Raw genomic sequence first — 72,089 nt, 5'->3', positions numbered from 1 at the left:
ATAGCAGTATAAAATAATTTTATTTTTACTAGCTCTTCATTTGTCTTTGCCCAAAACTAGTGGCTAGTTTCACTCATGATGTTTATTATTCTTTCATTAAATAACTTGTCCAACTTCCTTTTCCACTTTTCGTTTTCCTTTACTATATCAATAGATTCTAAAGCACAAGGAAATAAAGTGAATTTTTCAGCAATATATTGGGAAAAACAAAGTGTTAATCTTTTCTGTAAAGAATCTCTTTCATCATCAAAATTCTCTAGCTTATTAATAAATCAAAGATTTTCTCAACTTGATGATAAGGCATTTGGACTGCAGACATACATATGATTGTAATATCATTATTTCTCTCCCTCCATTTCTGTGCAAGAGGAGTCATTTTATCCTTATCTCTATTCAACTCATCCATGAGGGTTGCAATTCTTATCAACTGATCATAAAAAGTTGACCATTGTATTTTATCCCTCAAATATATCACACCCTGCTTTAATTTTTCTTCATGTTGATTTCTTAATTCTATCTGCAACTCATGTAATTTTGTTTTTTCTTCTTCAAAGTCCTCTGTAGTATAGAATTGGGGCCTTTCAGGGGTGTCAGGTATTTCAATAATAGGGGTTGATCCAAAAAATGACTATGAAGGGTATGCAATTCTAAGTGTACTAGATTCTCCCACCTTTCTTTTCTCAAGTATCTTCTCCAATTGAGACATCTTGTTTTCCAGCTCAATTCTCTTTTTTACTTCTTTATTGTAGGAATCCACCACTATTTCATACTTACTCTGCAAATTAGTCATTTTCTTTTCTTCTTTTTCTACAATGGCCAAGGAAAATTTAGAATAGTCCACATTCATGTGGGATGCCTATACATGTGAAGTATCAACAACCCTCCTCACAATGATACTCCTTGTTAGTCCTGAATCATCAGGCTATAATGGAGTAGTCCTAGATCCTCTTCTTAATGACCACATAACAAGGGAAGCTTGGTCATTACTGAATGTTTTTCCCAAGAATTCCTCTTTGTCTGGATCCTGTAATCCTAAATTATTTGACACAAAATTAAAAATTAAGGCATCAACAATATCCCAATTGGGCAATAATAAAATATTTGCATCTTTCACCATCTATCTACCCTCTTCAGGGGTTATATTCTGAAACTCTTGTATCATTTGTTCCTTTATTTAATTCTGAATAGAGGCTTCATCTATTTCTAGATGCTCTATTTTCATATTCCTACATCTTTTCTCAAAAATTTGCATGTTTGCCCTCCATGCAAACTGATGGAAAGCCCTAGATTTTACAAAACTGTTATTAGACAAAAATTGTTGACTGGCTTGTTCCAATATAGGGTCTAATTCCCTTCCTCTAAAATTTGCTACAGTTAATTCAAAACTCGGCACAGGAGGCTCCTAGGGGTTCCCTTCATCAATTTCTGCTTGAGTAACAAAAACTCCTCCTTGTGACCCCATTTGTTCAATTTGCTCATTGGTGAGCTCCTCCTCCTCAATTCTAATTGGAGTTTGGGAAGGTGAGTAACCTTCATCATGGGATTCCTCTTCCCTTATTATTTTTCTTCTTTTAGGACAAGGTTCAGGGGGTCTTTCTTCAAAAATAGTACTAATAGATTCAATTACTTGCTTTCCTTTGTTTACAGTGGGCATCTGATCTCGAATAACAGTATATCCTATCCTCTTTCGCACAACCAGTGGACCCGCCCCTGTGTTAGGGGTGAAACCCAATTTTTTCATGACTTCCCTAGCTTTATCTGGGAAAGAATCAATAAAATATTATTTCTCATTCATTACCTCCATTATTTCAGGCAATGTATTCATGAGCTTATTTATTCTATCTACATTAGTTAGAGCATTACTAAGATGGATGCAGCTTGATCCTATGTCTAAGAGAAGAATTAAAGAAATCTTCTGTGTCACAAAAATGAGAGTGAGATACTGCCATCTTATACTGATCCAAAAATTTGTAGAGGAATATCCACCCCTCTTTAGTTATTACAAACTAGTGAGCCATAGTACAAGTAGGAAAAATTGATCCTGTTCACCTTTTGTGCAAAAAGGTCTCCTCCACTCCTCCCAATTGCCATAAAAATTTAGCTACCCGTACCTTTAAAGGCACCTGATAGGGTAGTACATGGGGTATCCCTTTGAATCCATAAACCCTAATGACAGTGGAGACTGGATATGGGATTATATCTCCCCAATTATGTGAAACTTTTAGACTATGGGGTCTATCCATAGGCCTAACAAGGTGCATTAGTGCCTTAGGAATTCTAGGATTGTCACTCAATATGAGGCATCTTAGTTTAGAAGCAAAGTGCCTATCAAATCTAACAAAACTAACATTTTTTGCTTCCCCAGTCATGTCTGCACTCCATAATTGAACTGGTAGTGCTTCCCCCTATTGTTCCCTATTTAAAACCATTTCTTTACTAAAATATGTAACCCCTTTAAATAGAAACATATGCATCAATAGGGAGTACTAACCCCAAACCTTTTCCACCTTGCCCTTTGCAATCCCCACCAATCCATTGTGAATCTCATTAGCTAGGTAAGATGCAAAATCAAGAATTATTTCTACACCGAAAGAGGAGATTTGGGTGATCATATACATGAAGTTCATAGGAATAAAATCTTCTTCACCCTCTCCAAAGACTCTGCACAGGGTCCTGTATATCTCTACTGCCCTGGCATTAAAGCATGATTTCTTGAAAGGTTATTTAGAAGATGATGTTATTGCTGGTAGGTTTCCAATTCTGCCTATGTGGGCCTTCAATGCACCTTGTCTAACTACATCCCTTTTGGACATATATTCTTTTTCTAACTCTATCAAATCAATGGGCACATAATACCTAGTGAGAGGTCCCAGACTGAAAACTTCCCTAGTTTCTTCTAGATTGATGGTAATTAAAACCTCACCATCCATTCTTCTCACTACCTTAGTGGCTTGATCATAACTTTTCGCTACGGCTTCAAGAAGGTCATAATCCATAAACACACTGGGAACAACTAGCTTTCCAAGATCAAAATTCCATATATTGGCATGAGGGGCATATAATTTCCTTTCTACAAACCACTTTTTGAACAAACTCAAACCAGTTTGAGAAGTTTGAGCATCCTAGACCCAATTACCCTTATCATACAATCCATTAGCTATCCTTAGCCTAGGGTTCAAAGAGGTTAACCTTTTAACTTGCACTGTCTCTACAGTAGACTCAGGGAGCAACTCAAGCAAGTCATCATGCACATTTCTATCCAAATAGTTTATTTGACCTAAAAATCCCTTCTTTGGAGGAATTTTGGACTATTTTGTAGAACTGGAAAAACCTACGAAGATTATGGTAGTACTACTTACTTGAATTCTGTCTTTGTTTTCCTCTGTATTTCTGCAATCTTTCCACAAATAGACAATTTTACAAATTCTTCCAGACTTCGGCACACTTTCCTTCAGTAATTGTTTTTGCACAAGAGTGTCTCAAAGTCTTTGCTCGCGTAAGATGAACTGATGAAATCTTCTATTTTATACTTCTTTTTTTCATGCGCGATGCTTTCATGTCTAATTAATACAAAGAGTGGCACCACATTCTGTGTTTAAAACTGCGTTGTCGATCTTCAAGAATCCTATGATCATGTGATATAGAGAGAACAACTAGGCGTTGCACTTGACATGTTAGTTAATTCACCCAATGAAAACTTACCACATACATAGCTCTTTCCTTGATGGTGCTTATATCTGGACCCACTGACAATTGAGGACACGTGTTAGCATGTCACTACTTCGTTATGCATAAAGAACAAGAACCTTGCCATAGCAAAGTAGTGACAACCATCGATCTGATATGGAATCGGTAGATGATATGTTACTGGGCTTGCTCAGAAAGAAGGTGGCGGGCCCTATTCACTATGTCGCTATACATATCTCCCTTGCAACTCTTCATAGTGAGAAGACGATGGCCATTGATCATAGGTTTAATCAAAGGTGAGAAAACTACACGTATTCTTTTGATTCATACTCACTATGTCGCATAGCTTAAAGAGCATGCAACTTTTCAAAGTGAGGTAGCGAGGACTGTTGATTCTGTTTCAATCTGATGCTCAGGATCTCTTTGTACATTTGATCTGAAGGGCATTGATGAAATACGGAATTTTGCATAGTTGGCACCTTTTAAGATTTTACTTCAGTCCTAATTATCATCCCATGTCACCAAAGGTCCCACCAGCTCTTCAATTTCATGGGGCCTCGCTACTTCACTAATGGTGAGATGTCAAATTTTTTCAATAGCAAGGTAGCGAGCTCCGACACTTTAATGAATTTCAGCACCATGAAATGCAAGGGGCCATCAGATAATTATTTTTTTTATTAAACTGCTTTTGACAATGGCATTTATTACTTGTCATGATACCTGGTTTAGTCATGGTACTGACAAATTGCATTGTCACCAACTCTTGATTTCACGGGGCCTCGCTACTTCACTAATGGCGAGATGTCATATTTTTTCGATAGCGAGGTAGCGAAGCATCAGAAAAATCATCATTCTGGCTCTGACTTCAAACTGCTTCTATTGGGTCCCCTTTCCTATTTTGACAGTAATTTCAATGTGTACTTGAATAATAAATCATTCAGAAAACAAAGCTCTGACCGTCGTATCTTCATTTTGCGGTCTCATTTTATAAACTATTCAACACTCGCTACCTTGCCATACATAAAAAATGTCCATGTTTTCATAGCAAGGTAATGACAATGGTAGATCTACTTAGATCGGATGGCTGGGGAAATATGAGAGGAAAGGTATCTCGGGGGCACAAAAGATAAAAGGCGACAAAATATTCGTCTTATTTGAAAATTCAAAAATCTCACGCCTAACAATTTTCGAATAGAAAAAACGTAGTGTTTTCACAAAGTTTTTTCAAAGGCTAACCAATGGATGGATTATCTAGAAACCCTATGTTTCACTTAGAAAGAAAAAAATTGACTTTTCTACAATTGGACAAAAGACTTCTATCACACAAAAAGTCAGACCAACACCAAGCATCAAAGACATTAGATGCTAAGTGAGATAGTTTTTTCATAGTCATTTTTAATGACACAAACAACTATGTAAACTATTTTTGAGTTGACTTAAAGATTAAATCACAATATTTTGGAGATAAGGACAAATCTTAATTTTGATTCCCAATGCATTGCATGTAGCCAATTATGAAAAGGGAAGGTTTAAGTAGAAAAATGGATGAATCATAGCCATTGATTCATACCTAACCCTAAGTCACCGAAGTCTTCTTAATAAGGACAAACCCTAAACTCTTGAAGGTGTATGAAGGAGTGAAGAGAGAATTTTGCATGCAAAAATAGATAATTCATGGTGGCTAAGGAGTTATAATCTAATATTGCATTGCAAAATCAATTAAAGGAGAACAAAGGAAGAGAAGAGCATACAATAGTGAGACATATAATTAAAAAGGATCAAGAATACATCAACTTAGAGGTGATCTATCATCAAGCAACTTAGTGCTAACCACATGATCAATGCTGAGTCATTCTAGCAAGTGAATTAGTTAAATCTCTTAATAGAGTAGTCATAACAAGACATTGAAATCCTCTAACAAGGTGTTTACTTGATTGTGAGTTGAAGTCATTTAACAAGGCACACTTCTAACAAGGTGTTGAAATCCTTTAATAGGGTAAGACCAAATAGTCTTTGTAAGCCTTTAATAGGGTAGATATTTTAGAGGGTAGATCATGTCTCAAGATCAAACATTACAACCTTCATTGGATACACTTTATTATTGTAGTAGTGAAGATTTGTGGGTGTCATCTCCACTGTAGTTTTACCTTCTCATTAGAGAGTTTCTGGGTAATCATATTTGGTGTCATACATGTGTGAATGTTTACTTGTTTGCATGATTTAGATGTATATGCTTTACATGGTATTTCATTTTACTTAGTGAATGTATGAGATGAATTTGTAGTGAATTTTTTTATGGGTCAAAGTTTAAACTACTAATTCACCCCCCATTCCCCCACTAGAAGTTTACCTTTCTTATTGTAATTCCAATGATTGGTATCAAAGACTTGTTTTTTGAAAGAGAAGCTTTGTAGCTTTGAGAAAATATCTTGAAATGGAAGTCTACAAGTTGGGAAAGATCATTGAGAATCATGGAATTGAAATACAACTCATTGACATCAACTGAATGAAGCAAGATAAGAATTAAAGAAATCTTTGAAGAGGAGGAAGGAAATTTACATTGAGGAGAATGACATAAAATATAGAGAGATGGACACTACTAAGCTATTTGTTAATGGAGACTCCAATTAATTTGATGCAAAAATTGAAGATCTAATGGAAAAGAATAGAGCCTAAGATGAGGAAATAAAAAATCTCAAGTTAGAGCTAGAATCAAAATCCATACTACTATGTGAACTGACTAAATAGAAGAAGAAATCTATAGAAGACAAAACCATGATTGAAGAAGAAAAAAGAATTTTGAGCAATATAATAGAAGATAAATCATTAGAGCTAACCAAGATTTCCAACATGTAATTGGATACTTTGAGTCAAATGATGAATGCCAACTGTGAACTGAATGTAAAGGACATTGAGATAACACCATTGAAGTTGTAGAATGAACAATTTCAAAGTGACCTAAAATGAGAAAAGGAATTTGCTAAAAGTTTCAATGAACCAAATGAAGCCATAAAATACTTTTAGTAATTATTGAGATCCCCTAGACCTAACAATGATACATCTAGACTAGGATACACAAGTACTAAAGAAGGAGAGTCATCCAAAAGTGTTGAAGAAAGGGGAAAAAAGGTAAGAATTATGAACCTACTTGTCATAATTGTGCTAAGAAAGAAAATAATACTAATGTATGTAGGAGAAAAACTAAAAATCAAAATGTCAAGCCTAAAAGCATGGTTTACTATCATAAGTGCAACAAACAAGGTCATTAGGCACATGAATGAAGAACTAGGACCATGCACACACAAAGATTTAAAGGATCTCTTTTATAACTATTAGAAGTATGGACATAAAGCTTTTGAGTGTAGATCCAAACCCATGTGACCATAAAATATGCAAACAAAGGTAAGGAACAATAAAAAATCTTATAACTAGGATTATAATACAAGATATAGCTATCATTATTGTCAAGAACATGGACATGTTCCTGAGAATTGTATTAGGACACACTTCAAAGGTGACTACAAAAGGTGGTTGAGTCAACCCACATGTTTTAGTTATTTGAAGATTGGTCACATCACTTGATATTATCCAAAAAAGTCAAAGGTACCAAGTTGTGAGTTTGATAAAGGCAAAGGCAATGCAGATGTTAAAAATGTCAGAAGTGAAATGAGAAAGACATGGAAGAAAAAGGATGATTGCAACACATAAAATGAAGACGGGATCACTTCACCCAATGGGTCAGGTGATCACACCACATCAAACTAAATAATCAAGAGGTATGTGGAATCCAAGAAAAATCTCTAAGTTTTTCATGTTATTGCCAAGCATGAAAAGTTTCCTATGAATGCTGAGTGAAATGCTAGAGGATGCCAATCTAATAGACTAGCTAGTTGGCACTTAGTTCATAGAGGTTGATGAATGAGTGAAATGCTAATGGATGTGAAGTAAGCATGGAATTGGTTGATATTGAGCTTATAGTTGTGTAAGCATTTAGCATTAATTGTTGGTTTTCAAAAGGGTATTTGATCATTTCAACTCATTTTACATCATTTCAAAATCAAGAAAGAGCAAGAAGAGCTAGAGGCAATCTAGAAACTCATTAGAAGCCATTGTAGAAGATTTGAGTAGGGATTCAACATCATTTTGTCAAATCTTGAAAGCTATTTATCAAGTGCTGAATTACACTATTTATAGTTTCATAAACCCTAGATTCACATAATGGCATCTAGTTCTTTCAAGGCTAAATAAGTAGAGGGTAAGGAGGTTTTGAATGTTCAACTAGTTAGTAATGAGGTAGAACAACTAATATTCAAGGCTATACCTGACATTGGTTACAAACATGACCCCTCTGGTACATTATCCATGATACCACCAAAAGTTTTAATTGGTTTAAGATGTTAGGAAGTGTTACAACTATAAAATTGGTAGTATTAGAGATATGGAGATTAGGCAAGCTTATGATAGACTTTGTGAAAATGGTGTATTTAGGGAAGAATTTAAAGTTGTAGAGAAGAAAGTGTTAACTCATGCACTAGATTTCCTGAAAATTTTCAAAATAGAATAAATTAGGATTGTATTAAGCAAGATTCATGATAGTTCACTTTGCTTAGATAATAGACCTATCAAAATCACTAAAAGGATAATCCATAGGGTAATAGGGTTACCAACTGTAAATCAGCCCAAGAATATACGGAGCAACTCAAAAGAGGTTATTGAGAAAAACATAGGAGCCATGAGGAATAAGAGAGGAATGACAATTGACACCATTATAGATCCATTAATTGATTGATAGCTTGGAAAGAGAATGCTAAATGGAGCATAGCTAGTCAAAGGGAGGCAACAAAAGTTAGAATCAACATTCTTCAACAACAGTCTATGTCATGGTAGAAGAATGTCTAGATTTTAAAAGGGGATATCACCATTGCATGTTATGAAGGGGCTCCCTCTTATCTTTCATGCCCATTTGACGTTAGGTGTTGCAAAGTCTATGGTTTGCATTTGAAGAGGAAGCAAAATGGGTAGAGAAGTGGATTTTCTTATAAAACTTATAATCCCACATGCACCACGTTAGTAGATTTTCTAATGTTTAACTACTCCAACACACATATAGTTTAATGTCTTTAATACAAAGGCTTTTGAACCCTCAAACCTACATGGTGGGTCTAACATGGTTGGCGATAGTTGGAGGCAACCAAATTAATTTTGAATGAGCACGCGAGTTAAGGAAATGACATGGAACCCCGAACAATAAGATGATGACACGTGGATGATTGGGTGATGGTTGCTATATTGCCAAGTGAAGATGCATTAACATTAACCATAGTGACATAATGATCAGCTAAGTTGGCAATGATTGGATGCTGATTGGATGTTGATGTGTTTATGACATGGATTGACAATGTGGCATTGACATGGTAGGCTAAGGTGGAGATAGGTGCCATGTGTCATATGGTTGCTATGTTGCAATGATGTGGGATGAAGCTAACTCAGCATGCAACATAGTGACCCAACTAGCAAGTGACACATGGTAGACATGTGGTGGCCACATCATGAATGTCAAAAATAGAGTAGGAATGACGCAATCATAAGATGCCACGTGGCAAGGGCGGTCACAAAGTTTGACCTAGAGGAAAAAATGGTGGGAAATTTCAAAAGGCATAAAAAATAATTATTTTAATATTTCCTTCTTAAAATACATGTAGGGCCGAATTTCAAATAAGATTTGGATTATTCTATGGTTTTAAACTTTAGAAAAGGTTAAATTTTTTGCATTTTAATGTGAAAATCATGGTTAGGAGCCATAAACTTCAAATGACTATGAAAGGCATGTTTATTGCCCAAAATGTGGACTACAATATATTGTTGGAACCGGGAAAAGATGAAAATTTCAAATATAAGGTCAGATTTTGCATAGATATTCACTGGTTTGCTCTATAAGTAGATTTATATTTTTCAGGGCATTCTCAACAGAACAGGAAAAATTCACCATTCAAGTTTAGAATTGGTTAGAGGACAGATTTAAATGCTTGTTGAAGCCTGAATGTGGAAAAAGCAATTTCAAAATTTTTATCTTTCCTATTAAGGTCATTTAACTAATTTTTTCTTTTGCCTGTAGTTTCAAATCTGGTATCAAAATCAGTTATGATTTTTCATCAAATATCTGAATTACTTTATGCTTTTGAGGAGGCAAACTGATTGAAGATTTGATTTATTAGTTGTAGAAAGAGATTAAAGAGATGCTTTGTCACTTTAGGGAAGTTTTCCAAGTGGAAATATGTCATCTTTAGATCAAATCTGGGAATTCATCCCTCTATATCTTTCTCTTCCTATTTCTTTGTAAGGGTTCCAGTTTTCTAAGAAAAACTTCTCACTACTGTGATACCATTTCCTTCAGCAATTTCTCTTATGAGTGGCACTAAGTTTTATATAGATAATTCTCATTTTTTAGGTGATTTGTGAGTCATTTTTGTACATCTTTCATGTATTTATTTTCAAGGAAAATGAATAGAACACAACAAAGGGTTTACATTCATTTTGGACCTTGTCTCCTATTCATGGTTTTGCAATTTCTTCTAATTTGTCAACCAAGAGCATAAATTAGGTTGCATTTTGTTTTAAAATGCATGTGGTTGAAGTATTTTTCTTGACGAAAAAAGGATCATATAATTACTTGATACTTATGACAAGGTTTGTAGACTTCATGGTGGGATAGTTCGAGTATGAGATTCATTTTGATGCAAATGTCTATTTGCAAGGTGAAAGATAGATCAAAGATCTTGATGTAGGAGTTATGTCAAATATTTCTAGAAGATGTATTGTTGTAATTCATGTATTTTCCCAATAAATAAAGCATTGATTAGCTATAGGATCATTCAGTTTTGCTGCTCATATCTAGGTCTTGTTGTTATCAACATATCAAATCATCTTTTCCTTTTATGTTGAAAGCTATTCAAAATCTAACCCTCACTTAGCTTATGAATTACATTGTCTTGCATTTAGCTATTACATATCTATGTTATTGCATGAGTCATTAGGATAAATAAGGGTTAAATCTATTATTAATAGATTCAAGAATATGTTTAGCATTGTTACTATATAAATTGAACCTGAGGTCCACCCACCTAGGTTTTGCAGAGCCTAAAGTAGAAGAAGGGTCTAGCATTATAGTTGGCCCAGTGTCTAAAATGATATGTTAAGGATGGGAAGTAGTTGCCCATAGATGTATCTTGTTCTCATTAGGGTAATTTGAAACCTATAGTTTTTCAAAACTCCAACAAAATGGTGACTCTACTAGGAAGTCTATGAAGAAATTCATTGTTTAAGGTACTGGAATCTTTGGTATAAATAGCATTTTTAGAATCTGTGTGATAGAAAAACCTTGAGAATTTGAAAAGGATGCAATAAAATAAGAAGAATTATTTAAATAGTAGGGTTATGAGGTGTTTTCCATTTGTTCGTTGAAGATTCATGTCTCCCAGTTGTGCCTTATTGCTGACAACAGTAGTTTTGAAAGTTGCTATCAGAATTTAGAGCTAATGTCAAGTTCTTTCACTTTGTCAAGAGTGTGAAATTCCCATGTTTTTTGTATAAAGTTTTCAAATACCTGTTGTAAATTTTGGACCAGCTTGTTATGATCTGCAAGTTTGGTAAATCTTTTCTCACTAAGTGAGTGATGACTCAAAGTCATATCTATGTACCAGTGTATTGTGAATGTAAAGGTATTGTGATGGAAACAATATTTGGAACATATATTTGAGGAATATATCTTGAGTTCTTGATAGTGGGTGAAAGAGTTATGCGAGATGCCATGCAAAATTTACTAATTCTATATGAGATTTGAATCTATTGTTATTTTCAGCATTGAATAGTTTGCAAGCATTAACCTTAAAAGGTAATTTCCCACTTTTGTGTGATTTCATTTCCATAAAAGTAAGCTTTATAAAAGATTCTCTATCAAATGGTATTTTCAACATTAAATAGGAGAATGGTTTAATAAATCTCAACATACTTTGTGAGAGATAGATTCATCAAGTGTTCTCATATTTTGAAGTATGTTCAGAGTTTAAATTGGTAGAAATAATTATAAATCTACTACAAGTAATGAATTTTGAAAATATTTATGGTGAATGAGTTTTAAATTTGTTAGAAATGTCAAATTTCCCTTCACCTAGTATGCAATCCATGGATAAGAATTATAGATCTATTTCTACCAAGAGATATATGTGTTAATTTCAATGGCATTCATGGCTTCCCAAATACTATGCCGTATGATCTCAGAAATTATCTGCCTAAATTTAGTGGGAACCATCAAAGTTCAGCCAGTCATCATGTTTAGTTGTTCAGTGATTTTGAAATTTCTCATGAAGATGTTCATATGAAGTTTTTTGTTCAAACTTTGGAAGGTGATGCTAGGGATTGGTTTTCCTTTCTACCAGTATATTTTATTTCATCTTGGGATGAATTACTTTTAGCCTTCATGAAGCAGTTTGGGGAAAGAGTAAGTATCTCTAATTATTTCAATAAGTTCTTGAAAATCCAAATTAGTAATGGTGAGTTAGTTCTAGAATTTAATATTAGATTTACAAAAGTTTTGAATGAGATTCCTGAAAGTTATAAGTTGGATGATCAAGTGTGTTTAGTAGTTTATCTTGACACATTTGATAAGAAGATGAGTTATCTACTAAGAGATAAGGAACCTAAGAATTTACATTAGGTATTCATGACAATAATAGAGATTGAAAACAACATTAAGTATAGATTGACTAGGAGTCATTTCTCTAGGAATGTTTGCTAGCAAGATGAGGCTCAAGGGAAGAGTCAATGTCATAAAGAATTATTTTATATCAGAAAATACTACTATTGTTGTAAGTAATCTTGTTGAAAATTCACAAGTAAAAATGTGTGAACATGAAGTCTCTTTATTGCAAAAAGGAGTTGAGTTTATTCTTGTTGAATATAGTGCACATGTTTGTGATATCACAACAACAAATGATAGAGTTGATTCATTTGACAAAGTATAGATGCAAGATATAAATTTAGTTCTTCATTCTTCTATTGATGATTTTCATTATGTTGAAAAGATAATGAATCATGAAGATGAAAGGTATTCATCTTAGTATAAGGATGAAGAAGCTAGGAGTGATCTTTCAAGTGATGAAAGTAAAGTGGTTGATCCGATGTATTATGAAGAAGCATCATGTGAAGACAATGATGAGAGTTTCTACTCAAGTCAAGAAGAGGACAATGGTAGTACATGTTCATCTTCATATGAATTTGATGCAAACTGGGAAGAAGAAAGCAATGATGGAAGTAAATACTCTTATAAAAGTAAAGGTATGAGTTATTTTTCTAAACTTGAAAATGAAGCTCCATTTCTAAGCTATATAAATTAGATTGTGGTTGAAAGTTGTGAAGAATATTTGTCTATACAATATGAAGACAAATAGATTATCTATAAGGATTGATTACTTAATTGTGTAGATGAATGCATCAGCTATATACATGTAGTGATAATTAGCATACAAATGATTTTGAGATTAATGCATCAACATCTATTGATAAAATGAATTACGATTGGTTTGCAAGACATTTGGATCATCTTCATGAAGACAATGCAAGTAATATTGATTTATATTCTACATACTTCATTGATGGAGTGAATGGTGTGTCTTCATGTGATGATTTTGATCTTTCTTCTTCACATGCTGAAAATGTTCATGATAGTGATATTAGAAATGGTTTCAAATTTTTCACAAATCCATTGTACAAAGAAGAGTTTGACATTGATCAACACATCATTTGTTATAATGTTTATAAAGAAGCTTTGCATGGAGTTATCAAATCACTTTTTGAAGAGCACATGAAATGTTTAGATTTAATTGAGGATGAATTTGATTGTGATACATTATCCTACTGCTATAAGAGATTAGATTGTACTTCTTTTGGATGTGATAGTGATTGTGATGATCATGTTGCATCTGATAATGTTGCTAAAAAGGTGTTTAATGAAGTTTTCATTAAAAATCAGCATACACCTTACAATGAGTTCCATGATGAATACTCTAATGTGATGGCTAATCCATTTTTTGATTTCAAAGAGTCATCGCACGATTGTGGATTATTTTTAGATTTTGACATTGATTACATTTGTGAATATAAGTCTGATTGCTTATTTGAATACCATCTGGCTATACATAAGTATACACATTTTCAAGGTATGTGTGACCTTTTTCCCCATGTTGAATATGAAGCTTTCATATTCAAGAGTGATAGTATGCATGATTCTTTTTTTGAAGAACATTTTTAGTTTGAGTCAAATATTTTTGAGCATGCTGATCAAAATTTTCATAATGAGCAAGTGGTTGAAAGTGAACCTAGTTTTTATATGCATTATGAAAGTGAAGGTGTAGACTCCATTTTACCAAGTGAGTTGATTCATAATGCTAATTTGATTGGTGCAACTAATAGAAGAAATGTTTCTAGTTTAGCTCATGAAATTTTAGATAAAAATCAGACTTTTGATAGAGGTAAAAGATTTTGTTGAATTTTGGTGGCCTGGGGCCATCTTGTGTACATAGTTGGAATAGTTGTTTTTTGCTGTCAATAAAGCTATTTGAGAGAATTTTTTTGTATGTTCTACTTCTTCTAGAGATCTAAATCCTTGCCATGCCTACAAGGGACATGCATCCCTAGATAGAGCCACTATTGGGTCCCAAAATTGAAGCCCTAATTTTGAGTGCCATTGAAAAATTAGGCCCTATAAGTGCTTTTTGATGCACATGTACCCAATTGTACTTGTGAGGCTTAAGACGTTAACACACTACATTCAATTCTTCTATGTGTTCCATGGTGATAAATTTCCATTTTGAGCCATTTCGTGAAGTCCCATTTTGAGCAATTTCTAATTTTGCATTTCTGCTTAAGTGTCAAATAGTGACAAGAGCCTTGTTTGCAATTGCATACCTTGTACCCAGTAATGTTTCATGACTCACTGATTTGGGAGTGTTTAGTGTCCATATAAGAGAACCTACATTTCAGATTTTGAGTCATTTTGAATCCATTTGACTAGGTTTTGAATCCATCAAAGTTGGTCATTTATTATTTTCATGCTGATGTGATTGTTCTAAATTCTAGGAAGTCATGTTTGACTTGTCATAAATTTGACCCAGTTGACCAAAATTAGATAATTCTTATTGTTTTGTATTTTAGAGGTTAGAGACTTGCTATATTTCAATTTTGAGCTTATGAAAAATCTATTTGATCAGTTTTTGAATGCGATTCCAAATGCAACTTGTAACTTTATACTAGTGTTAAGAAGTGTAGATTTGTTAGAACCCTTGTTCATGATGTCATACCTAAAAATTTGTGATAGGTGAGATTGAATGGATTGTACTATTGTGTTCTACTCTGAAAAGAATTTAAGTCTACCAATTTTCAAAAATTGATGAATCCATCTGCACACTTTCCTAGGACCATTCCATTTGCAAAAAGTGATTTTCTGCCATTGTTTCCAAGATACAAATTTTGAGTAGCTCACTTTGACCATTTTCAAAATGCATCTTGTTATTTTTCATAAGCCCAAATCCTAGATTTGTTTTGTCCTCATGACTATGAACAAGTTCCCTAGTTATCATTTCCCCAAGTGTTAGTTTGCTCGATTTTTAAAGCCAAATCCAAACGCGGTTTATGGTTTTCTAACATATTTTCTTGTAGACAGTTCTGCAAGGGAAACTTTGATGAAGAATTTTTCATGAGATGAGATTGAATGGGGTAAGATTATGTGGACTACAAAATCAATATGTCAGTTCCCAAAGCCCAATCACATCTTTTGGTCAATTTTTAAAGCCAGTCGATAGGCCTTGTTAGTAAAAAATCACAATTTGTAGATAAAAGATAAAACAAGTTTTAATGATCAATTAGTGCTTGAATTTGAGTTTAATCAGTATCATATTATTCAATAGATTAGTTTTGAATAGAAATTGTTTGAAAATGAATTTTTTTAGCAGGACTCACTTTGGGGCCCGACTATTTCCACCAAGATTGACGAATTTTGAGGTGAATAGAGGGTGTTTTAGAAAGAAAATTTCTACATAATTAAATAAGAGAAAAGTGCATATATAAAAAGGGGAAATGTAAGGTATCCATTCTTTGAATATCATGAGATTATTGTTGATATTCAACGAATCATTCAATACCGACCTCTAGTAAATCAACATGTGTGGTCTCATCTTTTTATGGAACAATATAGCTACCCACTAATAGATTATTTTCCATAAATAAATTGCACAATATAAAATGCATATAAAGGAAATTTCAAAATACATTTCCCTCAAAGTTAGTAATGAATTTAACAACATATAATGCATAATACTCAATTGCAAGCCATGGTACAACTTCTCCCAAAACTGCCAATCTCGTACATTTAGCCCATGATGATCAGGTGGTGTCATCTTTAAACCATCATAGAATAAGTATGTACAATCAATGACTCAATTTTATGAATGTTTCCATGCAAATTAAATTAGAATTATGGCTTGGAAAATTAGCAAAGCAGAAGTAAGGAAATTAAAAAATTAGCAAGAGGCATCATTTTTCTATGTTGAATCCACAGCAATAGGAGAGGAGGCAGACCATGTGAGAGAAGTTTCCTTCTCATGCATTAAGGTGAGGAAATCTAGAGGCCCCATATTGGAAAATAACATGATTTTTAGAAGTCTAGGAAGCTATCATCCATTGCATAGAGAGATATACTAGAGGATTTTCCTGGACTGGATGATTATATTGCCAAACTTGAATTATATGATTCACCTCCTAAGGTAGATATTGAAGAAGAAGTTGAATTTATGAGTCTTCCTTCTTTTGAAAGAAAAATATAAGGAAAAAAAAATGAAAATTAGAAGATCAAGCTAAGGAGAATGTAAGCAAGGAAGCCCGCGTTGAAAATGGGAGAAAGCAACATTGAAGTAGCAAAGTAAAAGTGTCATCCAAATAGGGATCTCCACATCAAAGAGGGAAGCCATTTCAAAATAGGGGCATAGAACATAGAAGAAGACACCTAATTGTCTTTAAAATATTGAATATGGTTTTGTTAAATACCTAAACTAGATGCAAGTTTTTGGAATGGGAGGAGTTTTTAAAAAGAGTAGGTATGGTGGCCTGCTAACTTGGTTACCTTTGGCACTAGTAAGAGGAGAAACCATTGAAGTGTAGAATCACACAGAGGGGCATGTGTTGAATCAATGTTTGATTTCCATCCTTGAAGGAGACTTCTAAATGGAGAAAAGTTGGTGAAAGGGAAGCAATAGAAGTTAGAATCAACATTCTTGAATAGTTGTCTATGTCATGGTGGAAGAATGTCTAGATTTTAAAAGGGGATATCATTGTTGCATGATAAGAAGGGGCTCCCTCTTATCTTTCATGCCTATTTGATGTTAGCATTGCCAAGGCTATGGTCTACATTTGAAGAGGAAGTGGTAATGGGTAGAGAAGTGGATTTTCTTATAAAACTTATAATCCTTCATGCACTAGGTTAGGAGATTTTCTCATATTTAAATACTCCAACAAACATATAGTTTAATGTCTTCAAGACAATGGCTTTTGAAGCCTCAAACCTACATAGTGGGTCTGATGTGGTTGGTGATAGCTAGAGGTAACCAAATTAATTTTGAACAAGCATGTGAGTTAAGGAAATGACTTGGAACCCCAGACAATAGGATGATGACATGTAGATGATCAAGTGATGAACATTATATCACCAAGTGAAGATGCACGACCATTAACCATAGCAATATAGCAACCACCTAAGTTGGGTATGAGTTGACGTTGACTAGACATTGATGTGGTACTGACATGGACCAACATTGTGGCATTGACATGGCAGGTGTTAGATTATGGTGACTGATCAGGAAAGTATTGCACATACTTAATAAATAGTGGGGTTTGGGGGTCGTGGCCGACATATTATGGCCGACATATGGCTGATATGTTGTAACCCTAAAATGAATAAAATACTTGTATAAAAGGGTTTAGGGTTAAGTATTTTCATTATGTTATGATGCGAAATTGGTTCTTGCGGTGGTATTGCATTGTAAGGGATTACGGATTGTAATTAGGTTGTAATCACTGAATTGTAATAAGATCGGACTTGCTGTTTGGTGGACGTAGCCCAGGGATTGGGTGAACCACGTTAAATCTTGGTGCCTTGTGTTCATTTTTGTGTGATCTATTATTTTTTTTGTTATTGGTTATATTTGCATGTAGTTTTTATTTCTGTCCGTAGTTTATCCTAATAGCAGGTTGAGATGGCAGTAGGTGCCATGTGTCACATAGTCACTATGTTTTCATGATGTGGCATGAGGCTGACTTAACATGTGACATAGTGACCCAACCAGCAAGTGATATGTGGTAGACATGTGGCAGCCACATCATGAATGTCAAACAATGGAGCAAGAATGAGCCAATCATAAGATGCCATGTGGTGAGGCCAGTCAACAAAGTTTGACCCAGAGGAAAAAATGGTGGGAAATTTCAAAAGGCATAAAAAAATAATTATTTTAATATTTCCTTCTTAAAATACATCTAGTGTCAAATTTCAAATAAGATTTTGATTATTCTATATTTATAAACTTTAGGAAATGTTAAAATTTTTGCATTTTAATGTGAAAACCATGGTTGGGAACCTGAAACTTCAAATGACTACTAGAGGCATGTTTTTTGCCTGAAATATGGACTCCAATATACTGTTGGAACCAAGATAAGATAAATTTTTCAAATATGAGGTTAGATTTTGCACAAATATTCACCAGTTCACTCTATAAGAAAATTTATATTTTTTGAGGCATTCTCAGTAGAATAGGGAAAATTCACCATTGAGCTTTAGAATTAGTTAGAGGATGGATTTAAATGTTTGTTGAAACCTGAATGTGGAAAAAAAAATTCAAAAAGTGTATCTTGCCTATCAAGGTCATTTAACTGATTTTTTCTTTTGCCTATAGTTTCAAATCTGGCATCAAAATTAGTTATCATTTTTCAACAAATATTTGAATTACTTTATGCTTTTGAGGAGGCAAACTGATTGAAGATTTGATTTATTAGTTGTAGAAAGAGATTAAAGAGATGATTTGTCACTTCAGGGAAGTTTTCCATGTAGACACATGTCATCTTCAAATTAAATCTGGGAATTCATTCCTCTATATCTCTCTCTTCCTATTTCTTTGCAAGGGTTCCAGTTTTCTAAGAAAAACTTGTCACTATTGTGATACCATTTCCTTTAGCAATTTCTCTTATGAGTAGCACTAAGTTTTATAGAGATAATTCTCATTTTTTAGGTGACTTGTGAGTCATTTTTGTACATCTTTCATGTATTTTTTTCAAGGAAAATTAATAGAACACACAAAGGGTTTACATTCATTTTGGATCTTGTCTCATGTTCATGGTTTTGCAATTTCTTCTAATTTGTGAACCAAGAGCATAAATTAGGTTGCATTTTGTTTTAAAATGCATGTGGTTGAAGTATTTTGCTTGTGGAACAAAGGACCATGTAATTTCTTGATACTTATGATAGGGTTTGTAAACTTCATGGTGGGATAGTTCGAGTATGAGATTCATTTTTTTGTAGATGTCTATTCATAAGGTGAAAGATAGATCAAGGATCTTGATGTAGGAGTTATGTCAAAGATTTCCAAAAGATGTATGGTTTTAGTTGATGTAATTTCCCAATAAATAATGCACTAATTAGTTGTAGGATCATTTAGTTTTGTTTCTCATATCTAGGTCTTGCTATTATCAAAATATTAAATCATCTTTCCCTTTTATGTTGAAAGTTATTTAAAGTCTAACCCTCACTCAGCTTATGAATTGCATCATCTTTCATTTAGATATTGTAGATCTATGTTATTACATGAGTCATTAGGAGAAATAATGTTTAAATATGTTGTTAATAGATTCAAGAATATGTTTAGCACTAGTACCATATAAATTGATTATGAGGTCCACCCACCTAGGTTTTACAGAGCCTGAAGTAGAAGAAGCGTCTAGCCTTATAGTTGGCCTAGTGTCTAAAATGATATGTTAAGGATGGGAAGTAGTTTCTGCTAGATGCATCTTGTTCTAATTGAGGTAATTTGAAACATATAGTGTTTCAAAACTCCAACACCTTCCTCTCTCATTTCATCTCTCTATAATTTGGAATTATTTTAGGATGCATTCTTTTTGGCATGAGATACTTTGTTTCACACAATATATGAACATATGTTCTTAAAATATTATTTATATTTGAAAGGTGCATGTTTATACTTAAATCATCATCTAAATTATCATTCTTTCCTTTCTTTACTTTATGGTTTGTTTAATTTGGATGTGATGTATTTTCTAGCATATTGTGTCTATATTTCTCCATGAGGTCTCTACATTTTATAATTTATTTTTCTTGAAATTGTTTATTTATTGTGAGGAAGTTATCATTTATCTATGTAATATATATTCTCTCTCTTTCCTTTACACTCGGGGGAAAAGGTTGCATGAAAATTATTTTTATCTTTTGTCAAAGGATCTACTTTACTTTGCACAATGGATTCATTTATCATTTGACATTATTTTCATTTTAAATTGTCTTTGGTTTTGATTGGGGGATTCTCTCTTATACAAGAGGTGTGTATCTCTTATTATGATAATTTCCTTCTTTGAAAACCTATTTTTGTTATAAACTTATCCCTTTACTATAGGTTTCAAAGTTTCTCATCCTCATCATGTATCCCTATTTCACCAAAAATATAAGGCTAAATGGGTGCAATCATGTTATTCCCCACTCTTTGTCATGAAGATGTTATCTTTGTTAAATAACTCCTCTTGAAGGTAGATGTCTTGTAAATGATATATCTTGTATCTAACTGTCTCTTTTTCATGAATGAAATATCCTTTCATGATAATCTATCTCCATATCCAATACTAGTTAATTCTCTAATGTAAGTGATAGCCCTCATTTTCACTTTACTAAAGTTTTGATCCTTATTATGAAAATGATCTAAAATTGGTTTTGCATTGTTAGGGTTTTATGTCTCATTTATTTTTAGTTGTAAAAAGAACCCTAGCCAAATATTTTTACCTCAATTAATATAGTGAAAATATTTCCCTAGGGTTTTATTTGGGTATCCTAGGATTGTGTTTTACCTTCCCATTAAAAATGTGCATCTAAAATGCAGCTTTTTTGCCCTTATCCCAAGTATTTTTAGGTTGGAGATTTTATATCTTCCAAATCATAGTGCTTTGATCTTATGATCATAGCTTTGGCATCTAATTGCAAGTTCACATTTTCTTGCTTCCAATGTTATGACACAAGGTTGAGTGGAGGATCGTAGAGTCATGTTTAAGTTCCCTAATCTTAAGATGTGACACAGTTGTGGCATCATAAGTGAAATAAAAAGGGTTCCTAATCTTAATATTTCCCTTTGTATCATGACATCATAAGTTTCTGATGAAAGTTTTTAAGTCATGGTAGGTGATGTTACAACAACATGGCAGTCATGGGATCGTAGATGCAAAAAGGAAAGGTTACAACCATGTGATCACTACTTGTTGTATGATTATAGAAGTATGAATACAAGGAAGATATTAGAAGGCTTATGATCCTATGTTCAAGATGTGATTGAGGCATCATAATGGTCTCTATGAAATGTTTCAATGATACACCAAGGCCCCAGTCATAAAATTGGGAAAGAAGATTTTAAGGATTATAATGCTATGGGAAATGCCTATCATAAGATTGTAAGGTAATAAATGAAAAAGAAAGCTAGAAATTAAAGTAAGAAAATTGACATGTGTTCCATCGTAATTGGTCATAACTATAGTGCATTCAAGGTGGATGCAACATAGAACTGGTGGGGCCAAAGATGTCTTTACATAAGCTTATAATCTGCCATATCCCATTCTTTGATGTTATAATAGATAGTGTTCCATAAGATCTTAAGGGTAGAAAAATAGTGCTATGATGATACAATAGAAAATCTATCAAGAGATTATGAAGATGAAAGTAGACACTGATGATGCTATGATAAAGAACATTGGCAGTTTCTCATAACATCATAGAGGTGAGAAAGATGACTACCAAAGTTATGAAATAGTTAGCTAAACTACAATCATAGGATTAGAAGCTAAAGGAAAATGAGATAAGATGTTAATCTAGTAAAGGTAAGTTTCTTATCATAAGATTGTAAAGAATTTAAAGGAAAGCTTTGATGCAGTGATAACTATTGTATCGTGAGGTCATAAAGACTTTCTTCATGTTTATGATAGTGCAATAAGGGTTTTGTCTTCTGGATCAATTGTGAGATTGTAAAACCTTAAGTTGACATGAAAATATATTTTCCATTTTCTAAGCTAGAAATGCCAAAGGGCTCTTGACCAATGAGATCCAAGCAATATACAAAAAAGTGTAACATTATATAATAATGATGATGCTCCCCTCAGGTGATAGAAAAAGCTGAGTTTTAAGGCTTGAGCATATTGAAAATCAATGCAAAGTGATGTTGATGATGTATATTGAGTTATAAAGATATTTTATTGATCAATTGTAATTTACTATTCATAAAGAGAAGAAAATCTAAGCAGTACAAAGTTTCTAATGTGTGTAGATTATTATTTTTAGTACTCAAATATAATTTTCCTTGGTGATCTCAAGCTATTTCAAAATGTTTGATAAGGAAGTGGAAGAGATTCAATAGAAAACATGGAAGTTGTAGAAACCTCCACTTCTAAGGGAGGAAAGATAAGACTGAAGAAATCTAATCAGTTTGTTGAGGAGTGGATTAAGCTTTTCCAAGGATCTTCAAATGAAAATGCTACAATTGACCATGATTTCATAGACCCATATGTCCTATGTAGAGATGCTACATGCCTTGGAGTCATAGATTCTAAGATTTTGAGGTATTTTTACCATAACAGAGAGAATAAGATCCTAGTGTGTAATCCATGGAAGAAGAACTTGGCAAAATTGATTTTTCCAAATTTTGTTGTTGACATTGTTAGATTTGATAAAAGCCCTAATTAAATCATATAATTTGGTTGCCAAGTAATTTTATAGGAGATATGGAACAATCCTTTGTACATTGGACCATGCTTCATTCATTGAAGCTTTTGGATTAGATGGTGCCATGGGCTAGCCTATGGACTTGGAGGATCTGCAGAATCAATTTGAGAGAAATACAAAAGCTTATATAGGGAAGTCTATGTTATAGCATATTCTCATGGACCCAAAGAGTGTTGGTGATTACTCTAAGAAGGTGGATATAATGATGCCTTTGGACAAGTCTAATAAGTACTTTGTAAAAATAGTATATGGTGTCCATAATGTGGTTGGAAAAGATGGAACATATATGGTCTATAGAGAAATTTATATTAAAGCTAGAGATGTGCAAGATTCATAACATGGAAGGGAATATGAGTATGTTGAATATATCCTAAAGGTGATGAAGGAAAATATTACACTGGCTGATAATGTAGAAATCAAATATTTCAAGTTCCATTACTACTCATAGTTGATGCATTTGGTCCTATACAAAAATGTGGGGTACATAAGCCATAATTTCATTGATCATACCACTGATGCAAATGGAGAGCTACTAGTTTAGATGTGGATAGGGGTATGGGATAGTGTATACCATTTTTTTGATTTTGTTTCTTTCTTCAATAATTTTAGTACTGTTATTATGAAAATGATAGACCCAAGATATTTTAAACTACTTGAAATCCTAAATAATCTTTTGAGACCATCCTTTCTCCCAAAGAGTAAGAGATTAGATAATAATTGGGGAGATACCTTCCTATTTGTAACCTTTTATTTGATGAATGTGTATGGTTTTCCCTAGCCACCCCACATATTGCCAAAATTTATCCCTCCTAGATTCACCATAATTGAATTTATGTGGCAATTATTTATGATTAATAAGGAGTACTTAGGCCTAAGGTTCATAGGGGGAAATTTTTATGTAGATGTTTTAGAGTGGGGTACTTTTCAATTAGAAAAGAGGTCCCAAATAAAATTCATTCTTTCCTCCACCATTTCAACTTGTCATCTAGTCCCTACAAGATGTATAATCCTAATAATTAGATAAAGAACACCCTTAAATAAATATGGAATTATGTGTTGCCTAAACCAAGGAGTTACCCCATGAGGATGTTATTCCTAATATTGTTGTAGAAGGAGATGCACCAAATAAGTTGGCCAATCTTGATGATGTGTTAAGGGTAGAAAGAAAAATGAAGATAACAAATCCTAATTTCAGGGGATTTTATACGGATATTCGATATCCTCATAGGATTAGAAAGATGGTCAATCACCATGCTGAAATCATGGCCCAAATGCTATAGGGACCCATGAGAGAAGAAGTGAGGGTATGTCTTAATAGCCCTAAACCTAATGTAACTCCAAATGATGAAGATGAAGAAGATGAACATGCTAAGGCATCATGGGTCACCAAAGGAAACAAGAGATAAAAAGTGATGCATATCCCTACAGAGCTTGAATAGAGGACACCTCAAATTCTACTAGGTGAGCGCTAGTACTTTATTGACCTAAGACAAGGCTATCTACAAGATAGGATCAATGTAGTTGTTATCATTTTTATGCCCCACCAAGATTCAAACTTCAAATGTTTACCTGCCAACGGCTAGTGTGCAGTGTTAATATTATTTTAATACCCGATCAAACATTATAATATGTTTTGTGGCCCACAAGTCTTCCATCATTAGATCTAAAGAATATCTACAGTTAGCACTATCTTACCATGGGAAGTTGCACAGTGGATATGTTAGTGCCATAGCACCCTTCTCCTATGTGTTTGGTGGGTCCCAGGTGTGCCCCATCAGATATTAGCGAGGATTCATCAGACAGTTGGCACGTGGCCAGTTCCTATTGGCTATGCACTAAGAGGTCAGATCTATCTTGCTCACTGTTAGATCAGTTTAGATCAATGATGGGCGCTATCTCTCCATGGGAAGTTGCACGGTGGATACGTTAGTGACATAGTACCTCGGTGACGCGTGGCATGTGGGTCCATTTTTGTCTTGTGGGCTACAAGATGAACAGGTGGCTTGTCTTCTATGGTAGTTGTCAGATGGGTCAGAATACGGTGGCATTTTTTCATTGGTCCATTCAGCCAGCTTGAGATGCAGTTGTATAGTTTGTGGACCACCATAGATCTAAGGAAGATCTATGGCAGGCACTATCTCGCTATGGAGAACTACGAGAATTTTAACCATAGCGACATAGCACCCTTTCACCACATGGACCAGGGGGCTAGGTCTCACCAAGGTACGTGTGCCAAGGATTGCCAGGTGTCATTTGAGTGTGGTGTAGTTTACAAAATGGTGCCAAGTATGATGGGCCTAGGTAGGAACAAGCATAGTATTATGACGAGTCTTCACGATCGTCAGGTTTCAAGAAGATCGATGGTTGGCATTATCGCGCTATTGAAAGTTGCACACTATATACCATAGCAACATAGTGCCTCAGTGTCACATGTTAGATGGGCTTGTGTTATCTTGTGAACCTCAAGGATGGTGCCAGGTTATGCCAGGTAGATATCAGGTGTGCTGACAGCATTTCATGGGCCCAGAAGTTGAAAAGCAAAGTGAGGAATATGACGAGTCTCCATGATCATCAGATTAAGAAAGATCAATGATGGGCACTATCTCGCTATGGAGAACTATGAGAATTTTAACCATAGCAACATAGCACCTTGGTGACACGTGTCTCATGGGCTTGGCCAATGTTGATAGTTAACGACTGGGAGTTAGTGTAACTGTCACAGCTGGAGTTGGAGGAGTTGGCGTAGTTAGTGATGAAGAGATGGTCAACTATGTAGGACTTCTACAAGGTGGAAAAATAAAAAGAGGATGTTGGTCCATGTGGTCCATCCTGCTTACAAAAATAGGTTGACTCGCTGACTCTACTGATTCACAAACCAAAAAATGAAGGTAATCAATTTTGTTGCACAATTTGATCTTCATGATCGATTCCAACTACCATGAAATGAATGCAGAATGAAAAGAACACTTCACCACCCATCTTTTGATCCATCTAATGGGTCAGAGTGTAGTTATGGCACCATTTCTATCTCCTTAGGGCCCTGTTCCAAATCATTGTGTCTGGATCTGCATCCAGATCAGATTTCCCCTTGATTGTTCTCTGCAGAACTTTATGGCAAGTAGCTACGAAGTCACTTCAGCTAGAAGAGATATTAGTTATACCTGAACTATAAAGGTAACTTTTATAGATTTTGTTGAGGTTAGACCTTTCTCTAGCTTTTCTTTGTCATTTCTCTACAATTCTAGTGTAAATTCCCCTGTGCCTCTGAACTGTATGATTCTCTATTTTATCTCCTTCAACTATTGGTATGAAAGTGCAAGAACTCTTTGCCTTCGCCATTATTTTGTGAAAGTCTATAATTTGCATGACTATATCTCCATTGGCTTGTGAATGGTATATAAGTGAATCTCTCTTTCCTTGTGACATTCATCTTGATCATCTTGAATTGCATGTGCTTATTTGATTAAAGCAAGTTTGAATGTGTACATCCTTAGTTTCATTCTGGTTCAATAGTGCATATATGAGAAAAGATTGGTCTGAACACTCTATTTTGGTGCATCACCTCTTTAGATTATGCTAGGTAGATTTGTTTCATGTTCTCCTTCTCCCTTTTCCCTTCCAAAAGTAGTTAGGTGCACCATGATAGTAAGAGGAAGCCGGCCTTCATAGTTCAAGTCCCATAGCTTGGAGGTTGTTTCCATGTTTCACTAGGTTTTCCTCATGCATAGGCTCTGGACAAGGGTGCAAACCTAAGTGACAACAATTTTTGGCACGCCCGGTGGGACAAACTTCAAAAAATTTCAAGTCTACTAGTGTCAAAAGGGAAGATTTCAAGATTAATACTGAAGAGATAGTACTGGCTTTAGTGTTTAAGCCTTCAAGAGGCTCATTCTTCAAAGTACTTGGCGACTCTAAGCTTCAAACACATATCTAGTTCAAGACCAAAGTTGCAGTGATTCATGCCCAGAGCTGAGACAAGGACATCTTCTAGAGGTAATTTTCAATACCAAGAGCTTTCACTTTCAAACCCTAGAAGAAGGAAGACTAGAATATCCTTATCACTAGTTAGGAGCACAGTAGTAACAAATACTCCTGCAAGATCTATCTCTACTCCTCCTACTATTAGATCTTAGCCTAGACTGCTATCAACATGTATCAATAGATCACTTGTATATATGGTGTTTCCTAGAGCTCATACTTTTGCCACCTTTAATGGTGGGAGCCCTCTCTTGTTAGTCCAAAGACATGACATGCCATTAGCTGCACTCAAAAGTATACCAGAATTTACTGGTGAAACTTCTATCTCCCCCCCAGAACACATTCAAGAGGTTGCAAATGTCTACAATATCCATGGCATTACAGAGGATGATGTTGTAGTTAGGCTCCTAGCCTCATCCTTGAAAGGAAAAGCACTACAATGTTATAGAGGTTTAGCTCATGGTTCTATAACAGATTGGGATGGATTAGGAGCAGGATTGTGCAAACATTTTGAGTATAAGAGTGACTATTTGTCACTTTTAGAGCAGTTGACTACTATAAAAAGAACCCTCCATGAATGTATGACTGATTTTAACTATAGATTCCAAAAGACATGGGATAGAATACCTACTTCAGTGAAGCCTACCCCTGGTAATGCCTTCTTTCATTACCTTAGAGCTTTTAACAGCAATAATTCCACTACAATCCAAACTATGGGAGGAGATACCTTGCCTAACACTTATGACATAGCAATAAAGGAAAAAAAAATCTTGATACAAGGAGGTAAGTTACCTCCAAGGCCTCCTATGCCTTTCTTCCCTAATGTTCCAAATCATCAACCAGAAATGGCTCCCATTCCCATAGCTTCTATATCACAATCCCTTACTCCAGTCCCTCAAGCTTCCACATCCTCACATGGGATAGATGAAATCAAGGAGATGATGCAATCTATGATATAGAACATGGACAAAAGAGACAAAAACCTTGATAAAAGATTGCAAGATTAAGAGAAGAATCTTGATAAAAGATTGCAGGATCAAGGGAGGAAGTTAGAAGACCAAGGAAGGAGGCTGGAGGATAATTTCTCTATGATACAGAAAGTGAGCAACAAAGTGGTGACTTTAGAAAGATAGAAAGCTCAAGGTAGTAAGCCTCATATTGCAATATCAAACTCCAAATAGTGGTAGGCCTCCAAATCCTAATCATTGGAACCATTCTTTTGATCAAAGTAGGCAGGGTGACCAGGCTTCAACCTCAAATGTAAACCAAAGTAGGGCCATAGTCCATCAAAACAATATGGCTCAAGATCAAGATTTTTGTCCCTCATGTAACTACTCCTATGCCTATTGTATGTGTCAAAAGGCTAAATCTTATTTGGCCTTGATAGTCCAAGAACTTGTAGCAAAACAAGCATACAAGGAGGACCAATTTAAGGATGCCTTAGATATGTAAAGATAGAGTGATTGCTCTTTTATGAATCATCAGATGGAGCAGCATTGTAATGTAAACTAGGATTCTATTTCTCATAATACTAGAAGCAAAAGAAGAGCTATGGAAGATGTTTTCCCTCCTCCTCCCAATCAGGCCTCAACTTTGAATGTAGCACCTCATGAGCAAGCAGCAAATGATCAATCAAGTGCCTTTCAGCAGCAAAGGCAAAACCATGGCAGAAATGATACAAGTGATCCTCAGGCTATCCCATCACAACCTCATATAGTTGCAGTCCCCAAGATTTCTACCAAAACACTTGCTATGCCATTTAGTGTGGTAGAGCAAATGAAGAAGACAAATGTGAATATCTCCATATGGGATGTTGTTGCTACTATACCAATGCAAAGAAGATTTTTGCAGGAAGAGTTAGAAAGAATTGAACCAAAGGATCGGACACCTAGCATGGAAAGTGCCACAAGCCTAGTACAACCATCAAGGAAGGAAGAAACAAGTAAAAGGGTTAGACCTCCTCCATTCTATGTTTCCCTAATTATAGGAGGCAAACTAGTCCATAATTACATGATTGATTTAGGGGCTAGTAGTTCAATGATGCCTAGGTGTGTTGCTAATGCTTTGGGAATGAAATATGAGCCCATTATTAGGGATGTATTATAGTTGGATGGTAGTACTATCAAGACTGTAGGGATCCTTAGGAATGTGGAGATGGCCCTACATGCATGCCCTAGTTTTACTATAACCCAAGATATCTCTATTACTAAAGTCAAGCCATATTTTTCCATCTGTTTATCAAGAGACTTTACTGCCCAAATAGGTGGTTTCATATCTTCTGATTGGTCATATATGTCTTTTAAAACTAGATATGGAGCCAATGCTTCAATCAGAGCAGAGCCTCAAGCCCTCCATCATACTAAATCTTACACCTCCAACCCAATCAACATGAATTTCCCTATTCTAGAGATGGATGAGAATGGCATAGTGAAGGAGCCCACCAATCCCCTAGCAGAGATACCTGATTTCTTCCTGGATGATTGGGCTGATGCATATCAATTTGACCCTATGTCAAAGATCCTCGAGATAGGTCTCAGTACATATTGTATATTGGAAAAGGATGCCCTGTTTCCCAATCTTATGGATGCTAAAGAAGATGAAAGTGTGATATGGAGTATGTACTTCGATGGATCAAGGAATAAAAATGGATCAGGAGCTGGTGTAATGTTAATTTCCCCTACACAAATAAGGTATTACTTCTCCTTTAGGCTCCAATTTAGTTGCACCAATAATGTGGCCGAGTATGAATCCTTGATCCAAGGTCTCTTACTTGCTCAAAAAAGAGGAATTCAAGCCTTAAGGGTCTATGGAGACAATGAGTTGGTGGTTAATCAAGTGAGAAATCAAAATATTGCCAAAAATGGTTTGCTCAAGTCTTATAAACATAGAGTTTGGGATTTGCTTGAGGGTTTCAATGCATTTAACATCCAAAGCATCCCTAGAAAAGAAAATAGACATGTTGATAGACTTGCAGCAATAGGTGCATCTTATGATGTGCCAAGGAATCTTGAGGAGGAGAAGAAGCAACAAATCAGAGTGGTAGTAAGGCCTGCCATCCCTAACAATAACACCCACTGGCAAGTGTTTGAGTCTGATGAGCAAATTGTTAACTTCTTGTAGAATGAGGTAGAATTTTCAAAGAGAAATCAGTCAAGACTACAAGATTAGTATGGTGATCAGATCATTCATCTCAGTTCTAAGAAGCTGCCTAAAAGTCCCATTACTTTAGAGAGTGTTTTTAATCCTGATGATCAAGCAAAGGGTAGGGTGATGAACCTAGCTTTTGCTGAGGGTGACCATACTCCTGTCATGGTTGCTAACGGAAAATCCTTGAACATGGGGAAGGTATGTTCTGAAATTGAACAAGAAAATTTTATTCATCTATGTCAGGAATTTAATGATATATTTGCTTGGACATATGATGACTTAAAGGGTTTTGACCCAAGGATATTTCAGCATAACATAGATTTAGTTGATGATGCAAAACTAGTAAGACAAAAAAAAAGACTAGTGAATCCCAAGGTTGAACCATTAATGAGAAAAGAGCTATCCAAGTTGATTGAGGCCAATATAATTTTCCCTATCAAGCACTCATCATGGGTAGCAAAACTTGTCCCTGTTAGGAAGAAGAATGGGGAAATTAGATTGTGTGTGGACTTTAGGGACCTTAACCAAGCTTCCCTTAAAGATCACCATCCTCTCCCTTCTATCAAGTGCTGGTTAAAGAGTCTTACAGGTATAAGACTGCATATACCACTAAATGGAGTACCTATTCTTTTTGTAAGATTCCATTTGGGCTAACCAATGTAGGTGCTACATTTCAGAAGGCAATGGAGATGGCCTTCAAGAAATTGATTGACAAGTTTGTCTTAGTTTACCTTGATGATATCACTATGTATTCAAAGGATGTAGATGATCATTTTCATAATCTTAGATAGGTATTCTTAAGATGTAGAGAGTTTGGGGTTTCCATTAACCCAAGCAAGTGTGTCTTTTCTACTAACCAAGAAAAATTATTAGGGCATATTGTATCTAAGGATGGCTTAACCATTGATCCAGAGAGAACAAAAGAAATACTTGCTTTCAAGAAAGGGCTGCAAAGTTTCCTAGGCAGGATAAATTTCTTGAGAAGATTTATCCCAAATCTTGCTACCATGGTGAAACGTCTTACATCTATTCTTAGGAAAGGTATGGTCTTTGCATGGACCAAGGAAGGAAAGGAAAGTTTTGAGGAGATCAAGATAGCCATAGCCTCAGCCCCTACTCTCATAAACCCAAAATTTGAGAAGGATTTCATTCTTTATACCTTAGGTGGTGAGTCAAGCATTTCTGTTATCTTGACTCAAACAAATGACAGCAATGAAGAACAACCCATAGCTTTCTTTAGTGAAGGGCTTAAGGAGTATGAAGATAGGTATAGTTATGTAGAGAAGAAAGCCCTTGCAATCATCAAAGTTTTAAGGAAATTTAGACACCTCCTATCCCATAACAGGATTCATTTGTTAGTACCCCATGCCAGTGTGAAGGGTTTCCTTTTGAGCAAATATATTAGGGAGAAAAGAGTTGGTTGGATTACAAGAGTGATGGAGTATGATGTCGATATCCATGTCACTAAGCTGGTAAGAGGTAAAGGATTGTGTATGCAGATATTATCATCTCAAGAGCCTGATGAAGAAGTTGTCATGGTATTAAAAGAAGAACAAGAAGCAAGAAATGATGGTCCAAGGAATTGGATGGATGACATGAAGAATTTCTTATTAGGGAATGGATACCCTCAAGGATTAGACAAAGCTAAAAGGAGACAATATAGGCTACAGTCAATTCCTTATGTCATAGTTGATGATATCCTTTTTAGAAGAGATTTTAATGGAGCCCTATTAAGGTGCCTTGATATAAACTAGGCTAAAAGAATGATCAAGGAACTTCATGATGGTCCTGATGGTGACCACTTCTTGGCTAGAACAATTGCAATGAAGATCATGAGGGCTGGTTATTACTGGCCATCTCTTTTCCATGACTATCATAAGTATGTAAGGAAGTGTGAAAAATGTGCCTTCTTCTCTGGAAAACAAAGACTTGCAGCTCTTCCCCTCCATCCTATCCAAGTAGATCAACATTTTTCTCAGTGGGGGTTGGATTTCATAGGCCCTATCAATCCTCCTTCCAGTTCTGGTCACAAATGGATTTTAGCTACTACAGATTACTTTACCAGGTGGATAGAGGAAGTTGCATTGAAGGATGCCACTGAAACTTCAGTTATTGAATTTCTTGATGCAATTGTGACTAGGTTTGGTGCCCCTTCAACCATTATTTCAGATAATGCCAAGTCTTTTGTTGGAGCTCAAATTTGTGCATGGGCAATGGATCATAATATCTATATGAGCACATCCTCAAATTACTATCCTCAAGGTAATGATTTGGCCGAGTCATCCAACAAGAACCTAATCAAGATCATGAAAAGGACAATAGAGGATAATCGAAGGTGTTGGCCTAAAAGGATGAAGATTGCACTATGGGCTGATAGGATAACACCTAAAAGATCAATAGGGAATTCACCATTTGTGTTGGTATATGGTAGAGAAGCAAGGCTTCCAATTTCATTGGAGTTCCCAGCCCTAGAACTAGCTCATTAGCTAGAGTTGATTGAGGATGATGTCATGATAGTGAGGATGGAAAAATTGATGGAGCTAGAAGAAAAGAGAAATTAGGCCATGCAGACCCTAGAGGCACACCAACAACAGGTGAAGAGGATTTTTGACAAGAGGGCTAGGGTCAAGAGATTTGGTTCTGAAGTGGGATGCAGATAGGGAAAAACTAGGAAGACACTCAAAGTTTGATGAGTTGTGGAGTGGTCCTTATCTAATTATCAGTTGCAAGCAGGCCAATGCTTTCCAGTTAAGCAGGCCTGATGATGAGATTCTGCCCATCCCAGTCAATGGGATTTACATTAAGCCATCTTTCTGACAGGGTTTGGGGTTCCATGTATATATTTAGTTTAGTTCTATTCTTTTTTGTTCCCTATTTTCTAAGAAGTGCACGAGCACAGGGTTGTCTCTCTATGAGATAGCAAGTTTTCAAAATTTTGAAGATTGCAGGGAGTTTTGGTCTCTGGTTTCAATTGTAGATACAGAGATTTTTGTGCTTTTCTCTCAAAAGTAGGGTTAGGGTTTCACAATGCATAGGATCTACATCTTTTTAACTCTGTAGCCCAATGGACGCTTTAGGCAATTGGTCTTATGCATAGCAGGCTTGCATCCCCTATGAGTTGCCAGAAATGTTATCATTTTTTATGCCCTGCCAAGATTCAAACTTCAAATGTTTACCTACCAATGACTAGTGTGCAGCGTTAATATTATTTTAATACCCAATCAAACATTATAATATGTTTTGTGGCCTGCAAGTCTTCCATTGTCAGATCTAAAGAATATCTATGGTTGGTGCTATCTCGCCATGGGAAGTTGCACAGTGGATATGTTAGCGCCATAGCACCCTTCTATCATGTGTCTAGTGGGTCCCAGGTGTGCCCCATCAGATATCAGCAAAGATTCATCAGACAGTTAGCACATGGGTAGTTCTTATTGGCTATGCACTGAGAGGTTAGATCTATTTTGCTCAGCAATAGATCAGTTCAGATCAATGATGGGTGCTATCTCACCATGGGAAGTTGCACGGTGGATACATTAGCGACATAGTGCCTTGGTGACACATGGCATGTGGGTTTTTTTTCGTCTTGTGGGCTAGAGGATGAAAGGTTGCTTGTCTTTTGTGGCAGTTGTCAGATGGGTCAGAGTATGGTGGCATTTTTTCATTGGTCCATTCAGCCAGCTTGAGACGTAGTTGTACAGTTTGTGGACCACCGTAGATCTAAGGTAGATCTATGACAGGCGCTATCTCGCTCTAGAGAAGTATGAGAATTTTAACCATAGCGACATAGCGCCCTTTCACCATGTGGATTAGGGGGCTAGGTCTCACCAAGGTATGTGTTCCAAGGATTTCCAGGTGTCATTCGAGTATGGTGTAGTTGCTGAGATGGCACCAGGTATGATGGGCCTGAGTAGCAACAAGCATAGTATTATGACGAGTCTTCACAATCGTCAGATTTCAAGAAGATCGATGGTTGGCATTATCACGCTATTGAAAGTTGCACACTATATACCATAGTGACATAGTGCCTCAGTGACACATGTCATATGGGCCCGTGTTATCTTGTGAACCTCAAGGATGATGCCAGGTTATGCCAAATAGATACTAGGTGTGCTAACAGCATTTCGCAAGCCCATAAGTTGAAAATCAAAGTGCAAAATATGACGAGTCTCCACAATCGTTAGATTAAGAAAGATCAACAATGGGCACTATCTCACTATGGAGAACTATGAGAATTTTAACCATAGTAACATAGCACCTTGGTGACACGTGTCTCATGAGCCCAGCCAACGTTGATAGTTAACGACTGGCAGTTAGTGTAACCATCACAGCTAGAGTTGGAGGAGTTGGCAAGGTTAGTGATGAACAGATGGTCAAGTATGTAGGACTTCCGTGAGGTGAAAAAATAAAAAGAGGATGTTGGTCCACATGGTCCATCCTGCTTATAGAAATAGGTTAACTTGCCTACTCTACTGATTCACAAACCAAAAAATGAAGCTAATCAATTTTTTTGTGCAATATGATCTTCATGATCGATTCCAACTACCATGAAATGAATGCAGAATGAGAACACTCCACCACCCATCATTTGATCCATCTATTGGCTTAGAGTGCAGTTATGGCACTGTTTCTATCTCCTCAGGGCCCTATTCCAAATCATTATGTCTAGATCTGCATCTAGATCAGATTTCCCCTTGATTGTTCTCTATAGAACTTAATGGCAGGTAGCTACGAAGTCACTTCAACTGGAAGAGATCTTAGTTATGCTTGAACTATAAAGGCAACTTTTGTAGATTTTGTTGAGGTCAGACCTTTCTCTAGCTTTTCTCTACCGTTGCTCTACAATTCCAATGTAAATTCCTTTGTGCCTCTAAATAGTATGATTCTCTATTTTATCTCCTTCAGCTATTGGTATGAAAGTGCAAGAACTCTTTGCCTTCACCATTATTTTGTGAAAGTCTATAATCTGCATGACTATATCTCTATTGGCTTGTGAATGGTATATAAGTGAATCTCTCTTTCCTTGTGACATTCATCTTGATCATCTTGATCTACATGTGGTTATTTGATTAAAGCAAGTCTAAATGTGTATATCCTTAGTTTCATTCTGGTTCAATAGTGCATATATGGGCAGAGATTGGTCTGAACACTCTATTTTGGTGCATCACCTCTTTAGATTAGGCTAGGTAGATTTATTTCATGCTCTCCTTCTCCCTTTTCCCATTCAAGATTAGTTAGGTACACCCTGATAGTAAGAGGAAGCTGGCCTTCTCTAGAGACTCAACCTCATAGTTCAAGTCCCATAGCTTGGAGGTTGTTTCCATGTTTCACTAGGTTATCCTCTTGGATAGGCTCTGGACAAGGGTGCAAACCTAAGTGACAACAATAGTTGAGAGCACACTCACTAACCTAGAACTGGCTATAGTAAGGCTTGATGATAGGATTATCCAAGTCCAAAAATTTATAGAACATGATGAATTCATCAAACTGACAGAGTTCAAAAGCTTTTTGTATAAGGTAAAATAGAGTGAATTAATGCTCAAAATGGAACCAGGAGAATCAGATCAACAAAAGTTGGAACTGGTTGAGAAGTTGCAAGGCTATGATCCTAATAGTGAAGTCATGACTCTAGAGGAGGTAGGAGACCTTGTGCAAAGGAGTGGGATGTTACTAGTGCCCAAATAGGATTTGGAGAAAGCATTCTTACTTGATTAGATTAGAAGACAACAGAATGCCATTTCATATAAGGAATATGGTTCTGATGGATTACAAAGAAGAAAAAGTTTCATGATGCCAAAGCATCTCGAGTTGCCTTGTAATCCTGCACTTTTATTTATTCTGCTAGTTCTTGTCAGGTTCTAGTTATTGTTGAGGACCAATTTTTAGTTGTTGCCAAGTTCTTAGTTATTGCTGAGTGATTCCTTTGGTTGTTGAGTAATCCTTTGGTTGTAGAGTCCCCAACAGTTTTTGAGCATTTGAGAATGTTTAGTTTGTAGTTGCAACTGACTAATTCTTTAGATGTCAAGCTTGTGTGGTTTCTAAGTGTTAGTATTTCATGGAGCCTTCATTTTCCAAGTTATCAATGTCTAGTTCTAGTTTGGGCCAACATTGCTTATATTTAATTTAATTATAGGTAGTTAATATTTCATGTGGACTGACTTATGGCTATGCATGCATTTAATACAACTCTTAATTCTATGATGGGTTGACTAATGGCCACTCAAATATTTAAGGAAGTCTAGGCTTGAGTTTTAGGTAGATTAGTAGAACTTGAAAAGTGGAATATAGAATTATTAGTCTAGAAGTGTGAAATTGAAGTTAGTTTGTGAATTTGAAAGTTGTATATTGTAATTGGTCATAACCTAGAAGGCCTTATAGCTAGGTATGTATGCTGATTATCTGATGAATATATATATGTCTTGTTCTCTTCCTCCTCAGTGTTGTTTTGTTTTGGTTTTCCACTATGTTAAATCTTGCAAGATGGTTTGGGTAGCTAGGTGTACCTCTTGGCCCCAGTCATTTTGTCTTTTCTTTGCATTATGTGGTATTAGAGCATAGGTTCATCCTTGTGGTGATTGGTTCATGTAGAACCTTATTTTAGATTTGGTTGTAGGGTTGCAAATTTGTGGATTTGACATATAACTTGAAGAGGGTTACAATCTTGCAGGAACCTAATTTGTAAAGATGGTTCATGGTAGAGGAAATGATGAAAATGTAATATTAGATATAATGTGACAAATTGTAGCCATATTAAATGTTGTGGAGATAGCCCAGAGGAGAGGAGCACATCTTGATGATGTAAGTGATAATGAAGCAATAGCACAAAACCCTAATCCTAAACCTAAAGAAGACCAAAATGAAGCAAGGTTATTGAGAGTATTATCTAGGGAAAACTCAAAGCCTATTGTAGAATTTGTTCCTTATGATGGAAAATTGGACACCAATGTTGTGTTGGATTGGATCTCCAAAATGGAGAAGTTCTTTGAGTATGAAAACATTCATGATAATAGGAAGGTGGGGACTATAGTTACCAGGTTGAAAGGTCATGCCTTGCTACGATGAGAGAATTTGCAAACTAATAGACAAAGAAGAGGAAAGGAGAAGATTAGAACATGGGTGAAGATGATAAAAAAGGTAAAAAATAAATTCCTTCATGTTGATTACCAAGTTAACTTGTTAAGAAAGATACAAAATTTGAGACAAAAGGACATGATTGTAAAAGAGTATAGTGAGAATTCCACAGATTGGACATTAGATCTAGACATGTGGATGATGATGTTGAGAAAATTGTAAGGTACATAAATGGGTTAAAATTTGGAATTCAAAATGAAATAAGTTTTGTGAAATTGGAAAGTGCGGATGAAGCATATCAATATGCCTTGAAAGCTAAGGAGATCTTGACAAACAAGCATGAACAAAGGAAAAGAGGTAGAGGTGGTATATTCTAGAGAGGTAGAGGTAGATCTTATGGAGAAGGTAGTAGATCTAATAATTTTGTGCAAGATAAGGGAAAATTTAAATGGAAGAATGATGATGAAGGCAAGACTGAGTGGAAAGGTGGTGATCCCTACCAAGGAGGTATTGGTTCTTACCAAAGAAGAGATAATTCTTATTCAAGAGGTGGTTTTCATGGTAATTGTTTCAGATGTGGTAAAGGGGGACATAGATCTTTTGAATGTAGATCTTGTGAAAGTAGACAAGGTAACAACAATGGTATGATTCAAGGAGATGGTGAGGGTTCACCAAGTGGACCTGAGGCTGGTGAAAATTTGATGGAGAGAAGAACCCTATGTAATAAGGGAATTGATGAGGAACCTATCCTTAGAAGCAGTCTTTTCAAGACCAGATGCAAGGTGGTTGTTAATGTTGCATGGTAATCATTGATAGTTGAAGTTCTACAAATTTGGCATTAGAAGAGCTAGTTACAATGTTGTAGTTGCAGAGGCTAAAACATCCCAAACCTTAACATGCATCATGGATCAAAGATGAGCATAAGATATTGGTAAGTGAATAATGCATAGTGAAGTTCACAATTGGACATTACTTTGATGAAGTTTTGTGTGATATTATGTCTATGGATTTTTGTCATATTTTTTTGGGTAGACCATGGCAATATGATAGATATGCTATACATGATGGAAGATTAAATCAATATACTCTTTAGGTGAATGGGAAGAATAAAATATTATTGCCTTTTATTGAAAGTCTAGATGAGATTAGTTGTACTACAATAAAAGTTTACATGGTTAATGGAAAGAAATTTGAAAAGGAAATAATGAAGAATCATGTTTTTTTTGCTATAGTTCCTAGAGAATTGAGTGTTGGTGGTAAAGTCTAAGTGACAATAGATAGTGGTAGTCAAGTACCAGAAGAAATTATAGAATTAGTGAAGGAGTATAAAGAGATTTTTGCAAAGGATATGCCTGATGGTTTAATTCTAATGAGAAATATAAGTCATTGTATGGATCTGATTCCCACAGCTAGTTTCCAAACAAAGCACTACATAGATTAACACCTATAGAGAATGAAGAACTTAATAGACAAGTACATGAGTTGTTGGAGAAAGTTTTGATTAGAGAAAGTTTGATTCCATGTGTTATACTTGCTATATTGACACCTAAAAATAATAGATAATGTGTACCAATTCTAGAGCTATTAACAAGATCACATTAAAATATAGGTTTCCTATGCTGAGGATGGATAACATAATAGATTGTTTGAGTGGAGAAAAGTATTTTACCAAGATTGATGTAAAGAGTTTCTATCATCATATCAAAATCAGATAAGGTGATGAAGACTTCTTTCAAGACAAAATATGGTTTGTATGAATGGTTGGTTATGCCTTTTGGTTTGACTAATGCACCTAGTACTTTCATGAGGTCGATGAATGAAGTTTTGAAAAAAAATTTGGGTAAGTTTATGATTTTTTATTTGGATGAAATTATGATATTCAATAAGAGTAAGGAAGAAAATCTTGAGCATATTAGACAAGTATTATAGAGATTGAAAGAGGAGAAGTTGATTATTAATTTGAAGAAGTGTTCTTTTATGCTAGATGGGATTGTGTATTTGGGATTTGTGATTTCAGTTGATGGTTTGAAGATGGATCCTAAGAAGGTTAAAGTTATTTTGGAATGGCCTACACCTATGAATGTGGCACCTAACATAAGATCATTCCATGGTTTGGCTAGTTTTTATAGGAAGTTCATAAGAAATTAAAGTTCTATTTGTAATGCCATGATTGAGACAATGAGATGAGATAAAAAGGAATTCAAGTGGACACATAGAGCTGATAAAAATTTTTAGACTCTGAAACAAAAGGTTGGTGAGTTACTTGTATTGACTTTACCTGATTTCAATAAGTTTTTTCAAGTTGAATGTGATGCAAGTGGTAATGCAATAGGAGCTGTACTAAGTCAAGAAGGTAAACATGTTTCTTTCTTTAGTGAAAAGTTGAATGATGCTAAAAGGAATTATTCTATGTATGATCAATAATTTTATGCTATTTTTCAAGCCTTAAAGAAATGGAGACATTATTTGATTCCTAAGGATTTTGTGTTGTATATTGATCATAAAGATTTAAAATACTTGGGAAGTCAATATAAATTGAATCAAAGACATATAAAATGGGTTGAGTACTTGCAAAGTTTCACATTTTATACTAAGCATAAGAGTGGAGTTACTAATAGAGTTGTTGATCCAAATAGAAAAAGATGTTCTTTATTGACTAAGATGAAGGTTGAAGTTCTTGGTTTTGATGAAATGAAAGAGTTGTATGATATTGACCCTAATTTTTCTAAGGCATGGAGAGAGTGCAAAGCACCAAATTTAATAGATCGCATAATTAAGTATGATGTGCATTTCATTCAAGAAGGTATGTTGTTCAGATGTATTTAGTTTTATATCCCTAGAAGTTCTATGGGAGTCAATTTGATCAAGGAAAACCATAGTGGTGGATTGGCTGGACATTATGGAATTGATAAGACATTGAGTTTGCTAAAGGATAAGTTTATTTGCTACAAATGTATAAGGATGTTCAAAAATTTATGAAGAGTTGTGGAGTTTGTCAAGTTGCAAAAGGAGTAAGTCAGAATACTCATTTGTATACACCTATTGTTGTCCTTGAGAAACCTTGGAGTGACATCAATATGGATTTTGTTCTTTGATTACCTACAATAGTGAAGAGGTATGATTCTATATTTGTTGTTGTGGATAGATTTTCTAAGATGGCTCATTTCTTACCATGTGAGAAGACATCAGATGCTAATCATGTTGCTAAACTTTTCTTCAAAGAGATTGTAAGATTGCATGGATTACCAAGAAGCATTATTTCTAACAAAGATAGTATGTTTGTTGGTTACTTTTGAAAGACTTTATGGAAAAAGATGGGTACTGAGTTGAAGTTTAGTTCCACATTCCATCCATAGAAAGATGGATAGAGAGAGGTTGTGAGTAGAATCTTTGGTAATTTGTTGAGATGTTTAGAAGGAGATAAGTTAAGTAATTTGGAGATGGTATTAGCAAAATCTGATTTTTCATATAATACTTTTGTGAATAGGAGTATAGGGAAGACACCTTTTGAGATTGTTACTAGAATGTAGCCTAGAGGAGTATTAGATTTGAGGGATTTTGTTGGTGAAGAAAAGAGAAGTGCTATAGGGGAAGAATTTTTCAATTTTATGGAATCTTTTCTTAAGGAAGTGAAGTTGAGGTTGGAACAAAGTAATCAAAAGTATAAGGAGAATGCCGATAAATCTAGAAGACATCATGATTCTGAAGTTGGTGATGAGGTGATGGTTCATTTAAAGAAAGGAAGATTTTCTGTTGGAACATACAGTAAGCCAAAGATGAAGTTTTGACCTTGTAAGATCTTGAAGAAGTTTGACTATGGAAATGCTTATGACGTTGAGTTACCTAATGACATGGACATATCTCCTATATTAAATGTTGTTGATTTATATAAGTATCATGAGTCAAATGATGAATTTTTTTTATTAGAAGATTATCCTAAGTAGAAGATTAAAGAAATTGAACAAATATTGGATCAAAGAATTGGTAAGAGCACAAGAGGAAAAGATTACTATGAATATTTGGTGAAATGGAAGAATAGGCCAATTGAAGATGCCTCATGGATTTCTCAATCTAATTTGTATTCAATAAAAGGTTGTGACGTCTCAATGATTCAAGAGAATCATTTCTTCCAACCCTAGTTGTCTAATGTCAAAGCATCCTAGGTTGCCTTATAATCTTGCACTTTTGTTCATTCTGCTAGTTGCTGCTAAATCCTAGTTATTACTGAGTACCAATTTTTAGTTGTTGCCAAGTTCTTAGTTACTGTCTAGTGACTCCTTTGGTTGCCAAGTGATCCTTTGGTTGTTGAGTGATTCCTTTGGTTTTTGAGTGATCCTTCGGTTGTTGAGTCCTCAATGATCGATGAGCATTGGAGAATGTTGAGTTTGTTGTTGCAGCCAAGTGATTCTTTGGATGTGAAGCTCCTATTGTTGTCGAGTGTTAGTATTTCATGGAGCATTCATTTTTCGAGTTTTCTATATCTAGTTCTAGTTTGGGCTAACCTTGCTTGTATTTGATTTCATTACAAGTAGTTAGTATCTGATGTGGGCCAACTTTTGGCTATGCATGTATTTAATGCAACTTTTAATTCTATGATGGGCTGACTTGTGGCTGCTCAAGTATTTAAGGAAATCTAGGCTTGAGTTTTAGGTAGGTTAGTAGAACATGAAAAGTGGAATATGGCTTTATGATTCTAAAAGTGAAAAATTGAAGTTGGTTCATGAATCTAAAAGTTTTATATTGTAATTGGCCATAACCTAGAAGGCCCTATAGTTGGGCATGTATGTTGATTATCTGATGAATATATAAACATATTTTCTCTCCCTCCTTGGTGTTGTTTTTGTTTTTGGTTTTTTTTTTGTGTTAACTCTTCCAAGGTGGTTTGGATAGCTAGGTGTGCCTCTTGGCCCTAGTTATTCTATCTTTCTCTTGCATCTTTTCAACATTGTTACCAAGTCTCTAGCAGTTTGGACCATTGCTCTTGCATCAAATAAGCCCAAGCTAATGGATGTGCAGAGCACATAATAGGGAAACACGGTTGTGTGGGCTTTACAGGGCACTTCAAGCACAGAGATCTCAAAGACCATGAAACATTATTCATTCATGAATGAGGCCAAGGTAGAGGATATAGAGACAAGGCTTTCCAAGTCTATACATGACTATATTGGTGTAAAAAAGCTCTGTGAAGATGAGTTGAAAAAAAGACATGGCTTCAAGGAGATAATTGAAGAGCTTGAGGCCAAGGTCCAAGTAGTAGAGGCTAAGGTTTCATCTCTTAGAGAGAAAATTACAAATGTAGAGAAAGTGGTTACTGTAGAGAAGAGCCAAGAACAAGATAATCTATAGCAACAAGCCAAGGACACAATTGAGACCCCAACACAAATAAATGTGCTAGAGGAAAAGGTAACAATAGAGCCCAGTAGAATAAGCATTGATGCTCCACCAACTTATCAAGGAAATGAGGTAAGGACATCTATCCTTTCGTGTATGGTTGGCCATAGGGTTGAAATTCTAAAGAGTGTATCTCAATAGGCCCATACATTATATGTTGCTTTAAAAAGTGCTAAGAAATTTTGCAATGAGGCACTTTCATGGCTATCACCTAAATTCATTCTATGGGGTCCATATACTCATTTTTTGGAGAGGACTATTATGATGATGACTAAAAGGCCTAATTTTCCTAACAAGATAATCACAGTGAAGGAAATTCTAGAAGTAGTTAAATGTCTAATTTGTATCTTCACTAGGAAATGGAAAATTATTCAAGGGAAGATGAAATTTTTATCTTAGGGAATTGAGCATTGCATACCACCAAATTTTGGATGATAGTAATGTATTGAAAGAATGAAAAAATTGGTTTGATGTAATCAGTGAAGTATTGACTCAAGAGACCACACTGGCAATTTTTGAAGACATCAGTGATGCCCCTTTCCATAATTTGATTGACTCCTTTTTTAGAGATGAAATAATCTTGAATAGGTTCATAGTGGAGTCTAGAGCCATAATAGCTACCAGATGGACAAAGGCCATGAAGGACCTAGAAGAGTCCAAAACCATAGAGTGGCCCACCAAGTGAGAAATCTATGTTTGGGAAGTGGTGGGAGAAATAAGGCCTTACCAGTAGGAAGCAACTGAGAAAATAATTAAGGTTAAAGGCAAATGAGAGATTAAGGGATAATATCAAATATACTAGGAACTTCATGAGAAGGATAAAACTCATAAATATTCATATAAAATTTTGAAAATTTTGAGGTAGTGGATGACAGAAGAAGACAAAGTGGAGTAAAGTTAAAGTTGTTGCAATAAAGTGCCACCTGTTGACTTTTCAGCTACCATGCTAATTTTGGATCAAGTGTAGGAAAATATTTTTTATTATCTCTTATTTATGTCTTGCCTTTTTTATTTTCCATTAAGGTAATGACACATGTCTTCCTCCAACCAATAGCTTGTTGCAATCCTATATAAGGATTTCCAAGATGTGGAGTTGAGGTCAGAAGTCTATATAATCTTCAATCTTATGTTATTTTAAAGTTTGTCCAATTTTTTTATTGTATGTATGTATTTAGTCTTGTATATTTGAATACTATGAATATGAATGATCAAATTGCCAAGTTTTGAGTTATACTGTCAGTCTATGTCAATATTGTGTTTGTTTTCAAAGAAAGTAATACAAAAGGAAATTCTATATATCTATGTATCTGAATTTTGTCTCCTCCCTTGCATATCTATGATCTTGAGATTGAAATGAGCAATGTTCTATCAGTTTAATACAATTCAAATAAATTTTATATGTTTTATGGATTAATTTTAGTTCAAAGAACTACATAATTTCTTTTAGCAAGTGGTAGGGTTTTGGCTATATAAGGAGGATATGATAAGAATGAGGTTCAGAGTCCACTATTGACAAGTTTAATTGCAAGACAAATTGAATAGGTCTAAAGATTACTAGTTTTGACTCTATTTAACAATAGATAAGGAATTGATCAACTAATTTGAGTTACAAGTAAATGGTTTATATAGTTGCAAAATATGTATATCAATCAAAATTAATTTACCATTTTTATGTAATGAAGAACTAAAAACTATTGGTCGTTACTTATTTGTGTATACCCTTTGGTTATAGTTAGCTACTATGATAAGGAAGTTTATGAGAAAATTATAGAACAACATTGACCAATCTCTGCTATCAGGGATAAGGTTTGGAAGAAGAAATATTAGTAAACAAGTGTTTTAAAAAATAAGATCAAATAACCTATAATATTTATATCCCTAATATTTGTCCACCTTGGCCATACAAAGCCTAAAGTGAAGGGAGTCTTGGTGACTCTGTTGAAGTTGGCCCAAAACTAAGGTTTAACCTTGCTAAATATAGGATATAGCTAATCCTTAGGCTTGTCCCTATCTTATGCTCCTTGGTATTAGGTTTAAATCCACCTAATATGTTCCTTACCATAAAGAACTCTAATGCTAAGTTTGTGGAGTATATTGTTATTATAAGGACATCTCCATGTTTATTGTAAGTAGGTATATTTAATTCTCTTCCTTATAATGTCTACTACATATCCATCATGAGGAGTGGGAATACATACAACCTTCCTTATATGTCCTCATGTACATTTTATTTGGAATTTGTATTTTTCAACCAATTCCTATGGTATAAGAGATTTATATCCATTCGTGGGGTGCACATAAAATGGACCAATCTTCATAGTCATAAGTGATTTGTGTTCATATATTAAGTGCACACATAAAATAATCTCTATGATTATAATTTATTTATGGATTGTGAAAAAAATGAAATCCTCATGCTATGAGCTATTTGGATATTTTCATGAGGTGCAAATAGACAAAGCTCACCATTAATTATAGACTTTATGATGAAATTGACTAGTAGGGTATACAACCTTCTAGGAATTTCAATTCTATCTTTTTGTGTAGTTTATCCTTACAATAAACAATATTAATAGGGCTATCACTTCCCCCACTCTCTCTCTACCCCCACTATCATACAAGTTAGATTAGATAATGGAGTTCATATCATTGATGTTGATTCTCTCATTTTTTGTGTGTGATTAGTTATTCTTCTAAAATGGCTTTCTAGATATGATATCAATGTGTTACTTATTTTTGGTTGAGGTCTCTTTCACTAGTTGATTTGTATTTTTTGTTATTTTATTTTGTGGAATTTTCTTTTTAAAAAAATATTTTTTCTTTGGTTTCGTGCCCTTGTGCATGGATCCTTAGTGTTGGGGCTTATGTTCTTAGACTTAATGAAAACTTATCCCTTTGTAATTCATTGTAATCATCATGGTTCCCTCTCTTTATTCTATCTATTCCTTTACCATAAGCATAATCATGTATCATACTCCTATTGAAGTTGAGGATTTAAGTGTAGTTTTAAAAGGTAAGCACTTTGTGTTCTTTATAAGACCACTTTTATCCCTCTTTTGTGTGTTTCTTATATTGGAATCTTGCATTGCACTTAACCTGTTTATCTCATCAATTTGCCTAATCCACCTTATTTATACCTTTACACTTAATTTTCTAGCTTATAATATCTTCTTTTTCCCCAAAAAATTAAATACTTCTTGGATCCCACAAAATTTACCTTAGAATTAGCCCCTTTGGGTATAGGGCATACATGGGGTAACCTATACTAGTACAAGTTACACTTGAGATAGCCTATATCTTAAGTGTAAAATTTCATTAAATTTTGGTGCCTAATACAAAGTGTTTTCTTTACCTCACCTAGTGGAGTTGGCCTTTGTGAGAATTGACCATAAAATCATATTAAATGCAGGTCTTCTCCCTTCATTTCTACATCTCATCTCAAGCATTCAAGATATTTTACATTCAAGAAAATCAAGAAGGAAAGAAAGTATTCATTCATCATTCATCACTAACTTATTTATTTCCTTATATATATATATCCTCTTTCTTCATTGGTGATGAAGTATTTGACCATTAAGAAATTATATCTACAATCATCCGTTCAAGATTTCTTCTTCCATTCAACATTGAGGAGAATTACAAAAATCTACTACATAAGGTTTTATCTTACATGATTTCCTTTTGGTTTTTAGTTAAAGCTATTGCATCAATATAATTGATCGCATGATAAGCTCAATTTCACTTACATGGTATGGTATACTTCCTTTTTCTTGAATTTCTACTACATGATAGTGCTTTCTTTATTTTTGACCAAGGAAAACCCCTTCCTAGAAAAAAAATCCCCATGTTTTTGGTGTGCACATGCAAATTTATGGAGTTTCAAATTTGGATTTTTAGATCTGGAAGTGCAATAAGAACTATAACCTTGAGACTTATAGAGTCAATCCTGATAATTATAGGTTTCCTCAAGTTTGACTTATACTGATATAATTGTTAGCTACTTTTTCCCTCCTACAAATATGGACATATTTGAATTTAAAATGAGCTAACGATCACATATATTTGAATAATTCAAATATTAGGACATGTAGAATAAAAAATTTATGACCTTAGTTTATATATTTTCCTAAGTGATTGCACATTTTAATATCTTTGTAGGCCCACATTTTACCCATCATCTGATCTTTTGTGATCCACGATCATCGCTTTGTTGCTTAATAGAAGTGGTTGTTCTTTATTTCACATGACAAAGCAACATCGCACCATGTGTCTAGGGTGGGCCTTCCTTTCTTTGTAGTTGGTGAGTCTTTTGACAAGAGTCAAAGTGGAAAGTTCTAATTCATGTTGGGTATCATTGGCTAGTGTTTCTTTAGTGTATTTCATTCACCGTTGGATCAGAGATAATCCATGATTTTCACTTTGCCACTTTGAAAAATATGTGAGGACTTTACTTCATGCAACAAAGTGATGGCGTGGCATGTGGCATGTGGGTCTTGTTTCTTTTGTGGGCCACAAAAAAGGTGGAAAGGTGTCACATGACTTGGCATATGGATGCAGTTTTGATTGGTTGAGATCCTGACAAGGATAATAAAATGAATATATATTCCTAGGCCATCAGATCCTTCAAGATCAAGGGTTGTCACTTGCTCACATTTTTAAGATGTAGAGATTCTAAACAATGTGAGAATGTGACAGGAAGACATTGGTCATGACGGGCCTAGTTTAGAAGGAAAATAGTTAGCAATGGCAATTAAGTTTGTGACATCACGAATAATTATGGTTAAGTCTTAAGGATGGAGTGGTTAAGATGAAAAAATAGTCAAAATTGTGAAGACTTTTGCAAACTGGCAGAAAGAAATAAAACCATTGGTCCACGTGGATCATTCTGGTTGCATGACCCAATTTGACTACTAATTTTTTGATGATTCATCAAGCCAGGGATGAAAGAAGTTGGTTTTTCTATGCAATATAATATTCATGATCAATCTCAACCACTCCAAATGAATGCAAGGGCTAGAAAAGATATAAATGATACTCCATCACCTCCAAGTTATCAATCTACTTGTTAGATTGATTAATGGCACCATTCCTATTACCTTCAAGGTTTCTTCTATTCAAGGTTTTGATGTTTTTAATGCCTCCAAAGGTGTACTAGAACAAATCATCATCTAGAGCATATCCAATTGCCCTATGACATTCTTAAAGGCATTGCATTGATGAGGTGTGAAACAATCAGGAGTTATGCTTGAACTATAACACCAAGTTTTGGTGTCTTTCCAAGGGCTCTCTCTTTTCTGATTTCTAGAGATTTCTCTATAATTTTTCCTATGCTCAATAGAGATCTTCTTTGCTATATCCATTTTTCTATTAGCCGAGTGTGTGTGCATTCCTATGGCCTTACTTGTTGAATGTATTTTTATAGTTGAAATATCATATGATCATGTTCATATTTGGTAACTAATTAGATCAAGTGAATCCTTTGTGTTCCTTTTCTGATTGTGTTATCTTTTGGCTTATCTAAGATATTAAGATTGAAAAAGTGTAGATAATGGTATATTTTGAGAAATCTATTAAGTTCTAATGCATTCATTAGGAAGGAAGTAGATCCATATACTATTTTGGTGCATCACCTTCTTAGATCATATTAGCTAGTTTTTCTTTCATGCATTCCCTTTCTTTTTTCCTCTCAAGAACTAGTTAGGTGCATCTTGATAGTGAACAAAGTAAGACTTCATTGGAGATTCAATCTCAAAATGGAAAGTTCCACACTTTTGAGATTGTATCCATGTTACACAAGGCTTCTTGAGAAGTATTCCCTTAGACTAGGGTGCAAGCTTTTGTGTCAACAATTTTTGGCATGCCTAGTATGACTAATATTCAAAAGATTTCAAAGTCTACTAGTGTCAAAAGAGAAGAATTTCAAGTTGATGCTAAGAATATACTATTGTTCTCAATATTCTAGGTTTTCAAGAGGCTCATTTCCATAAAGCACTTGGTGACTCTACATCATTCACATCTAGTTTCATACCATATATACTGTGATTTATGCCCAAATCTAAAACAAGGCATCTTCTAGAGGTAAGTTTCAATACCAAGAGATTTCATTTTCTAATCCTAGAAGAAGAAAGACTATAACATCTTTATCACTAGTTAGCAATATGACATTAACACATACCCCTGAAAGATCCATTTCTACTCCTATTGTTAGATTTCAACCTAGAATACCATCTACTCATATTAATAGGTCACTTTCTTATATGGCTAGAACTCATGCTTTTGCCACCTTTAATGGTGGAAATCCTCTCCTATTGGTTCATAAATATGGCATACTAGGATCAGTTCTTAAAAGTATACCTTTGTTTACTAATGAAACTTCCACCTCTCCCTTAGAACATATTCAAGAGGTTGTAGATGTTTGTAATATGCATGGAATATCTGAAGATGATGTAGCAGTTAGTACTTGAGTTTACTAGTGAAACTTCCACATCTCCCTTAGAACATATTCAAGAGGTTGCAAATGGTTTTAATATGCATGGAATATCTAAAGATGATGTAGCAGTTAGGCTCTTAGCTTCATCCTTGAAAAGAAAAGCATTCTAATGGTATAAAGGGTTGCCTCATAATTGTATAACAAATTGAGATGGGTTAGGAGCAGACCTATGGAAATATTTTGAGGATAATAGTGACTATTTTTCACTTTTAGAGTAGCTAACAACAATGAAAAGAGCCCCCCATTAATACATGATTGATTTTAACTATAAATTTCAAAAGACATGGGATAGAATACCTACTACAATAAAGCCTACCCCAAATCCTTTAATAGTGATATTGCCACTACAATCCAAACCAGAGGAGGAGATACATATCTGATGCTTATGAGATTGCTATTAGGGTAGAAAATATCTTGATACAAGGTGGGAAGTTAGCTCAAAGGTCTCCAATGCCTTTTCTCCTTGACTTGCCTAACTATCAACCTTCAATAGCCCCTATGCCCACTACCTCTATAGGTTAATCCATCGCATTAGTCCCTATAGCTTCTACATCTTCTAATGAAGTAGATAAAATTGAAGCTATGATTTAAATGTTGATGTTGAATATAGATAAGAAGCTGCATGACCAAGAAAAGAAGATGGAGGATAACATTGTAATGATGCAAAAGATGAGTAATGAGTCAGTGACCATCAAGAGGCAGAAAACTCAAGCTAATAAGGTTCCTCAACTACAATATCAGACTCTTATAAATGGTATGCCTACCAATCAATCTCAAGATCATGCTCCATATAAATAGAGTATACCTACTGGAAATACCCTTGTGGCCAATACAAATCAAAACAAGGCCTTGGTTCCTCAAAATATTCTTGCTCAAGAGAAATATTTCTACCCTTCTTGAAACTATTCCTATGCTCATTGCATGTGCTAGAAGGTATAATCTTATTTATCACTAACTACCCAAGAACCTAAAATAATGAAACCATATAGTGTTACTCAGCCTACTAACACTTCTTACTTAAAATACAAAAATGATTGTTCTTTCATGAACCCCCAAATAGAGGAACACTATCATACTAGTCATGATGCTATAACTCACAATGCCAAGAGAAAAAGAAGAGAAGTTAAGGACACTACATCTCCTTCACCAAATCATGCTTAAACTCCATATACTACTCCTCATGTGATAGTAATGAATGCCCAATCCAGTATTGCCCCTCAACTAAAGCATAACACAAGCAAAAAAGACCTTGTTGAACCTTAGGTTACTCAACCTTAGCCACCTACCCATGAAATTCCTAAAGCTTCAATGAACATAGTCAACACTCCTTTTAATTTGGTGGATGAAATGAAAAATACTAATTTCAATATCTCCATGTGGGATGCTATTTCCACCATACTATTGCAGAAGGAATTTCTCTAGAAGGATTTAGTGAACGTGGAGGCCAAGAATGCAACAAGCTTGGTGTAGCCAATAAGGGAAGGATAAATGAGTAAGAAAGTCAGACCTCCCCCCTTTTCTATTTCCTTGATCATTGGAGATAAAGTAGTCCACAATTGTATGATAGATTCAGGGGCTACTAGCTCTGTAATGCCTAGAAGTGTAGCTAATATCTTTGGTATCAAGTATGAGACTATAGTTAAGGATGTCCTTTAGTTGGATGGAAGATTTTTCAAGATTGTATGAGTCCTTAGAAATGTGAAGATTTCATTGCATGCTTGCCCTAGTTGAACTATAATTCAAGATATATTAGTAGCTAAGGTAGAGCCTTATTTTGCTATGTGTCTTTCTAGATATCTCACTGCACAAATAGGAGGTCACATTACATTAGATTGGTCATATATGTTCTTTAGGACAAGATATGGGGCAAGAGCTTCCCTAAGAGTGTAACTTTTAGCCATTAACTATGTAGAGAATTATACTTCAAGCCTTATAAACATGAATTGTACAATTAGGGAGGAGGAGGAAGTGTACACATTCCATGAGCCCACTACTTCATTAGTAGAAGTTCCTGACTACCTTTTGGATGAGTGGGCTACTACCTATCCTTTGGATCCATACAAGAATCCAAGGAGTTAGGTCTTGCACCTATAATATATTTGAAGAAAGTGTTCCTATCCTCAATATCATGAAAGAAAAAGAAGATACAAACAGATTGTGAGAGATTTTATTTGATGGTTCAAGATACAAAAATGGTTTAGAGCCTAGTGTTGTGCTAATTTCTCTTGAATTGGAGAAGTATTATTTTTCTTATAGGTTCCAATTTAGTTGTACAAATAATTTAGCAGAGTATGAGGCTCTAATCCAAGGTCTTTAACTTGCACAAAGAAGGGGAATCAAATCTTTTTAAAGTATATGGAGATAGTTAGTTGGTTTTGAATCAAGTTAGGAATTAAAATGTCACAAAGAATAACTTCCTCAAGTCATAAAAACATAGAGTATGGGATTTTCTTGAAGGATTTTAGGCATTCAATATTTAGAGTGTTCCAAAGAAAAGAACAAACATGCTGGCAGGTTTGTAGCCATTATTACCCACTCCAACATACCAGAGCATGTTGTTAAGGATAAGGAGCAAAAAAGAAGAATCACTGTGAGGCCTGGTGTTCTTGATAATTGCACAAAATAATAGGTGTTTGATTCTAATGTGCAAATTTTATATTTCTTACAAAATAAGGTAGAATTATCTACTAAAAATTAGTCCAAACTCCAAAGTCAATATGGGAATTGGATCATGAATTTGAACCCTAATAAATTACCCAAGAGTCTCATTACCTTGGAAGGAATTTTCAATTCTGATGATCAATCAAGGAACAAGGGTTCAAAACTGATTACAAGTAAGGATGACTATACACCCATTATTGTTACTAACTTGAAGACTCTCAACTTAGGGAAGGTATGTACTAAAACTAAACAAGAAGTTTTCATTTGGTTATGTCATGAATTTAATTATGTCATTGCATGGACATATGAAGACTTAAAGGGTTTTGATAGAAGCCTATTTCAACATACTATTGATTTGAATAGAGATGATAAACTTGTTAGGAAGAAGCAAATGCCAATTAACCCCAAGATTGAGCCATTAATAATAAAAGAGTTGTTCAAAATCGTAGAAGATAATACCATTTTCCCTATCAAACATTAGTCATGGTTATCTAATCTTCTCCCTGTTAGGAAGAACAATGGAGAAATAAGACTTTGTGTAGACTTTAGACACCTTAATAGGGCTTCTCTTAAAGACCATCACCCTCTCCCTTCTATGGAAAAAATCCTATCCAAGTTTAGTGGTTCAAAGAAATTTTCTTTCTTGGATAGTTTTTCAGGCTATAATCAAGTGCTTGTGCAGGAGTTAGATTGACATAAGACAACCTTTACCACAAAAATGGGGTACCTGTGCCTATTTTAAGATGCCATTTGGACTAACTAATGTAGGTGCCACATTTTAGAAGGAAATGGAGATGGCTTTCAAATATGTGATGGAGAATTTTGTGTTTGTGTATCTTGATGATATAACTATCTTTTCCAAACATGCAATAGATCACTTTGATCATTTGAGGAAGGTACTTGTTAAATGCAAAGAATATGGTGTGTCCCTGAATCCAAAGAAATGTGTGTGTTCGACTAAATAGGGGAGGCTTCTACGACATATTGTGTCAAGAGATGGGTTGACAATAGATTTAGAGAGGGTAGAAGAAATTCTTGCTCTCCAACTCCCTACTCATAAGAAAGGTCTACAAAGTTTCTTTAGCAGAATTAATTTTGTGAGAAGATTTATACCTAATCTTTCCACCATGGTCAAACCTCTTACAACCATGTTAAAAAATAATTTGAAGCAAGTCATTTTTATTGTAAGGGCTCTCAAAAAATTTAGGCATATCTTGTCTCACAACAAAATCCAACTTTTAGTTCCACATGTAGATGTGAAGTTCTTCCTCCTAAACAAAGATATCAATGAGAAAAGGGCTGAGTGGATTACTAAAGTCATGGAATATGACATTGATATTAAGATCACCAAGCTACTAAAAGGCAAAGGACTCTATGAATAGATGGCTTCATCTTTTGAGACACCTGGGAAGATCAACCTATTGATTCAAGGTGAGAAACTAGTAGAGAATGAAGGTCAATCCGATTGGTTACATGACATGACAACCTTCTTGCTAGAAGAAAGGTATCCCAAAACCTTAACTAGAATAAAGACAAGAAAATTCATATTAAAAGATATTACCTATGACTTGGTGGATGAAATATTATTTAGAAAGGATTCTGATGGAGTCCTATTCAGATGTACCCAAACTAATTAGATTAGCAGGTTGTTAAAAGATTTTCATAATGGTCTTATTGGTGGCCATTTCTTAGCCATAGTTAGTGCAATAAAGATAATAAGGGATGGCTATTAGTGGCCAACCTTATTTAATGACTATTATAAGAGGGTAAGGAAGTGTGATAAATGTGCCTTCTTCTCTAGAAAGAAATGACTAGATGCCCTTCCCCTTGATCCCATTTAGGTAGATCAACCTTTTGCTCAATGGGGTTTGGATTTTATTGGTCCAATGAACCCACCCTATAGTGCTGGTTACAAGTGGATCCTAGCAACCATATATTATTTCACAAGATGGACATATGTAGTGGATCTAAAGGATGCAACAGAGACTTGTGTGGTTGAATTCCTTAATGGAATTGTAACCAAATTTGGTGTTCCTTCCACAATTATATCTGACAATGCCAAATCTTTTGTAGGAGCTCATATATGCTCCTGGGCTCTAGAACATGGGATATATTTGAGCACCTCCTCAAACTATTATCCCCAAGGTAATGGCTTGGCTAAATTATCTAACAAGAACCTCATTAGAATCATAAAGAGGGCAATTAAAGATAATCAGAGGTGTTGGCATTAGAAATTGAAAACAACTCTATGGGCTAATAGAATTACACCCAACAGGGCCATTGGAAACTCCCCTTTCATGCTAGACTATGGAAGAGAGGAAAAGTTTTTTATTTCATTGGATATTCCTACTCTTGACTTAGCTCATTAATTGGAACTAGAAGGACATGACCCCATGACAATTAGGTTGGAAAAACTAATTGAATTAGAAGGAAAAAGGAAACAAGCTATGTATATTCTTGAGGTACATTAGCAATAGGTAAAAAAAAGATTTGACAAGAAGGCCAAGGCTAGGAGTTTTAGAGAAGGAGATCTTGTTCTCAAGTGGGATGTAGACAAGGAAAAACCATGGAGACACTCAAAATTTGATGCATTATAAAGTTGTCCCTACGTGATTATCAGTTGCAAAAAGGTAAATGCTTTTTAGTTAAGCAGGCTTGATGGTGAAATTTTGCCTATTCTAGTCAATGGAATATATCTTAAGCCCTATTTTTAATTAGATGAATATGCATGTACATATTTGGATATTTAACTTCTTGTTCTTCCTATTTTTGAAGAAGTGCATGAGCACATGGTGTTTTGCAAAGGTTGTAGAGGATTTTGATTCCTAGTTTTAGTTGCATAGTTCCTATTTTCTAGTTGTAGAGGGTGATTTGAGGGTTTTTTAGGGAGATCTTCATGTTTTCATGACTCTATTTCCCAATGGATGCTTCAAGTCACTGGTCATGTGCATAGCAGGCTTGCATCCCCCCTAAGTTGCCAGAATTATTAACTAATTTCACCCTCCTACCAAGATGGAAATATTTGAATTTAAACTTAGCAAATGGTCACATATATTTGAATAATTAAAACATTAGGGCACAAAAAATAAAATTTTATGACCTTAGGTTATATCTTTTCCTAAATGATTGTGCATTTTAATATCCTTGTGGGCCCACATTTTATCCATTGTTTGATCTTTTGTGATCCATGACCATCACTTTGTTGCTTTAGAGAAATTCTCATTCTTTATTTCATGTGACAAAGCAACCTCACACCATGTGTCCAAAGTGGGCCTTCCTTTCTTTACGGCTAGTGAGTCTTCTAATAGGAGTTCAATAGGTGAGTTCTGATTCATGCTAGCTATCGTGGGCTAGTATTTCTTTAGTGTATTTCATTTTCCACTAGATCAAAGAAAATACATAATTGTTTCATTTTTTCTTTGTGAATATGTGAGGACTTTACTTCATGCAAAAAAGTGACAGTGTGACATGTGGCATGTGGGTCCTATTTCTCTTGTGGGCCATAGAAATAGTGGAAAGGTGTCAAACAAGTTGGTATATAGATTCAATTCTAATTGCTTGAGATGATGACATGGATAGTAAAATGATTACATATTCTTGTGTGGTTAGATCCTTCAAGATCGAGGGTTGTCTCTTCCTCACATTTTTAAGATGCAACAATTTTAAACAATGTGAGAATGCGATAGAAAGACATGTATCACATTAGGCTTAGTTTAGAAGGAAAATAGTTAGTGGAGGTAGTTAAGTTTGTGATGTCACAAATAGTTATGGTTAAGTCTTAAGGAGGGAGTGGTTAAGATGATAAAGTAGTCAAACTTGTGAAGATTGCAAGCTAGCAGAAAGAAATAAAATGATTGGTCAATGTGGTTCATTCTAGTTGCATTACCCAATTTGACTCTTGAATTCCTGATGATTCATCAAGCTAGGGATGAAATAAGTTGGTTTTTGTACATGATTTGATCTTCATGATCAATATCAACCACTTTGAATGAATGAAAGGGATAGAAATGATACAAAGGATACTCCATCACCACTAGGTTATCTATCTACTCATTAGAGTGATTAATGGCATCGTTCCTATCACCTTCAAGGTTTCTTGTATTGGAAGCATGAATTTTGATGATACTTCTATGGGGGAGTATTGTAGAAACATCATTAGATCATTAACATGATGATATCTTACATTCATGACTGTATTTGTCATTGATGTCAACATAGCAATTTTCTATGGTATCCGATAGAAGAAAAATAGAAAGATCAAGTTGGTATTGTTGGTGTAAATTAGTACTTTACTATTTAAACTTACTTAAGTTTACTTAGGTTAATGCATTATTCAATTATATTTCATTATTTTATTATTTTTATTTATGAAACACTTAGGAGTTTTTGCAACCTTGTGAGTTGTCATGTTGACAAACAGGAGTATGCAACTTTATTTGAGCACATGGTGTCTACAACAATGATTTGTGTGTCCCACCCTTCTAGGCTTATCCTCTCATCACACCACTTACTTCCATGCTTAATGGAGGATAACCCATATCTGGTGGACATGTGCTTGGTTGTATGACACATCATGATGCTAACTTCTATGCATTCTAGAAGCTCTCCTATAGCCTTTATAATCAGGCACTCCTAGTGTACTCTTAGTATCATGTTATTGAATACATTGTTATTCTGATCATACTCTCTTCATTTTTGGTCTATAGTTGTGCTTTTTTTTGATTTCTTAGTTCTTGGGTGAATTTTTCCCTTAGGAAAATTCTTACATGGTATCAGAGCTTGGAGACTTTCTCTTCACAAGTCATTCAAGACCTCTTGCTTGCTTCATCACCTTAGCCCACATCCGGAGTGCTACAAAAATTGGGAGTGTCCAACACCAGATCTGACCTCTCCATTGCGTCCGGAATGATGAACCGGTGAAAATCAACTATAAGCACGCCTACCTTGGCCCATAGTTGACCATGAGGCAAATATTTTTTTGCAAACCAAATCCTGAAAAACCATGATTTACACAGTTGGTATGATCTCTTCAGTATTTAATCTCTGCAATTTTTTTGTCACAATATTGGTCAAAAATTTTTGCCTCTAGGGCATCTGACAGAGAAATTTTTTTTCGCAAGTACCGAGCTATAAGATCCTGGCCCTGTAGGTTTGCACTAGAAATTTAGGTAGACTTTTCTTTCATTGGCTTGGCACTATACCTGGCTAAAACACAGTAGGGTTTGCATAGATTACGGTGACCCTGTAATTCATAAATCGGCCGAACAATCCTACCTCGATGAGTTCAATTTCAAACCCCGTTGGAAATAGATTTGTTATCTACTCAGGCCACTTTGTTTAAAAAGAACTCTATATTCTTTTACCCATGCAATATGGGATTATTAAGAAGGATCTAGCCAGCGATCTCAAGATCCTGGTTGCAAACAACATTTGTATCCCGATGACTTACAGTTTCTTTGGCATTGGCAACGCTTCCTCCATCCCCAACAACGCAGACCTCCAACTGCTGCTATCTCCATTTTCTATCGCCCGCGTGCAGTAGAAACCTGATGTCGCTGTGACATTTTTGGTGATCTGTTGTTACCCTCTATCGCTCGCATCACACTGATCATGATCTGATAGTCAGCAATACTAGTTCTGTTGTGAGGGTTTTTTTTTCAATTACCGATCTTTCGATCTCCACTTCCTTTTCTAATAGATCTACAAACTTCGGTGAGGGTTTCTAGAGTTTTGGCGACCTTGCAAACCTCGCACAGCATCAATCTCCCATTTTTGGTGTGAGATTCACTATTCTCAGCAGTGAATACAAATTGGGCACCTGTCGAAGGACTTCTAGCTACCGCTGCTACACCAGATCTGGTGACAATACTTGGTTTCTAGCGCAGATTGTTGATTTCCAAAGACTATTTTTTATCCTGCCCAGTGACAGGTGTACTTACCACGTCACAGTCAAAACTACCATATTATCCTTGTGGAATCTAACCTCTTAACATGTCATTAGATGCCACCTCATTTTGCCACGTGTACAATTTGTATAGTACACACACATTAAGTCAGCCTGACACATCACCCAGGGCACTTTTTCTTTGTTGATGTCATCTTTTCAATGGGTTAAATTTGATGCCCATCTGAACATCATTCATAGGCATTTTTGAATTGCATTAATGGCCATTTGACCATCAAATTTAACTACAGTATTTCTCCTCCAAACCCCTCTCCATTTTGCTTTTCAGTTTGGCAGCTTGACTTTGTGAGCTCATAACTTAGACATCCGAACTTTGATTTAGGTGTATTTTTTTTTGAAATCAGGTAGAATTTCCTAAATTTTCTAATGGTGGTGTTTTTTATTGGTTTTGGTGCACAAATTTTGCAAAATTTGCATTTTTGGTGACTATACCTGCATAATCCTACCTTTTGCAACTTCAAAAGCTCTGTACGAGCACATCTGGTCACCTTTTCAGGTTTCATTTTTTTTGAAAGTGTATGTTTTTTTGTCTAGTTTCTAGATCTAAAGTCAAATTCTGGGGTTGTGTGGACAAATTTCTCACTTTTAGAATTAGGCCTTCTTTGGCATTGTAAGCTTTCATTCTTTTTTAGAATTGTTGTAAAACTAAGCTACAATACTTAAGTGACAGATTTCATCTTCATAAGGTAGTTGTAAAAGAAAAATTAGAAAGTTCACTTTGTTCATTTTGACAAGTGACCCATTGTAAATGCACTATTTATAAAGTGCCAAAGCATCTTTTTTTGGGGGGGTCTTTTGATTGAGTGAAAAGGGGGGGGGTGTACTGTGTTTTGTGTGTCTCTCTATTTTGTGCTCTTTCATTTTTGCATCATGGGTTTTAAATGTCCTCCTCTAACTTCATGCAACTATTCTACTTGGAAAGATATTGCATGGAGTAGATTAATGGAAAAAGGATATAGTCTTTATGTTGATGGTACAATTACCAAACCTACTGATGCTAAAGAACTCATTGATTGGACAAGTCAAGATTGACAAGCTTTAGGTGTAATTAGGAGTTGTGTAGATAGCGATTTTCTCTTCCACATTAAAAATTGTTCAGAATCTAAGGAAGCTTGGGACAAACTTGAACAGTTGTATGGAAAAGTAGATGAAGAAAAGGGATTTCAGATTGAGGATGATCTACTTCTCTTAGCTCTTAAGAATTATGACACAATTCAAGATTATATCATCAAAGTCAATGAGTATAGGACACTTCTTAAAGATTGTGGAAATTCCATAAAGGATGATAGGTTAATTCATCACATCCTGAAGAAGCTACCTTCTGAGTACGCTAAATTTGTTTCAAGTTTTAATACTCACAAGTTGACCATGGGATTTGCTTACTAGAAACCTTCCTTTGATGGATTTGCAGACATGTTGATTGTTGAACAATCTCACTTGGTGGATTTTGGTCTCCTCAAGTCATCTAAGACCAAAGCCTTAGTAGCTCATGATGATCACACATCTAGTCAAGGAAAAAAAGCAACAACAAGAAAAAGCAATGGAAGCAAAAAACACAATCTGAGACACAACATGACTCCTCTCAACAAGGTTGTTCTTCTTCAAATAAGAAGGGAAGTAATGAAAAGAAGGATAAACTCTTTTTTGCATACTATAAAAATCCAAATCATGATGAGCATCATTGCAAGACAAAAAGAATTGATGAGTTAGAAAATCTACTCAAGAAGAACAAGATTCAAGTGCCAGGTACTTCCAAGGATTCTACTCCTAACTCTTCAAAGGGTAAAGGTCAAGCACTTATGGCCAATACAAGTTCTTCTTTGGAATGGATACTTGACTTAGGTGCCTCCTACCACATGGGTTCTTCAAGGGAAGACTTTTCTTCATTGAAGAAAACAAAGGTACCACACATCTTCGTGGGAGATGATGCTAAGATGGAAGTTGAAGGGAAAGGACATGTAGAAATGGAAGATGGGGAATTCAAAGATGTTCTCTATGTTCCAAATCTGAGTTTGAATCTACTATTAGTTTACCAAATCACTCACCTAGGAGATGGTCATAAGGTTGAGTTCCTTCCTGATTCAGTGATGGTGCGAAGTCTCAAAGATGATTCATTGGTAGTAGTGGGGAAAGTCAATGATGACAAGAGGTTATACTCCTTCTCCCACTTTGTGCCTAAAATTTCTTCTCGAACCTTGTTAACTCACTCTACTTCAAACAACTTATGGCATGAGTGGTTTGGTCACCTTGACTTTCGCTCTTTTCAGCAACTTTTCTCAAAACACATGGTTAAAGGTCTACCCAACCTAAGCTTTTCTAAGGGGAAGTGTTCATCTTATTCAATGGATATTCATCTCAAGGAGAATCATGATAAAGGGAAGTCTTCTTGAGTACCAGTTGTTCTTCAGCTTGTTTACATGGTATTAGCAAGACCGTTTGTGGTAACTTCAGTCAGCCAAGGCCACTACATACTCGCATTTGTTGATGACTTTTCAAGATTCACTTGGGTCTTCTTCCTTCATCATAAGAATGAAGTAGTTCATAAGCTTCAAGACTTCAAGACTCATGTTGAACACAAGTCAAGGAAAGCCATCAAAGTATTAAGAGTGCACAATGAGAACAGATATGTTGACAGGAGACTTAAGAAATTTTGCAGAATTGAGGGGATTGATCTTTAGAACTCACCAACATTCAGTCCGCATAAGACAGATGTTGTAGCTATGAGGATTAGGACTTTGAAGACCTTGGCAAGTTGCATGATAAAGGTCAAGTCTCTTGATCCTACACTTGAAGTTGAAGCCATTAGCAGTGCTACTCACATACTTAATAGGTCTCCTCATCCAGCCTTAGATGGAAAGACTCCTTTTTAGGCATGGTGCAACAAAAAACCAATTGTGAGTCACCTTAGAATCTTCTGTTGTCCAGCATGGGCAAACCTCTCTTCCAGGGGATGCAAGGCATAGACACCTAGGCCTTGTACCTTTATTGGTTATGAAGACAATGTGAAGTTACAGACTTATGGATCCTAAGACTCACAAAATTTTTGTGGAGAAGGATGTTCACTTTGAGGAAAGTTCTTTGAGCTTATCCTCTACTCCTCTCTGCACTTCATACATAGTGGAAATTGATAGTGACACCAACGATAGTGCTTCAGGTTCAGACATGTGGGGTTCTATCGATAGTTGCAGTGAGAGGTCACATCAGTCCAGTCCATGTTCTTACATTGCCACAGTGAAAGGTCCATCACAACATGGTACATATCGTCTTGCATCTCTAGCATCAATTGACTTGGGAGACAGACTTGAGGACTTACATCTTCTCATTGATGATGATACTTCTACAGTTGTTGCGAGGGCTCACTCTGAACCTCATGTCCATTCTCTACATGATCAATCTACACAGGTTGGTGTGATTATGGATCCTTATGAATAGAAATTAGTGGAGGTCTCTTTGTCAGTAGAGGAGATAGATGGTTCGGGGGAACAGGTTCAACAGACATCCTTGACAGACCTGCATTCATTCTTTTCAGCATAGTTGGAAGAGGTGAACTTCAGCATCAGTACAGGGATACTTGAGTAGGTTTTCAGGCCAGCACACATCTTCAGGATAGTACCTTGGGCATCCTTTCTCCCTAAGGGGAGGAACACTATTCTTCATTCTTGGACTAGCTTCTTCATCAGAGCAGCTTTCACCTATTGGCATTCTTCTTTTGGGGGGGGGGGAGCCTCTTCTGTCTCTCTTCCTTCTTTCATTCTCTAATGTATATAATGGATGTATGTCGTAATGGGGGGGGTCTTGATTACTCCATCCATCCTCTTTCATCTCTCTTTTTGGGGTAGGGTTTTTCCCATGAGGTTTTCTCTCTTTCCCCACTTTATGGGAAATTGCATTTTCATTATGTACTTGGGTACCTTACATGGCCTTGTAGCCAAGACCCATTATGCATCTTCATCCTAGTTCGTAAGCTTAAGGGCATTCCCCTAAGTTGCACTTAAGGGGGGGTGTTGGTGTAAATTAGTACTTTACTACTTACACTTACTTAAGTTTACTTAGGTTAATGCATTATTTAATTATATTGCATTATTTTATTATTTTTATTTATGAGACACTTAGGAGTTTGTGCAAACTTGTGAGTTGTCATGTTGGCAAACAGGAGTATGCAACTTTATTTGAGCACATGGTGTCTACAACATTGATTTGTATTTCCCACCCTTCTAGGCTTATCCTCTCATCACACCACTTACTTCTGTGCTTAATGGAGGATAACCCATATCTGGTGGACATGTGCTTGGTTGTATGACACATCATGATGCTAACTTCTATGCATTCTAGAAGCTCTCCTATAGCCTTTATAATCAGGCACTCCTAGTGTACTCTTAATATCATGTTATTGAATACATTGTTATTTTGATCATACTCTCTTCATTTTTGGTCTACAGTTGTGCTTGTGTTTGAGTTCTTAGTTCTTGGGTGAATTTTTCCCTTAGGCAAATTTTTATAGTATCTGATAGAAGAAAAATAGAAAGATCAAGTTGGTATGGATAGATTATTGAGAATTTTCACTAAGAAAGGTTAAAGGGAGATAATACTAAGTGTCTAGTACATGTAGCTAACCTTAGAAGCATAAAATATTAATTCTGGAAGAAGTTATGCAAGTTTTGGTGAAGATTACTTTGAGACAAAGTTTATAGAAGCATGTTATGGTAAACTTGTTATATCTCTTAGCAAAGTTGTTATTCTGAGAAGCAAGTTTAATGGCATGTAGAATAAAATTTTAGAGATGACATGGCCAAGTTCGCTCATCATGATGTTACACATACTGAAAGTTATTTAAGTTACAAGGCAATAGATCAATGTTATCGCTAAGTATAACATGTTCTTAATGACATCCTATAATAATTAATTGAGAATGTGTAATAGTTGACTCAGGAAATTAATTTATGGATGTGGTATAAAGGAAATTTTCCTTTGTTATGAATGAATGTATGAATGATTTCAAGAAGTATGAAGAGTATAATAGAAGAGAAACAAGTTGATAAGCATAAAAGATTGAAGTAGGGAGAAATTCATTGCTGAGTTTTTATTGTGAGATCTGAGGTTTGATATTTGGATCCAAGGTTCATGACCTAGTTGACAAGGTCTGACAGTGATTGGTCTAGTTGATATTATAAAGGAATGAGGTTAAAGAACAATATGAACAATTATTATGCAAGAAATAGTTGAGGGACTAGTTGGATAGTGAGTTCAGTGGTCTTGCCTCAGAAGATGTTTGGATAGTGGGTCCTTCTATCTTCTAAAAATTCTAACAAGTTTGGGACAACTCCTAATAGGGTTGGAATCTCCTAACAAAGATTCAAAGTCTCCTAATAGGGACTCTTATGTGCTTAATGTGTTTATAGAGTCCTAACAGGGTCCATCCTCTAACAAGGAATACATATATTAGTATATCTTTGTGGGCATAATTCCCACCTATATTTTTCTTCTAATCAAGGGTTTCCCTAAACATATCTAGTGTAATTGTGTATGTGCATCTTGTTATGGTTTTTTTTTACTTTGACTGAATGGTTAAGATTAATTAAAGTTGATAATTATTTTAATTGGGTAACTAATTCACCCCCCCTACTCAATTATATTAGTGGAGTATTGTTTCTAAAAATAGGTGTTATAGTATTAGGTCCTTGAAGATAAAGTTTAACAACTTTGGGAGATCCATGGCAAACATATTCAGAAAAGATAGTCCAAAGTTTGATGCAAAAAATTATGACAGTTGGAAGGAAAAGATGAAGACACATCTTTTCTACTATGCATGGGTCTAGGATATTGGATCTTGACAAAATAAAAAAAGACAATTATTGCTGAAAGTGATTTTAAAACTTGTTCTGAGGATTAAAGATAACTTTTCATGTGTGACATGTGAGCTAGAGAAGCACTATTGTCCACACTTCCTGAAATTGACTACAACTAGGTAAAAATACTTTGATACTTCATATAAGATTTGGAAAGCTTTGGAAAATAGTTTTGAAGGTGATGAACATTCTAAGAAATTGAGGCTACAAAGATGGATTTGTGCATTTCAAGATGCTAAAATAATGGAAGAAGAATATACATAAGAACATATGTAGGGACAATATTAGAAATTGCTACAGGTATCAAATCTCAAGGAGAAACCAAGGAAGATGATGAAGTTATCTAGAAGATATTGAAGAGCTTAACGCCACCATTTAAGCAAGAAATTCAAATTATACAGTTGTTGATCTCTTATACCAAAAATTTCACAAAGGAAACATTACTTGGGAGATTAGAAGCAATTGAGAATGAGCTTAGACAGTCTAGACAAATGACTAGAATAGAGACAATTTTTAGTGCCCTAAACATTAGACCTATTTTATCAAGGAGCACAAGTGTAGAGGAGATTTTGCTAGCAGTACAAATTTGATGAGAAAAAAATGATAGAAGGAGTAACCTTCTGGTAAGAATAGAAAAATATGGTAAGAAAATCTTTAAATGTTGGACTTGTAGTGAGTTTGGTCATTATGCATCTAAGTGTCCTTAAAAAGAGAAAAAGTATAAAGGAAAGTTCAAACATAGAAGAGATAGAGATTGTTTATATGAAAATAAAGAAGATGATTCTAATGAAGACGTACTAAGTGGTAGTGCTGATGAAATAGGATTTGTTTCTATTAAATAAGAATGTCTAGAGAAAATAGCTTTGGTGTCACAGGTAGAAATGAAATATGATTGGATAATTGATAGTGGTTGTTCACACGATATGATTGGTGATATGAACAAGTTTTTTGACTTCAAAAGTTATGATGGAGGCATTGTCAAAGTTGGAAACAATGTAGCTTTCCATTTGAAAGGTATTGAATCTATAACTCTTGATGGTAAGACTAACATTGAGGATGTATATTTTGGTGATGGTTTGAAACACAATCTTTTGAGTGTTAGACATATAATGGATAAGGTTATTAGTTACAGGTCATAGAGATGACATGTACGATCAGATACAAAGATGGGAAGGTAATTTGAACAAGATGTTGGCTCCTGATTTAATAGTTTTGAAAATGACCAAAAAACTAGACAAATGCATCTAAGGCTAGCAACTTTCTATGATGAATGCACCTAACTGCAGTTTTGGGCCAACTATAAGGCATAACTCCTTCACTTCAGGCTCTACAAGACCTAGGTGGGTTGACCTTGAGCATCTAATGAATGGTACCAGTGCAATTAAACATAAATCTAAACCTATTTATTGTAGATGAAAACCACTTATATCTCCTAATAACTCATGTAATAACATAGATCTGCAGTAGCAAATTACAAATCCTATGATATTCACAAGTTGAGTGAGGGTTAATTCCTTTCAGCCCACTACAAAACTTGAAAAAATGAACTAATTTTAATTAAAAGATTTTTTTCAAATAACATTCATATCAGCTTGCATCTGATTTAGTGATCAGTGCCTTATCCATCGAAACATAGAGTCATTACCAGCAGGATGACCTAACTTGCTTGCATTACAATCAAGTTTATCAACTAAAATCCCTAAATCCCATACTTATGCAATATCCCCTTCATACAGCCAAAAACCCTATAAGAATGATGAAGCATTTACTTAACTCCTTGAGTCAAAAGCAATAACAAATCTGACATACAACTCATCCAAGCTACCTTAAATCAAATGAACCTTATCCATTTAATCACAAAGTTAATGACATATGAAGAATTAGGAGATAGAATAAGAGAACTCAGATAATTCATGTAAATCCCCTTTTATATTCATCCATGGAAAGACTGAATACATTAGACTGGTAAAGCTAAATGAAGCTCAAGATATGTCACATAATCTAGCATCAATCTCCATTTATCTCAAAAAACAACACATTAGAATGAACTGAAAATCTACACATGAGGTGGATATGTGGCCTTCATTGCTAGAGCATAGCTCAATAGACAGGAAGAGAAACCATCTACAATCCCTAGTTTCAACAGTAAAACACTAGAACCCTACTGGTATTACCCAGAGGAAACTGCCAACAACCTTACAAAAGAGAAGAAGGAAGAAAGATATAGGAAGGAAGAAATTCTCAGATTGAATCTACAACTGACATGTGTACCCTTAGAATTCTTTCCCAAGAAGATCAAAAAACTCTCTCTACCTTCTCTTTGTAATTAAAAATCAAATCCCCATGATTCTGGCTCTTAAAAGCATAAAGAATATTAGATGTTTGGTAGAAAATATAACTAATTTTTGATGTCGCATTTTAACTCAAAGTAAAAAGTGAGAAATCAATTATATGACCTTTGGAAGCCAAGAAAACATCACAGAATTGATTTTCATTCACTTTCACATTTCACCAAGCCTTCATATTTGTCCTTTAACCAATTCTGATGATCAATGATCAAATCTGCTCATTCTACCGCCAATGCCCTGAGAAACACAAACTAGCCTATAGCACAAACCGGTGAACACTTGTGCACAAACTAACTTCAGAAATGGAAAATTTGGATTCTCCCAATTTTGGTGGTATATTGGAGTGCCCATTTTTGATAAAAAAATGCCCTAGATATGGTCTTCTAAAGATCAGGTCTCCATTCACAGGTTTGCACATTGTTTTGCAAAAATTTAAACTTTCATTAAAGTTTAAACTATATCAAAGTTTTTAGACTTTATTTAAATGTCTAACCTACACATGAAACTAGAAGGAAAATAAAATAAAATTTATATTTGAAACCTTTTGAATTTTCTTGCCTTTTCAATTTGGGTCAAACTTGGTTTGACCATCTGTGACACATGTCATCATGTGATTGGCTCGAGCTTATACAACTGGGAGCCACATCATTGCCACCTCATCGCTAGCTAGTCCCACCACTGAGGCACTTGCTATGTTGCTATACTAACTTCCCTACATCTTTCCTATAGCGAGTTAACAACAGCCATCAGATTAGCCACGTGGTGTGATTTGGTGATCTCTGAGATTTTCTTGCTACATTAAAATCTACCTTAGAACTTGTGCCGCATGACACTTTGGGATTTTTCATTGAAACTTGAGTGGGACCCACATTAGAGCTATGCCAGATTTTGAGGTTTTTCGGTGACTCGCTATGTCACTAGACAAAAATCCTAGATTTTTTGGCTACCGAGGTAGCGAGGTGCTAGATTTTGGAGTTTTCAGGCGACCTCATCTGATGCCACGTTAGTGCCACCTCACTGGTGCCACATTATCATTGCCAAGTCACTATGGCTATCTAGTGAGCATTTTTAATTGGTGAGATAGCGATGATCATCAAATCATCCATGTGGCATAATCTCGATACGTAATCACCACATCAGTATATGCACTTGTTTATTTAAAATTTAACATCTGATGTCATCAATGGAACCCCCGCGCATGCAACAACCTTTTCAAAAAGCATCTTTCTTAAGACATTTTACCTATTGTATGAAGTAGTATTTAAATGTCATTTAAAGCTTCCTCACAAAGAATATTGGATAAAATGTTAGACTATTGTCTTGCCTATGTTTCTTTGCTAATGGCATCCTAGTCACATTTTTAGTAGATTATACTTGGCCCTCAAAACTTTTGCCTAAAATTTCCAATCCTAATGACCCCAAACTCTCTACAACTTGCCCCTTCTCAGTGAATGAATGACGTTAGAGTGAAGAAGAAACAATGAGAATCGATCTTGCAAATTCTCTTTCTTTCTTGAATAGGGACTCCAATTCGCCTCTATGTGCCTCTTCTTTTTTGGCTATGGCCCCCCATCTGCATCTTCTTTTATCTATTTTCCTGCATGTGTTTCTTTAACTACCACATCTTCTTCCTTGCTAGTCAATGTTGATGCATGGTGGCTCTTTCAACTTAGCAGAGTATTCCTTCTCATGCGCCACTTTTGATCTCCATCCTTGGTTTGTGGCTTCCCCTGTGTATTTTGTGTGAGGCTCTGCCTTCTTCATCATTTTCCTCCATTCAACTAGTGGCTCTATTTCATGCTCAGCTTCCCTTTGGCATGACTACCCTTTTCCTTCCTGAAGGCACATCTTAACTCTCTTTACATGTTCCTCTCATTGTATGCAACAACCTTTTGTCTTTTATTTTTCTTTGACTGCATGGCTTGGATCTCTTCTCTTTTTAGGCGCTAGTGGTCAATGCTTATTGCCTTGGTAAATGAGTTTTCCTTGGCATGGGATGGCTTTTTTCTTTTTTAGAGCTCCTCTATTGTGCATGTGAGCAGGCAGCCTCAGTTCGTGCCATGGAGGATCCCTATGAAGGTCGGTTATTTTCAATCCACCACAAGTTTTCCTATGGTGAGTTTAGCATTAACTACCCACTTTAAAAGAATGGATTTCCTTTTTTCATCATTTTATCTACTCATAAGTGGGGGATGCTTCAACTTGTTTTTAATACTTCATGCCGCCAATATAAGATGTCCCCACCACTACCTTTGACTGTTATGACTCCCTTGTAGCTACGCGGGATGCTTTTATGATGCATGGATCTTGCTCTTCAAATTGCCATGTCTTTTTTCCCTTTCAAAGCCATAGGTCTTTGTCATTTTTCAAAGCTATAGCCTCCTCAAATTAGTCCAATCCTCAATTGGAGGTATATTGTATTTAAGAAATTTATCTTTCTTGTATGCGACTACCATGCATCCCCAATGATATGGACCTCTCCAGATTTCTTCTTTGGGATCTATTTGATTATCATGATTCCTCTATGAATATGCCTTCCATCTATCACCTAGACAAATGAACCAATCTTGTTGATCAGCTATCTTTATTGGTTCAATCACTCTATTGCGTATGGCTATCTCTAGCCAGGAGTCCCCAACTGTTACAAGATCAGTTGCAATGATAGATCGTGGTGTCAAATGAACTTTTCTCAAACTTGAAGCAATCTTAGAAATGATTCCACTAAGGCTTCCTTGGAACTCAACTTGTAACTTCAACCTTCTACCTTCAGCTTGCACAAAGTGCTTAAGCCATGCTGGGGGCACTGATCCTCGAAAAGCTGCTATTCTCAAAGTACAATCAAAGAATATGGTTTAGACCTCCATTTTTCATATGCTTTTTGTAACTCTTCATCCTTAGGTAGCTCTAATCCTTCAGACATTTTCTCAATTTGATTTCCTAACAAGGACTTGGCATCCTTATGCATCATCTTTGCCATCTTGATTTTCCCAGTCATTAGACTTCTGACCACTCAAAGGTGAAACCAAATTTATTTGAGCTTCTTCTCCACAATCAGTTGGACCCCAAGGTGGATTTGACTAAATTTTTTTTTGTTTTCAAACACTTGAACTGTCAGATTGATCTACTGATCAACTCATACTGATTCAAAACACATTCAAACTTTTGAACAATCATTCAAAACTAATTTTACCATTATTTTGCAAACTATGAATTTCATGTCAGGAGGTTCGTTCACTGGCCTTAAAAATTGATCCAAACCTCTAACCGGGCTCTGAAAATTGGCACACTTAATCTCTGTTCCGCACTCTTTCACCCCATCAAATCTCATCTCATGAAGAATTCAAGTTCAAAAGATATTAGTTGTCAAAGTTATCTTCTCAGAACTACTTGCAAGCAAACATGTTAGAAAGTAATAAACTGGGTTCGGATTTGGCTTTGAAAATTGGGGAAATGGACACTTGGGAAAATGAAAACTAGGGCGTTGGTTCTCTATCATGAGGAAATTATGGATCTACTATTTAGGCTCATGAAAAATAATAGGGCACAAATGGCAAGCGTTCAAAGTGGGCTACTCAGATTTTGCAGATTGAAACAACGGTAGGAAATCAATATCTTGTGTCACCCAAAAAAAAAAGTACTTAGACTTAGTCTCTATTTCATGTGTTTTCATTTTTGGATACTCATTTGGGTCAAATAAAGGTTCCAACTCTCATAGTTCCACTATCAGTGTTCTAGGATGGAGTATTTGAACACCTTGGGATGCGTGTAAATGCTAAAAAAAATAGGAGTATGTAATTGAGCCATCATTTTGGTGAACTAGGAGGTGTAAATTGGCTAGATGAATTTAATTGCAATTTAGAGCATTCCAGAAAAAAAATCAGGTCAAAAGGCCCCATGGTTTGAAAGTTATCGCAGTTTTTCAATTTTTGGAGACCTCCTAAGAATGCTTCAAAGTCAAGTTAGGGGCATTAAATGACCTTGAAAAGGGCCAAAAAATGGGGGATGAGTAGAGCTGGTCCATAGGGCTATACAATGCTTTGAGAGCTTTCCAAAAATGTAAACGGTTTGTCAATCGAAGCTACGGTTCAAAAGTTATGCCTCCCGAAAGTTTGGTTACCATTTTTGGATTCTTCTAGATTTGCACCAACTTCTAACATGGCTTCTGGAGCCTTCTACTTGGTCGGTGGATGCCTACTAGCACTTTCTAGAATGTACTCCTAGTCCTTAACCCTCTGGGGTCTATTTAAGGGCATTTGTGGCATTGTAAAAGGCAGTTCAAAGTGGAAATTGAGAGGAGGTACCAAAAGGAGAAATTATCTCTAGTTTTGTGCTATTGTAAGCCCTTAGGGCATGTTTTGAAGTCTATTTTCTCTGTACTGAATGTACTAGCTTATTTTCACAGTTAATACAATTTCCCTTTTGTTGTTGTGTCCATTTTGTGCTTGGGTTGTGTCTCCATCATATTCTTTGAGACTAATGATGATTTTAGAAATGAAGGAGAGCTAAGGAAGGAACAAAGTTTAGAACCTAGAATAGATTTAAGAGTTGAGATAACAACTCCTACTTATAGTAAAAATATGACAAAGAATCATCCACCAGAATAGATCATCAACAATAGAGATAAAGGTGTGATGACAAGAAGCAAAATCAATGAAGAATGATATCTAATATCTCAAGTAGAACCAAAGAATATATATGAGGTATGTAAATATGACTATTGGAAGCAAGCTATGAAAGAATAATTGGATCAAATAGTGAAGAATGAGACATGGGAGGTGGTCCCTAGACTAGTAGACAAGAATATGATAGGAACAAAATGGGTATTCAGGAACAAGATGTATGAGAAAAGTGAAGTTGTAAGGAACAAAGAAAGATTGGTATGTAAAGGTAACTCGCATCAAGAAGGAATAAAATATGATGAAACCTATGCTCCTATGGAAATAATAGAAGAAGTAAGGTTATTCTTAGCCTATGTAGCACATAAGAAATTCAAAGTGTATCAGATGGATGTCAAGTCATAATTTCAGAATGGGGAACTTGAAGAAGAGGTATACATAGAACAATCTAAAGGTTTTCCTTTAATAGATGATAAGGACATGGTATGCAGATTGAAGAAAGCATTGTATGGCTTAAAATAAGCACCCAAAACTTGGTATGCAAGGTTGGACAAGCATTTGACAAAGCTTGGATTTAGAAAAGAAGAAATGAAGAAGGAATTTGAAATGAGTATGGTAGGAGAGATGAAATACTTCCTAGGATTATAGATTCTATTGGATAAATAAGGAATCTTTATTTCTTAGACTAAGTATTTGAAAGATCTATTGAAAAGGTTTGGTTTGGAAACATAAACTAGTTGGAACGCCTATGATAACTGGACACAAGTTATCTACAAAGGATGAGACACCTACTCTTGAGAAAAAGAAGTATAGATCTATGATTGGAGGATTACAATATCTGACTCACACAAGGCCGGATATAGCAAATGCAATTGGTTAATAGTAAAAAGTTGTGTCACCTTTCAGACTAACTTATAAGAATGACTAAATTTGAGTATTCTAGCTAAAAATCAATTTTGTTCAAACATATGATCTATATAAATTCCTTCTAGCTAAGTTATACATGGTCTCACACTTTTCCAATTGGAAATGTCTATTAAATGCATGTTTTATACTACTTTGTATCCAATTACTAAAGAAATCAAATTATTTCAAAAAACTGATATTTCTATAACTCTTACTATTTTTTTATGATATTTTTTTCATAACATATAAACACCATTTTATAGAGCTCAAAGTCAAGAATACTCTTTTATAGATTTTACAGTGTTATAATTTGATATAGTATTTTGTAATAAAAAATTTCTAGAAATATGCATTTTAACACTCGAGAAGATGCCAATTTTGGGAAAGAAAAAAATCTTATAAAAAATCATATGACATTCTAGAGGAGAGTCTCCTCTTCTAAATGTATAATTTTTCTTTTGGTTAGAATAAATTTACTTTGAAAAATGTTGTGGGAGATGAAAACTATCAATTTTAGGTGAGTTGAAAGTTGAATCATTATAAAAGAGAAAATATAGGTCTAAAGCCAATTTTTCTTTTTGATTGTTCTAGCTATATATGTTATCCATTACATAATCTAAGATCAAATAGAAATAAGTTTATTTTCATATAGTTTTGTGGTGGGAACTAGACCCATTATTTTAAGCATTTTTTAGCAACCAAAAAATTGCCTTTTAAAAATAGGAAAATATGTCGATTCTTATTCCAAATAATTATTAAAAATTATAATCCTAAACTTCATACATTTCTACAAATTCCATTAGTTTACATCAGTTCCAAATTCTAAATATTACCACTAGTTTTATGTCATTGAAGGTGAATAGTTATAGTTTTGTTAGTCTTTTCCTTTGTAAAAGGGTGACATA

The sequence above is a fragment of the Cupressus sempervirens genome, chromosome 8 (genome assembly GCF_028749045.1).
Source record: "Cupressus sempervirens isolate cs-2001-9-10 chromosome 8, ASM2874904v1, whole genome shotgun sequence".
NCBI lineage: Eukaryota > Viridiplantae > Streptophyta > Pinopsida > Cupressales > Cupressaceae > Cupressus > Cupressus sempervirens.
The sequence above is the reverse complement of the archived record's forward strand: the minus strand, read 5'-3'. Positions refer to the sequence as shown.